Raw genomic sequence first — 72,089 nt, forward strand, 5'->3', positions numbered from 1 at the left:
TAGACAATTAAGTTCATGGGCCAAAGATAGATTTTATGACTAGCTTATCTATTTTCACAAGAACTCACTACTACATAATTAACTTTAGGTAACATCCAAAAACTGTTACATAAAGGGGGTAAAGTGTTTCCATAGATTATAAGTAACACTTTGTGGGTGATACATCTGCTCGTGCTACCTATTCTTTTAGGTAACACTTTTAATAACATATGATAACACTTTTACTAGTGTTACTAAAATAATTTTAGGTAACACTTTTTCATTCCTATTGTAACACTTAAAAAGTGTTACTCGTAATATCTTAGGTAACACTTTTTAACCATGAGTATCACTTTCTTATATAATCTTTTGATTTAAAGTAGCTTTTATTGAATCATAGGTATCACTTTTCACCATATAAGGTAACACCTTGTTCAATATTAAGTAACACTTTTCTGCTATCAGGTAACACTACGTATTTAACACTTTTAAGTATCTATTGTAACACTTACAAAATGATACTCATATTTTAGAATAATTATTCATTTAATAAATATTACAAAAAATTTATACCAATAATAATGATATTTACAATAAATAATTATACTATAATAATACAATAACTATAATTGTATAATAACAATGATAAAGTTATTATAAGCATAACAATTTTTAACAATAAAAAGAAGAATAGTAATTAATAATAATATGAATCTGAAATAGTTCATTATTTGCACGAATATGCAAATGTCATTTTGAAGGTTAAACTAATAAACGGCAAACTAATGTATTTGATGTACGATCTATGAAAATTAAATTATTATGTTCAAAATACAACCAAATGATCAATATCTAAACATAAAATAGAATGTACAGTAAAAAAAACTATACAAACTTTTGAAAAAGGCCGCCTGACCGGTCAGACCACCCACCCATGGGTGTGTCGCGGGTCAGTTCGCGGGTCAAACAATCCGTGGTTTAATTTTACGGGTTATATAAATATCTATTTTTACCCAATTTTCAAAACCCTATTTCATTTCTCTCTCTTCTCAAACCTTCTGCCTCCCTCTCTCTCCTCAAACCCTCTGCGTTTCAATCTTTGAAATCGCCGGCGGTGGAGAACGGTGCTGGCGAAATTCGCCACCTGCGAGCAAGGAGATATCCTCGATCTCTTTCTCTCTCCTCTTAATACTCTCCGCCTCTCCCTCGCCTCAAAACCTTGTTAGGTTATGATACATATGACAATTCATAAATCATGCGGAAAAACCATAAACCCAGGAAAACATATTATTTACACATAATCATTTAGCATAGATTAGATGCATACTCTTTGTTGCGTGCCTTCCCTAGCTGCGCCCGAACCGAACAAGAACAAGTCTTTAGGACTCCAAGTGTCGTCCCTCCGTAGATAGTCCACAGCACGTCCGGATCCGCCTTAAGATTGACCAACTAGAATCGCCCTTAAGGTACTATTATTTTCGGCACTTTATAGGCAAATGTGTGACTGAATTTTTCTCTCAAAAAAAAACTCACTTTGAATACTTTGAAACTTGTGTTATAAATTGTGAGCCCTAGCCTCATATTTATAGCGGTATGGAAAGGGAATCGAAATCCTATTCAGATACAAATTAATTAAACCTAGAATCCTACAAGAACTCTAATTTAATTAATTTATCAAATAGAATTAGGAATTTAATCATTAACCGAACTCTGCATGTTTTAGGAAACGTGCACGAACACAAACACTTGCACACACACGCACGGCAGCCACGATGGGCCCCATGCGTGCGCGCGAGCAGCAGCCCACTCAGCGCCCGCGCGCGCTGCGCGCTGCGCGTGCTGTGCGCGCTGTGCGCGCTGCGCGCTGCGCGCAGCCTGCTGGGCCTGGCATGGCTGTTTGTGCGGCGCGCTTGGCTTTGCTGGGCGATGGCCTGGCTTCGTGCTGGGCCTCGTCCGGCAGGCCTCGTCCGATGCTTATTCGTACGATGCGCTTCCGATTAAATTTTCCGATTCCGGAATTCATTTCCGATACGAACAATATTTAATATTTCCGATTCCGGAATTAATTTCCGTTTCGAACAAATATTTAATATTTCCGTTTCCGGAATTATTTTCCGATTCCGGTAATATTTCCGATTCTGACAATATTTCCGTTTCCGGCAATATTTCCGATTCTGGCAATATTTCCATTTCCGATAATATTTTCCGACACGTACCATGTTTCCGTTTCCGGCAACATCTACGACTTGGATAATATTTATATTTCCGATACGATCCATATTTCCGTTTCCGGCAATATCATCGTTTCCGGAGTATTCATTCCTTGCCTGTGACGATCTTAGCTCCCACTGAAACCAAGATCCGTCGGTTCCGAATATTCATAGATGGAGTATTTAATGCCATTAAATACTTGATCCGTTTACGTACTATTTGTGTGACCCTACGGGTTCAGTCAAGAGTAAGCTGTGGATTTAATATCATTAATTCCACTTGAACTGAAGCGGCCTCTAGCTAGGCATTCAGCTCACTTGATCTCACTGAATTATTAACTTGTTAATTAATACTGAACCGCATTTATTAGACTTAACATAGAATGCATACTTGGACCAAGGGCATTATTTCCTTCAGTCTCCCACTTGTCCTTAGGGACAAGTGTGCATTTCCTAATTCCTTTGTCGCTCGATGCTTGCTCTTGAACATAAGGTAAGAGTTGTCATCCTTATTATGTCCAGAGGTGTTCCTCGGTTTCAGAGTTCAACTGATCAAATAAACAGATAATCATAGCCTATGATTCATCCGAGCACGACCATGCATTTCACAGTTTCTAGCTCTCCGAGTGGCCTTGTACAACTTTTAAGCATCTCATCCCGATTTATGGGAGGACAATCCCAATCTTGCGATCTTGAGATTAGACTTCGTTTGATAGGTGATTACCTGAGCGTTGCCTTTATAGCCTCCTTTTACGGTGCGACGGTTGGTCAACGTCAAAGCAACCAGTTCTCAAACAAGTAATCTTCAAATCACTCAGGTATTGAGGATTTAGTGTCTAATAATTTAATGAAATTTACTTATGACAGACTTTCATCTCTTACAGTAAAGTTTCATAGGTCTTGTCCGATACTAGTCTTCCCAAAGTAAGTATCTATGCAAATGATTATGACATTGCCATGTCCACATAGTTCAAGAAACAGAACTACTAGTCATCTTGCATTCTAATCGTCTAACGTTTTCTATGCGTCCAATTTTATAGAAAACTCCGATTAGGGACCATTTTCAACCTTTGACATTCAAGTTCACTTGATAGACATTTCTTAGTCACAGGACTGGTCCTGACAGTCTATCTTGAATATATCGTCAAATTGAAGGGACTCATCATTTAATAAACCACAAATTAAATGGATAAATGAATTCTTTTCATTTATTGTGAATGATTAACCAATAATGTTTTACAAAGATTTAAACTCTAAAACTTTAAAACATTAAACAGAGACATCAAAGCCATTCTCCAATATGCTTGATTCCCATAGCTGCAGTGTGCGAGTTGTGCTTCGCCTGCGGCAGAGGTTTAGTTAATGGATCTGATATGTTGTCATCAGTTCCAATTTTGCTTATCTCGACTTCTTTTCTTTCAACGAACTCTCGTAGAAGGTGAAATCTACGAAGTACATGCTTGACTCTCTGGTGGTGTCTAGGCTCTTTTGCCTGTGCAATAGCTCCGTTATTATCACAATACAGGGCTATTGGTCCTTTAATGGAGGGGACTACACCAAGTTCTCCTATGAACTTCCTTAGCCATATAGCTTCCTTTGCTGCTTCATGTGCAGCAATGTACTCCGCTTCAGTTGTAGAATCCGCAATGGTGCTTTGCTTAGCACTTTTCCAGCTTACTGCTCCTCCGTTGAGGCAGAAGACAAACCCAGACTGTGATCTGAAATCATCTTTGTCGGTTTGGAAACTTGCGTCCGTATAGCCTTTAACAATTAATTCATCATCTCCACCATAGACCAGGAAGTCATCTTTGTGCCTTTTCAGGTACTTCAGAATGTTCTTGGCAGCAGTCCAATGCGCCTCTCCTGGGTCTGACTGGTATCTGCTCGTAGCACTGAGTGCGTACGCAACATCCGGGCGTGTACATATCATAGCATACATTATTGAACCAATCAATGATGCATATGGAATCCCATTCATTCGTCTACGCTCATCAAGTGTTTTTGGGCACTGAGTCTTGCTTAGAGTCATTCCATGAGACATGGGTAGGTAGCCTCGCTTGGAGTCCGCCATCTTGAACCTATCAAGCACCTTATTGATATAAGTGCTTTGACTAAGTCCAATCATCTTTTTAGATCTATCTCTGTAAATCTTGATGCCCAATATGTACTGTGCTTCTCCTAGATCCTTCATCGAAAAACATTTCCCAAGCCAAATCTTGACAGAGTTCAACATAGGAATGTCATTTCCGATAAGCAATATGTCGTCGACATATAATACTAGGAAAGCAATTTTGCTCCCACTGACCTTCTTGTATACACAAGATTCGTCCGCGTTCTTGATGAAACCAAAGTCACTGACTGCTTCATCAAAACGTATATTCCAGCTCCTGGATGCCTGCTTCAATCCGTAGATTGACTTCTTTAGCTTGCATACCTTTTTAGCATTCTTTGGATCCTCAAAACCTTCAGGCTGTGTCATAAACACAGTTTCTGTTAAAACGCCGTTTAAGAAAGCAGTTTTGACATCCATCTGCCATATTTCGTAATCGTAATATGCAGCGATTGCTAACATTATCCGAATAGACTTTAGCATTGCAACTGGTGAAAAGGTTTCATCGTAATCCACACCGTGGACTTGCCTGTAACCTTTTGCGACCAATCTAGCTTTGAAAACTTCAAGTTTCCCATCCTTGTCCTTTTTCAGTTTGAAAACCCATTTGCTTCCAATGGCTTGGTAGCCATCTGGCAAATCGACCAAATCCCATACTTGGTTTTCAGACATGGAGTCTAATTCAGATTGCATGGCTTCTTGCCACTGCTTGGAGCTAGGGCTCGTCATAGCTTGCTTGTAAGTCGCAGGTTCATCACTTTCAAGTAATAGAACGTCATAGCTCTCGTTCGTCAAAATACCTAAGTATCTTTCCGGTTGAGATCTATATCTTTGCGATCTACGCGGGGTAACATTTCTAGATTGACCATGATTCTCACCAGATTCTTCTAAAGATCTCTGAGTTTCATCCTGAATGTCATCTTGAGCATTCTCTAGAGTTTGTTGTTCGACTCGAATTTCTTCGAGGTCTACTTTTCTCCCACTTGTCATTTTGGAAATGTGATCCTTCTCCAAAAAGACACCATCTCGAGCAACAAACACTTTGTTCTCAGATGTATTGTAGAAGTAATACCCCTTTGTTTCCTTTGGATAGCCCACAAGGATACATTTGTCAGATTTTGGATGAAGTTTGTCTGAAATTAATCGTTTGACGTATACTTCACATCCCCAAATCTTAAGAAAAGACACATTTGGAGGCTTTCCAAACCATAATTCGTATGGAGTCTTTTCGACAGCTTTAGACGGAGCTCTATTTATAGTGAGTGCAGCTGTATTTAGTGCATGTCCCCAAAATTCTAATGGAAGTTCGGCCTGACCCATCATTGACCTGACCATGTCTAGCAAGGTTCTGTTCCTCCGTTCTGACACACCGTTCCATTGTGGTGTTCCAGGAGGAGTCAATTCTGATAGAATTCCACATTCTTTCAGATGGTCATCAAATTCATAGCTCAGATATTCACCGCCTCTATCAGACCGCAGTGCCTTAATCTTCTTGCCTAATTGATTCTCTACTTCACTCTGAAATTCCTTGAATTTGTCAAAGGATTCAGACTTATGCTTCATTAGGTAGACATAACCATACCTACTGAAGTCATCAGTGAAAGTGATAAAGTAGCTGAAACCACCTCTAGCATTTGTACTCATTGGTCCACATACATCTGTATGGATTAAACCCAATAGTTCATTTGCTCTTTCTCCAACTTTAGAGAAAGGTTGCTTCGTCATTTTGCCAAGTAAACATGATTCGCATTTACCATAATCCTCTAAGTCAAATGGTTCTAGAATTCCTTCCTTTTGAAGTCTTTCTAAGCGTTTCAAGTTTATATGGCCTAATCGACAATGCCACAGATAGGTGAGACCTGAATCATCCTTTTTGGCCCTTTTGGTATTTATGTTATATACTTGTTTGTCGTGATCTAATAAATAAAGTCCATTGACTAATCTAGCAGATCCATAAAACATCTCTTTAAAATAAAACGAACAACTATTGTCTTTTATTATAAAGGAAAATCCCTTAGCATCTAAGCAAGAAACTGAAATGATGTTTTTAGTAAGACTTGGAACATGGAAACATTCTTCCAGTTCCAAAACTAGCCCGGAGGGCAACGACAAATAGTAAGTTCCTACAGCTAATGCAGCAATCCGTGCTCCATTTCCCACTCGTAGGTCGACTTCACCCTTGCTTAACTTTCTACTTCTTCTTAGTCCCTGTGGATTGGAACATAAGTGTGAGCCACAACCTGTATCTAATACCCAAGAAGTTGAATTAGCAAGTATACAGTCTATAACGAAAATACCTGAAGATGGAACGACTGTTCCGTTCTTCTGATCTTCCTTTAGCTTCAAGCAATCTCTCTTCCAATGCCCCTTCTTCTTGCAGTAGAAGCATTCGGATTCAGAAGTGGGTTGACTGACCTTTCTCTTTGCAGATTTGGCGCCAGTTTGCTTAGTTGGGCTGGCTTTGTTGCCACCTTTCTTAGCATTCCTCTTCTTTCCAGATTTCTTGAACTTGCCCCCACGCACCATAAGCACATCCTGCTTATCACTTTTGAGCGTCTTTTCAGCGGTCTTCAGCATACCGTGAAGCTCAGTGAGCGTTTTGTCCAGACTATTCATACTGTAGTTCAGTTTGAACTGATCATACCCGCTATGAAGAGAATGGAGGATGGTGTCTATAGCCATTTCCTGAGAAAATTGCTGATCCAGCCGACTCATATTCTCAATGAGTCCAATCATTTTGAGAACATGTGGACTTACGGGCTCACCTTTCTTAGGCTTGGTCTCAAGAATTTGCCTATGAGTCTCGAATCTTTCGACTCGAGCCAGATCTTGGAACATGTTCTTCAACTCACTGATGATTGTGAAAGCATCTGAGTTGATGAACGTTTTCTGCAGATCCGCACTCATGGTGGCGAGCATTAGACATTTCACATCCTTGTTGGCATCAATCCAACGATTGAGGGCTGCCAAAGTGACCCCGTCGCCTGCAGCTTCGGGCATCGCCTCATCTAGGACATACTCCTTTTCTTCCTGCATAAGAACTATTTGCAAGTTCCTTTGCCAGTCAAGGAAGTTTTTTCCCGTTCAACTTCTCCTTTTCGAGAATTAATCGAATGTTGAATGAATTGTTGTTTGCCATATTAAAAACTACAATTGAAAAGAATAAACAAATAAATAACCATTCACAGTTTCTCTTAATAAACTTAAATTCTAGCATACATGCATAATTCAATGTTTATTAAGGATTTTATTCAATTTATGTGTTCCGGCAGGTGTGAATAAAATGATTCCAAGATCCTAAAATCATTGAAGAACTAAGCACAGTTTGTCGACTTAATCCTAGAACATCTTAGGTAAGCAAAAGCCTTTTGCTAATAGTCTAGAAACTATTCTTGGTTGATAGGTACGTCTAAGAACTTATTAGGTAAACCTATCGAATTTGCCACGACATAAAAGGACTCCTTACTTATATCGTTGAGTTTCACCAAAACTAACATGTACTCACAATTATTTGTGTACCTTGCCCCTTTAGGACCAATAAGTAACACCTCGCTGAGCGAAAACTATTACTAGATTGATGTAAAGGATATCCAAGCAAGTGTATATTTTGGCATGGCACCTTTTAACTCAATTTTTAAGTTTGGAACTTAAGGCTCTTACTATGTTGGTTAGATTTTAAGTGAACTAAAATCCTTAATCATGCAACATAATCAAGCTTTTGATCTCATGCATTTTAAGACATATTTAAAACAATAAATAACTTAAAACATGCATAAGATATTTGTGATCTAGTATGGCCCGACTTCATCTTGAAGCTTTGACTTCAAAGTCCGTCTTGAAAATCTCCGTGGGAGGCACCATTTTCTTCAAATAGGATAAGCTATAACTAATTACAACTATTTGATGGTTCGCAGACCATATTTGAATTGAAAAATAACTTTGGTACTTTAGACCAATTACATTCAAATTAATGGTACGCAGACCATATTTTCTATCCTATTTGGGCCATACTAGTCACTTCATAACCTGCAAAACAGTACATATACAATATATACCATTCACCCATTCATTATCATGAATGGCCCACATAGCTGGTTAGTAAAACACATTATGCATCACGTAAACATTTGCAGCAATTAATCAAGGGCACCAATAATCTACCAATTATTCAGTCCTTATTAATTCTAATCAAGTTGTTTTAACCTTAAGGATTTGTAGACCTAATCAAGAGTTTATGACTAAAAAGCGCTCCCACTTAAACCAATAAATTCATATGCTTTACCAATTTTAAACATAAAAATGTATTTCTAGTCTAACCGGAAACATACAAATTTAATTAAAATTTAAAGCTCATATAAATTTATAATTGAATCCAAAAAGTTTAATTTAATTTCAGTCGCATTTAAATTAATTCATGATTTTAATTTTAGTAAAATAATTAGAATAAATTACATTTATTATAATTATAATATTCAAAATTAAAATCCAAGAAAATAATTTAAATTATTAATTTTAAAATTAATTAAAATTACGTGAACTGAAATTTTCAAATTAAACATTCAAAACGATCTAATCGTAACGCAAACACCCTACGCATTGCCTGCCCATGGGCCGCACGCACACAGCCATTGCTGGCCATGTGCGCGCAGCCCATGCGCTCGTCGCATAGCTGCTGCATCCCTATCGCAAGCCTCCGCACGCATTGGTGCTCGTTGCGCGCGCGACATCGCTCGCTGGGCGCGCGACATCGCTCGCTGGGCGCGCGAGCCATCGCTCGCTGGGCGGGCGACATCGCTCGCTGGGCGGGCGACATCGCTCGCTGGGCGGGCGACATCGCTCGCTGGGCGGGCGACATCGCTCGCTGGGCGGGCGACATCGCTCGCTGTGCGCGCGAGCAATGCTAGGCGCAGCGCTCGTGGCACGCGAGCTTGCGCTCGCTGCGCGCGAAGCTGCGCGCTCTTGTGCGAGGCAGCGCGCGTTGTGGCGCAGCTCGCTTGCTGCCCACACGCGACTGCCTTGGCTCGCCCTACGCCCATGCCCATTCGTCCATTGGTCGTGGCACACGACACAAGGCAGGGCTGCTGCCTTGTGCTCGTGCACTACGCCCTTGCTCATTGCATTCGTGCCGCATGGGCGACGAGCTCCCTTGCTCGTCGTCGCATGCCCGCATTATGCAACACCCCTTAAGGGTAACACGAAGCGTCCATTGCTTTGTGCGTGCAAGTTATATGAACGAATCGCATAAAAATTTAAAATTTATATTTAAAATTAATGACAAATTAATAAATAATATTAATTTCATAATTTTAGGGCGAAAAATCGAAAATTTATTATCCAATTGATTTCCGATTGTTATGGATTCAAGTCTAGGTCATAAAAATTTAAAATTTATCGTAAATTTACAATTTTTATGGTGGTTTTTAATCATAGGTTTCTAATTAAATTACAATTAATTATGAAAATCAAATTAATTCTAAATTATTCTAATTTTCAACAAATTAATCATAATTACAAATTAGATTGCATAATTAACAAGACTAGGCATTCAAACTTGTTAAACATATGCAGTAAGTCAATCAAAAATTCAAGATTTATCAACAAGAATCGCAAATATTTAATTTAACATCTTAAATTTACGAAATTTTGCATTCGAAAAACTAAAACCTTCGAAAAGTCATAGTTAGGCTTCGAATTTGAGAATTCTGGGTTCGGCAGAAAATTACTATTTTTGTCAAAATTTTAGAATGCCTTTTACATGCGGAATTGACACAAAAATCACTCAATTCGGATGAGTAACGAAGAAACTGCCGAAAAACTGCGTACGTATAATTAAATAAACGCAATTTGCAATTAATTAACAATTACGAAAATTAATCACCCCTTTTAATTCTTGCAAATTTGTAATATTTAACCATGTTCATGCAATTTAGATTATGAAAATAATAAGGGGCTCGTGATACCACTGTTAGGTTATGATACATATGACAATTCATAAATCATGCGGAAAAACCATAAACCCAGGAAAACATATTATTTACACATAATCATTTAGCATAGATTAGATGCATACTCTTTGTTGCGTGCCTTCCCTAGCTGCGCCCGAACCGAACAAGAACAAGTCTTTAGGACTCCAAGTGTCGTCCCTCCGTAGATAGTCCACAGCACGTCCGGATCCGCCTTAAGATTGACCAACTAGAATCGCCCTTAAGGTACTATTATTTTCGGCACTTGATAGGCAAATGTGTGACTGAATTTTTCTCTCAAAAAAAAACTCACTTTGAATACTTTGAAACTTGTGTTATAAATTGTGAGCCCTAGCCTCATATTTATAGCGGTATGGAAAGGGAATCGAAATCCTATTCAGATACAAATTAATTAAACCTAGAATCCTACAAGAACTCTAATTTAATTAATTTATCAAATAGAATTAGGAATTTAATCATTAACCGAACTCTGCATGTTTTAGGAAACGTGCACGAACACAAACACTTGCACACACACGCACGGCAGCCACGATGGGCCCCATGCGTGCACGCGAGCAGCAGCCCACTCAGCGCCCGCGCGCGCTGCGCGCTGCGCGTGCTGTGCGCGCTGTGCGCGCTGCGCGCTGCGCGCAGCCTGCTGGGCCTGGCCTTGCGCTGGGCCTGGCATGGCTGTTTGTGCGGCGCGCTTGGCTTTGCTGGGCGATGGCCTGGCTTCGTGCTGGGCCTTGTCCGGCAGGCCTCGTCCGATGCTTATTCGTACGATGCGCTTCCGATTAAATTTTCCGATTCCGGAATTCATTTCCGATACGAACAATATTTAATATTTCCGATTCCGGAATTAATTTCCGTTTCGAACAAATATTTAATATTTCCGTTTCCGGAATTATTTTCCGATTCCGGTAATATATCCGATTCTGACAATATTTCCGTTTCCGGCAATATTTCCGATTCTGGCAATATTTCCATTTCCGATAATATTTTCCGACACGTACCATGTTTCCGTTTCCGGCAACATCTACGACTTGGATAATATTTATATTTCCGATACGATCCATATTTCCGTTTCCGGCAATATCATCGTTTCCGGAGTATTCATTCCTTGCCTGTGACGATCTTAGCTCCCACTGAAACCAAGATCCGTCGGTTCCGAATATTCATAGATGGAGTATTTAATGCCATTAAATACTTGATCCGTTTACGTACTATTTGTGTGACCTTACGGGTTCAGTCAAGAGTAAGCTGTGGATTAATATCATTAATTCCACTTGAACTGAAGCGGCCTCTAGCTAGGCATTCAGCTCACTTGATCTCACTGAATTATTAACTTGTTAATTAATACTGAACCGCATTTATTAGACTTAACATAGAATGCATACTTGGACCAAGGGCATTATTTCCTTCAAACCTTGTGCGACGACGACGACAAGATCGAGAATGAATCGGCAACGAGGTAATTCTTCCATATCTCTCCTCCATTGTCCTTCATCTTCTGGTTTTAGGTTTTTGTTTGATATTTTCGATTTTCCTAGCATAGAGGTGGCGCCGGTGATTCGCCTTGTCGCATTAGCCGTCAGAGATGGGAGGAGAGCGGAATGGAACGGAGGACTGAACGGCGGTGGCGACTGAAGCACTACTTTCATCTTCTGATTTTAGGTTTTTTAATTTTCAGCTTTTTGTTTAATTTTAGAAATTAGGTTTTAAAAATTTTCGATTTCCTTTTTTTACTTTTGTAGATCTCATATGAGGTGGCGGTGAGGCACTACTTTCGCCATCGATGATGGAGCAAAGAGGCGAGATTGTGGTGGCGCCGAGTATGGTGGTTGTGTGCGGTGATGTTAGTATTGTTGGATCTTAGGTGGCAGCGGATGGTGTTGCTGGTGTTGTCGGTGCTGTGTTTGTGGTGAGATGTCCAGTAGACGATGTGGTGCTTGGCTGGTCCCTGGGTCGTGGCTTACTGTTAAATGTTGTTGGTGGTGTTTTGTTTTAGTTTAAAATTGTATTGGTTTAGTTACATTTTTGTTATATTTAATAATAAAATGAAATGGTTTAGTTCAATTTGTTTTCAATTTTTGTGATATTTAGTAATAAAATGAAATGGTTTAGTTCAATTTGTTTTCAATTCCTGTTTTAGTTATATATTTTTTGTATTTAGTTAAGAAATAAAACGGTTTAGTTGAATTTTTATTCATTTAAGTGGATTATTGTTTTAGTTAAGAATTTTATTGTTTTAGGTATGTTTTAATTATATTTAGTTATAAAATAAAATGGGTTAGTTGCTCTTTTTTTTCAATTATTACTTTAGTTATATTTTTTTTGTATTTCGTTAAGAAATAAATAGTTTTAGTTATTTATTATTTTCAATTAGTTTTGAGATTGAAATGGTTAGTTAATCAATAAAACCAATTAGTCGAGGAATAGATTCAATTAGTTAAGGAATAGATTCAATTAGTTAAGCAATAAAAATAATTAGTAAAACACTGAAACTAATTGGTTTATAGATTTTTAAAAAAAAAATTGTTAAGCCTAAAATTCAATTAGTTATTCACTTGAACTAATTAGTTAAGCAATTGAACCAATTAGTTAAGCAATTGAACCAATTAGTTAAGATTGAAATTCAATTAGTTAAGGTTGAGATTCAATCAATTAAGCAATCGAACTAATTAGTTAAGCATTTGAACCAATTAGTTAAGCACTTGAATTAATTAGTTAATCAATCGAACTAATTAGTTAATCATTTGAACCAATTAGTTAAGCAATGAAACCAATTAGTTAAGCACTTGAATTAATTAGTTAAGCAATCGAACTAATTAGTTAAAGTAATGGAACTAATTAGTTAAGCCTAGAATTCAATTAGTTAAGCCTAAAATTCAATTAGTTAATCCCAAAATTCAATTATTTAAGTTTTGGAACCAATTAGTTAAGCAATGAAATCAATTAGTTAAGCATTGTAATTAATTAGTGAAACGTTGAAAATCAATTAGTTAAACATTTGAACCAATTAGTTAAGCAATCGAACTAATTAGTTAAGAATTTGAACCAATTAGTTAAGCAATGAAACCAATTAGTTAAGCAATCGAACTAATTAGTTAAGCATTTGAACCAATTAGTTAAGCATTTGAACCAATTAGTTAAGCAATAAAAATAATTAGTAAAACACTGAAACTAATTGGTTTATAGATTTTTTTTTAAAAAAAATTGTTAAGCCTAAAATTCAATTAGTTATTCACTTGAACTAATTAGTTAAGCAATTGAACCAATTAGTTAAGAAATTGAACCAATTAGTTAAGATTGAAATTCAATTAGTTAAGGTTGAGATTCAATCAATTAAGCAATCGAACTAATTAGTTAAGCATTTGAACCAATTAGTTAAGCACTTGAATTAATTAGTTAATCAATCGAACTAATTAGTTAATCATTTGAACCAATTAGTTAAGCAATGAAACCAATTAGTTAAGCACTTGAATTAATTAGTTAAGCAATCGAACTAATTAGTTAAAGCAGTGGAACTAATTAGTTAAGCCTAGAATTCAATTAGTTAAGCCTAAAATTCAATTAGTTAATCCCAAAATTCAATTAGTTAAGTTTTGGAACCAATTAGTTAAGCAATGAAATCAATTAGTTAAGCATTGTAATTAATTAGTGAAACGTTGAAATTCAATTAGTTAAACATTTGAACCAATTAGTTAAGCAATCGAACTAATTAGTTAAGCATTTGAACCAATTAGTTAAGCAATGAAACCAATTAGTTAAGCAATCGAACTAATTAGTTAAGCATTTGAACCAATTAGTTAAGCACTCGAACTAATTAGTTAAGCATTTGAACCAAGTAGTTAAGCAATAGAATCAATTAGTTAAGCATTGTAACTAATTAGTTAAACATTAGAACCGATTAGTTGATCAATGGAATCAATTAGTTAAACACTGAATCCAACTAGTTAAGTAATGAAACCAATTAGTTAAGCATTGAAACTAATTAGTTATGCCATGAAACCAATTAGTTAAGCAATGAAACCAATTAGTTAAGCAATGCAACCAATTAGTTAAACATAGAAACCAAATAGTTAAGCAATAGAATCAATTAGTTAAGCATTGTAACTAATTAGTTAAGCAATGGAACTAATTAGTTAAACATTAGAATCGATTAGTTAAGCAATGTAACTAATAAGTTTACAGATTCAAAGAAAGTATTTGTTAAACCTCAAATTCCATTAGTTTAGCCATGGAACCATTAAGTTAAGCTTGAAATTTAATTAGTTAACCAACGAAACCAATTAGTTAAGCAACGAAACCAACTAGTTAAGCAACGAAACCAACTAGTTAAGGAATGGAAACAATTAGTTATGATTTCAGAAGTTTTAGTTACGTGTTTCTAAGTTAAAACAAATCAAATCTTAACTAAAAGCTTTCCTCAAAAAAAAAAACCTTAACTAAAAGCAAATTTAATACTCCGTACTTCATAGTAACTAAATCATAATTGTTCTTAACTAAAACAATATTATTATTAACTTAATGTAAGAAAATTATAACTAAAACAAAAATGACTTCAATGCAAAACAATGTAACTCAGGTACGGAGTATTTTATTTCATAACTAAATATAACAAAAGTTAAACTAAAAATAACTTACTCTTAACTAAAACCAACTTAATCATTACAAAAATAAATCAATAAGTACACTTAACAATACAAATCAATTCCTAGAATGCTCTCAATCTCTAAGACCAAAAAATGCCATCCCCCCATCAACTGTAGATAATCCTCTACCAATGATGTGTTGAAGGCATCACAGCCAAGCAAGCCTATGACAAGTCCTAGTCCTAAAAATCATACTTCTCTTGGAAAGGCATCACAACCAAGCAAGCCTGTGACAACCTACTTTCCCATGGTTTGCTAGCCATCCAACGATCCAACCAACTCCAACCAAAGATGTTCTTATCAAGTTCTAGAGGCCGAGTAGTGGTAAATGGTTTGTTCTTCCCAGGGTTTAAATTGGGGCTGCCTCTGAATTGCTGCAATAGCAAATTTAATGATCAAATAAACTGTAGTACAAGAAATTTCTGCAGGACAATGCATATCTGAGTAAGCTGATAGTTTACATGTTGAGTGGTGGCGTATGAAACTGCCCTCTGTCTCTTTATAGCTGCTACTTGCCTTGACTGCAGCTTTGTCGTGATTTTGTCAACGCTTCATCTACTGTCACACCATCGTTCCTATAGATTGAAAACAATAAGGACTATGAAAGATACGGACACATAAAAACATGCTTATGAAAGACTCTAGCAACCAACAGGCATTAGATGTTAAAAACTTAAGCATTAGACTTTGTTATTCATTGTACCTCAGCTTCTTTAACAGGATCAACTTGAAGATTATTGACTGATCTCGATTCATCCCGTCCTTCCAAAGCCATCCTCACGCGTTGAGCCTTAACAAGCCCTTGGGCTCTAACCAGTAGAGGAAGCTACCACAGTGCAGGTCTTATTCCTGCGTGTTACTCATACATAGAAAAGAACAAGATTTAAGCAACCCAAAGAGGGCATATGCCATTCACATGTTGTCGCGTAAAGGCACATGTCCCGCAAGCAACCACAGGGCAAAGAAAATCTTATGCTATTATGAATAATTCAGTAAGGAATGTGATTACACTATTATATTTACTTTTCTTGCTTGAAGAGTTGAAGGTACCACGGTTTTACAGTACCTTCATGTATTAGTTCTCTTTGTTTTAAAGATTACATACTTCTCTTTGTCTATGTCTATTAAGCATACATCTCACTTTTACCTTCTTGCTAGGCAACCTTAGTTCTAGACTCATAGGCTACTGTTGTCTGCTACTCCAAACTTACATTTTATCCTTTTAAGTTATTTTAGACTAAAATCTATCCACAACTCCCACAAAGCTTAACTAAACAAAGCAAATTCTTAACTAAATATGACCATGGATTAACTAATTCATACTGAAAACTAAACACCACAAAAACATAACTAAATATGAGAAATTGTTAACTAATTCGTACTGAAAACTAAACACCACAAAAACATAACTAAATGTGAGAAATTATTAACTATTAACTAATTTAATTCATAACTAAGAATTCCACAAATCAAAACTAAAATTAAGAAGAGCTAACTAAAATGTAAATTTAATCAATAATTTCATGCACATTCGAATGAATAATTTCAACTACATCAGCGTAATTAAGAGACCTAAGATACATACGAAGAAACCGAAACCCTAGATCTGCAATTTGAGTGCGAAATTGAATATGAAAAATATACTTACATAATCTCAAAGAAACGGAAACGGAAACGACGGATCTTCTTGACATCTCCGGTAGCTGGGAGGAGAGATCGCCGACAAATTGGCGAGTGTGAGGGCGGAAAGATCGATGTAGCAGCCGCACACCACTGTCGCACCTCCATCGTCTGATTTTCTTTGGCTTTTAAGCAGAGAAACGAGGAGAGGAGCTCCGTGGATTTCTGGTGCACAAATGGTGTTGTCTCCGGCAAAGAGAGATGAGTGCAGAGAGGAGAGGAGAAAATCTAGAACGGAGGAAACGAAGAGGAGGGAGAAAGGTTGAGTCGCTGCAGGAGAGGAATGAGAGGAGAGAGAAAATAAAAGGATTTATACTGCGCGTGAACTCACGCGCGCGTGGGCAAACAAATGGTCTGACAGACGCGTGAGCATCAGGCCGTCTGACAGGAAAGTAGCTGAAAAAACTAAATGTCTTCTATCTTTTCATCTTCAAATATTTTCCCTTATGTGTGCATGATTCTCAATATCAACTTGATCTTCGTTTTCTATCAGATCTAATCCATCATCTTGATCCTATAAGAAACATAAAATTAGTAATATTAAATATCCATAACAAAAGAAAGCACAACAAAAAATCTTAAAGTAATGACTAAACTAGTAAATGGTAGACTAAACCACATATAACCGGTTGATCATGAACTTGTATAACCACAAAAAACGAGTAATTAAGGGTCGAGTAGAAAAGATAAACCCAATGTCCTCGACGTGCTTTCCAACTTTTCATGGCTATCTTTTCTGAGCTCACAAGAATCAATGTACGGAGTAATCCCATAATATCTAAATAAAAGACACATGCTTCTTCTAACATGCATTAGGAAGAATTATTCTTGTCAGTTTCTTAGACCCTAAATTTCTACTTGAATCTTTATTTTTCTAATTGTTAACTACATACTATGAAGCAAGACTGTTTTCGACAGTAAATGAGTACTAACAGCTTTTTAGTTGAGGAGTAAAAGTATTCGTAGAATGAGTTTAAAACTGTTTTTGACAGTAAATGAGTTAAAACCATATCAATCAGCATATTTGCGGGTCCGGAAAGAAATAGGCTGGTAGAGAATATATGGTACCGATATCATTTCCTAAAACATCTGTACGCAATAAATTCAATGGTGGGAATTATTATACAACAATTGTATTATGAGAAACTCCTGTCAACAATAAGTCTCAGTGCTACTAGTCTACTACTAGCAAGTAGCAAACCTTGGTCTCTGTTTCATACCTAACTCTTTTTCTTCAATGGGTAAAGGTCGGGGTTAAGAAAGGAATTCTCCGATTAGAAAACCATAAGCATGAGGACCATCTATTAGGTTAACAATAAACGAGAAGTTGGGAAACATATAAAGAATTCATCCTGGTATACAGAATAATGCAGATCTCGATAATCAGAAGATTGTAGCTCTGTAAATTCACACATTTAACATCAACATAACACTGGTCTATTTTCTCTATGGTTATATGTTATATCTCCTATTCCTGCTCCTATCCATAACTACCGATCTGCTAGCGTACTTCCCTTCAAAAGTTTCCTGGTATGAAGTTGCATGGAGCTAACTACAGTTGTGTCACTGTGTGGGTCTGAATGAGACTGCTCGGGAGTGGGAAGTGGATTCATACAGGACTATGTACTTCTTGCAGGGAGAAAATGCTATAAGTTAAATGGGAGAATTATTCCAGCTGACAAACTGCAATTGTAGAAGCTTCTAATATGCACAGAACGAATGCAGAAGAACTGTAAGCACTTCAGTAAGTGATGTCCAGGTTGAGGGTTCGCGTCTCAGGTGAACTAAATGGGTTAGCTCCAACTCAAAAGGAGGAGACTAGTCAATAGTCAATGTCACGACACTACTCAAGAGTCGCATTTTAATTAATTCGCCCTGTAGCTGCTGTTTCTTGGGGCATAGTGGGGATTCTATCTACCTACGTAAATAGTGAGCTGGGTTAGCACCTTGATGATGTTACTGAGAGATTAATGTGGTAAGAAGGTATTTTAAGGGGTTTCTGCATTGCCCAAGAAAGCTTTATCAACCATCTAAAAACTGTTCAAATTCTTCAAATATAATTCAAGTTTTGAACGGTCATGGGCTAGGAAAAACAAATCAAAAAACCATTGGATGGAAAGAGTAAATGAAGAAATCTTACAAGATAAAAGTACCTTATTAATAAAGGACTCACAAACCTAAATCAGGTGAAGCATGTGATCAGTCGGATTCAATTTCCATCCAGGTTTCATGGGACAAATCCAAATAAATCTTGAACATCTGGACTTCTTAAATTCAACAGTGAGGAAAACATCTAACCAAAAGAATACTGCATATTTTACGCACCTTCGTTTTCCTACAGAGATTTGGATCAGAAAACCAGGTTTCATCAACAACCACTTCCGGAGTTTGAGGTTTTCCATTGTATACAACTGCTGCAATTGAAGATGTCAGCACCACTCTTTTTATTGATGGGACTTTTGCACAGGCATTGAGAACAATAAATGTTCCCTTCAAAGCAGGATCAAGCAATTCAACCTGATATGAAGAAGTCGAGAAAATAGGTCAAGAAGGAAAGAATCAGGCTGCATAACAACAAAGGCAAGCACAGGCTGCATAACAACAAAGGCAAGCATTTTTTACTACAGGTCCAAGAAAATTACGCACCTTTGTTTTCCTACAGAGATTTGGATCAGAAAACCAGGTTTCATCAACAACCACTTCCGGAGTTTGAGGTTTTCCATTGTATACAACTGCTGCAATTGAAGATGTCAGCACTAAGCCAATACCTCATCGGTATTAGTTATTACTTCATTGTAGTGCTCTAAATTTGACTCCCCTAAACTCTATATTTTTCTGCTAGATTATCAATAATACGAAGTATTAGGCAAATGAACAATTATTGTCAGACTTCTGAATACTAACGATTTAATAGAAAAAAACTTATGTGATGAATAAAGTTTCTATCCAACTCAAAATTACTAGACAACAAGCAGTCAGACAATCATACAAAGAGCTGTAAAGGACCAACATCGAGTTGTAACATACGCTGAGAGCTCTAAGTTATGCATGACACAGAAGAACTATGAAGCAGCAAGGCAATGAATCAAAGTCAAATATCTAGCACTGACATGCTTCAGTAGCCACCATCTTTCCACACTAGATGGTTTAGCGCTCACGCTTAATGAATTGTCTTCAGGTGAAATAACTAAAGGAGGCTCATTGCTGCAATAGCCCAGCCATACAAGAATTCACAAGATAAGATATTTGAAAAGAAAAATAAGTTATCCGCAGGCATATACATGCAGTGAGATTTTTCTGTTGACCGGGTCTATCCTATATGACTAATGACACGCTTCACATGCGTGAATTTTTCTGTTGTCCGGGTCTTAACTTTATAAGGCGTATTCAGAATTTACCAGTAACTCCATCAATCTTTCGCAAATCCACGAAGTTGAGATTCCATGCCATGTTGTGCCTGCAAAAAGTTCTGTTTAGTCATCCCTAAAGTTAATAGTGCACCATTAGTTTTCGATAATCTAGTAAAAGTTAATTGCAACAATTTCAAGAAGGAAACAACGGTGATAACAAATGTTATATGAACAAAATAGAGATCAAAACAATAGATACAAAACAAAGTAACTGATTGCATTTAGTCTGTCAAATGTACAAGGCAAGTACATCAAACTATTTATCTGAACTTAAGCTGCAAGACAAAAACTGAATGCGCCATAGTTAATGGAGGGGGTTCAGGAGATGCAGAGGACCTTTGTTATAGGAATCATTCAAGATTCAACTGAAAATTCAACTAAAGCAATAACAAAATAATTGTATATCATATATGATTAATTCCATGTTTCACATACGTGAAGGCTTCACTTCTCTAGGATTTAGCTTTATACTCGTTCAGAATTAGACAGCCAGTAACTCCCCTATTTTCGGTCTTCACAAATCCGCAAAGTTCAGATTCCATGTCAGGTTGTGCCTGCAGAATGATATGTGCAGTCAAGCCTTGAATTCGAAGTGCTTCATTAATTCTCAGTAACTGGTAGATATGTATTCATCCTTTCAAAGTGACATATAAACCTCAAAAGTAGCATATTCCTCTTCAGATTCTCAGGGACCTTGCCAAATAGGAAGCTAACATTATTTAAACATCATAGATTCTTTATATCATTACTATGTAATTTACAGAAGAACAAATATCCTGATAAGTGATAAGTCTTGAGGAAGCTAGTTACATGACAGCAGTCAGACATAGAGAAATTATCCAGTATACAGAAATGGTGATGAAGATTGGCATTGTAACATAAACCACATAATCACACATAATACCTACAGTAATCTCAAAGATAGTGACTGGTGAATGATATTGGCAAGAGCTAAAGCTAGTATGGCATGTCAAAAGACCGAATAAAAACTTGACCATGTTGCCTCAAGTCAGCAGAAGGAGACATTGACATTGGCCAAGGCTCATTCAGTAAAAGGAATGCAAAAAAAACAACTTGAACAGCTGTACAAACTATCATAACACAACTTTCAGTATCAGCAAACTTTTTCAAGAGAAATCATCTTATAACAGAAGAGTGAGCTCATAAGGAAGCACAGTTTATTACCTTAGCAGTACCATGGCCAAAAACAAGAATCAAGTATAGCGTCTCAAAGATAACAGATGAGTCCACATGCTCATAGTTATAAAGCTTCCTTTAGAAACGCATGTGTGCAAGCCGTCGTTTCTGCATAGTGAAGTCATTCAACTCTAGCCCCAGTCTGATTTCCTCCAAAACCTGAAATCCAAACACCAAACATCACAAAACTCACTAGAAGACACATCTGGCACAATAATACAATTCTATACAAAGAAGACGACACTATCAGACTATATATGCAAAGAAGACGACTCTTTAGACTATTAGGAACAAGCCAAAGAGTACATGACCACTATAGTCGATGACTTCTTAGAAGGGAGGCCTGAAGACCATATTATACATATGACTCGATTTCTTCGAAGGGAATGGCATCCAAGAAATTATGTTCCTAATCCACAAATACTTAACCTACCACTGCAACAAGCAAAACCATATATATTATACATATGACTCAAATCATTCATAAACACTAATAACGAAAGCAGTCGTTTTGCTGAATAAATAATAGAAATCAGACTCAACCGACAACAAAGATCCATCTAAATCCAGAGTTTTGCGAAGTACACTAGTGATCTAACTATAAGTCTATAACTACATTGCAAAATGGACTAAAGATTCATATAAATCATTAATTTCTAATAAAATCCAGACATCAACTTTTTAAATCATATTCCTTGCGTGTATAGACTAAATACCTAAACACCATTTAATTAACTTATTACTGAATTATTTTTGTAACTTAAACTACTATTTACATATATACTGTGTATAAAAAACTAAATCAGATATCATGTCTTGAAACATCACAGCATAACAGTGATCCAAAAGGCAAAAGACATGTAAAATTAAGCAAACACATTCAAACTCAAATCAAATCAGCACATCTTGGATCCAAAACCAAAAATTCAAATTAAAGTCAATCCTTATATACACAATAAGGAGAATAAGATGAAGGAGCATCAGCAATAAGGAGAATCACTGCTCTATTGCTCTATTATGGCATCCTTTACGCCAAATAATCAATCAAATTCAATACCATAAAATTCCACTAAATTCTAAATCATCAACTACAATTGGAATTATAGGCACAAAACTTAAAAATCAAACCAATTATACAAAATAAAATTAAAATAACTGATAAACAACACAAATATTAGGGCGGAATTCAGTTCTTAACCAATTAAAGAGAAAGAGGTGCGGTGGTTGATGGAGGCGGCATAGGCGGTGGTAGGTTGAGTGAGAGAAGTGGGAGCAATTACGAATTAAGAACGGCGAGTGAGGTAGCAAAGGTACGAAGAAGATGGAGGGGAAATGAGAGGGAGTTTTTCCCTAGATAATGGAGGCAAAGAGATGGATGAGGCGTTCCCTTTCTTTTTCTTTTCACTTTCTTCTAATTTATTTTTATTTTTAAAAAAACAATTAAGATAGAATATTTTTTTCAGTTTTTTGGTCTCTGGCGATTTCAAAAATTTGAGGAAAAATAAAAACCAAATTCTAATTTTCTTTTTGGCGGCAAGTACTTAATTTTTCTATCAATATGGAATTTTTGGGATTAGCCCTGTTTTCATTGCAAATATTTAATTTTCCTTTTAAAAAATAAGGTAACACTTTTTAATGTTACTATAAAATGTTACCTATTTTACAAGTGTTACCATAAATTGTTACCTATTTTAAAAGTGTTACCATAAAGTGTTACCTATTTTAAAAGTGTTACCATAAAATGTTACCTAAATTAAAAGTGTTACCTTGAGTGTTACATTATAGAAAAACTGTTACCAAAGTGTTACTTAAATATCTAGTGATTTTGCATTTCAAAAAGTGTTACCAACACGTGTTACATAAGCTCAATTATGTACTAGTGACTTGAGAAAATATGGATATATTTATTCAAAGTGAAATACATGAATGCTTCAATGCCTATTCACAAAAGAACATAATTTAAAATCACACTACCTCAAAAAACTTAAAAGAGACCTCATGAGAGGTGGTCTTAGAATCACATGTTTCTTAGGTTAAGAAACCACCTTGTTCGAGGGGTTTATTTGTTAAAAATAAGAAACTACCTATGGTAGAAAGGTGGTTATTTATATATAAAAAGTATTATTTAATTAACCTATATAAGGAACCACTTATTCCAGAAAAGTGGTTTCTTTATAAAATTAAAAAGACCACCTCCGATCGAAAAGGGGTCTCTTTAATTTTTTTAAGAAACCAACTTTCCAGAAGAGAGGTTTCTTAAGTTTTTTTTTTGCATTGCACGTACATAATGTGGGTACGACCTTTTTTTTTCCCACCTAATAGTACTATACCAAAATAATCCAAATCTTTCATTAATCCCAAAAAAATATATTACAAAAAATGTTAACGTCTAAAGGATGTTTCGTCCCATAATCTTTTACGTAAAGAAATACAAAGTTCTAAAATCAAAATAAAATTATAAATCACCTACGTCATATTATCGTCTTCATAATCCATACTATATTCAGATTCCTCATCAATTTCATTATGCTCGGACACATAGGTAACCCATAAGTCTCTCAACTCATCAATTTTCGCTTGAGAATAAGTAGTAGGTACTCCACTATAATACTACAAAGACAAAAAAAATTATTAAAAATCAATATTATAAAATGTGACCAAATGAAAATATATCAGTTTTTTATTTATATAAAGCCATACAATATAGGAAAAATTAACAACAAAAAAAGTTCCAACTATGGGAGGTCTTCCCTAAAATGAATCAGTCAAGTACAACAAAACCAGCAATGGTTTCAGTTTTCCTGTCTTCCCTAAATTTAATCAGCCAAGTTCATCAGAAAGACTTACCAACCACTCTTTCTCTGATCATCATCCTAAAAATAAACTCTTTTTAATTATCTTGATAGCAACATCTGATCTTCACCAATTCCCATGATAAACAGTCCCATAAGTATCATATCCTATTTCTCTCAATTCTTCAAATCCGCATCCTTGATGATATGTGTATCAGCTATAATATGTCAATTAAACAGTTTACAAAAGTAAACCGGCTTTAAATTCTATATACCCAGCTTCCTGACAATAAATATAGGTGAGCAGGTAACACATGAAGAGGCAGAAACACATGCATGCATGTACCCTAGTTTATATGCATTTAGGGCATGATTGGATTGAGGGTAATGCATTAAGTGGGTTACTAAAAAAATAAGGTAATTGAAGGTGATTTTTATGAGGGGATGAAGTGGTGGCAAAAAAAATAAGCTAGTGTTGGCAAGAAGAAAATAAAAGGAAAGGGGGAACAAATACCATTATTATGGGGGAATAGTTACCCACCATCCCACTAAGGTGATTATTACCCTCATTTTGGGGGTAATAACTTTCCCCTTCCTCCCTTCTCCTCACAACACCACCACTACCACAACTTCTCATCACAATACCACCACACCACCCTTCTTGCAACCACCTCAATTCACCTTCATTGTCCTTTTATTAAGGTGGTTTGACGTTTATTACCCCCGTAATCCATTACACCCAATCCAAGCATTCCCTTAAAAAGAAAATAAAGAGAAACCATTTTTCCACAAGATCTCATTTCCAGAAAAGGTTGGATTTCCCATGATGAAAAGTCCCAGAAGTACAAATGGTAAAATGGCTTCCAAATAATATCTTGTTGAAAATATAACATCAACAAGGAAATAACAAGTTGAGAGAAAGCAAAAATGTGGAGCACCTGCAATCCATAGAGGCTAGCTTCAATTTCAGCCATCACAACACAATGAGAGAGTCATCCTTACATAAGCCAACATCTTTAGAATCCTATGCAGACTGCAGAAAAATAATTCAGTCAACTCCATACAAACAAATAGGATAACTAGAAACGACCAACTATACGACATTTTATTACCTCAGTCAATTTCTGAGCCATTCCCATTTCCATCAGCCTCACTAGGATATTCAGAACATACATTAGAGAAAATTCCCACTACACGAGGAGTAACTACAGTGGGAAAAACAACTGTTTCGGGCCTAAAATTGCACATATCTTCAATAACAAGCAGGGGTTCATGGTAGTTTTGATTGTGCATGTTCAAGGTTTCGAAAGCATTAGCCACCGTCACAACACCATTTCCATCTCTGCGTTCCAGCTTCTCGGTCTTCTCACTTGGAAGATTAAAGTTGTTGTCAGACCCATAAAAATTCTCCCCTCCATATGCAGAAGCTTTTGTTGAATTCTTATGGAATTGATAGCCAATATAATATTATCAACTACAGATGGGGAAGCAACAGCCTTCAGAGACAGAAAAGAATAATCTATCATACCAGAAAGAAGATCAACCTCTCAATTATAGCCATTTGACTGCAATATAGTGCTCAGAAATCTACCTAAAGCTTCATCAGTAATTTCTCCACTGAAATTATGATGATGAGCCTCACCATCTTCATGGATCTCGACAATAACAGATAAGTTTATTTCCAGTTGATAGTCACGCATAACTCGAGGACAAGAGAAGGACGAACAGAGATTATACATAATTAAACATCTTCTATCTGCATTCTACTTGAATTCTGCATATTAGTCATGCACACCTCGAGGAAAAATGTAGGGCTAACAGAGTTTCATTCTTATGTATTTTGCATTCATTTTGTATCTCCTTATAGAATGAACCTCTATTTTGCCGACAAAGACTGCAACACAATCAAGATCCATCCATCAATCCATCCATAATAATGTGAACCACTCTTAAACATTTGTTTCAGATCATAAATACTACTCTAAAAAAGCATAGGTTATAGTAAGTCTATTCACCATCCTCTAAAACTCAAATTAAATAACAAATGAACCCATTGTTATATAATTTCAACGAACAAGAAGTTGAATGGGTTTGGAAAAGTGTAAAAATATAGTAGTTTCCCATTTCAAAGACTTCCCTATGACAACTTACCCCTTTCTTAACCCACCCAACTTTATCAACCAACATAATTTCCTCTGTCATGTTTATAACAAGCAGATAATAATCAAAATATATCTGTTGTTTCTGTAATATAACCAATAGGGGGTGTTTGTTTTTGTATGATCCCTACGGGTTTTGAGATTTTGAATTTCGAAGGAGTCGCCACCAAACATTTTAAGGATCCAGTTTGGAAGGACCAAAATTGACTCTTGTGGATAAGGCATTGAATCTTAGAAACCGAATGGGTGAGATTCGGGCACGGGAACGAACCGCTTATTTGGCAAGCTTTTTCAAGTACATTCGAATACAAGATAAGGATCGTTTTCATGAAATCCTAATCATGACACTAAGTCGGTTGAATCATGCATTTAGAACATTGTATTTGCTACTTGTACGTGGTCACTTTGCTTTAAAGTTAATTAAATGAACCTAAGGCCGATTTGTCCAAAAATTATCTTTGTTAAGCGTGATGTAACCTTTGTATATTGTTGTATTTAACATGTTGGGTGATGAAAGCAATAAACATGTAAAGCATCATCACAAGATAGTAGGAATTATTGAAATGCGTACAAAACCACATCACCTTAAAAAAGGTGAGTAAAGAGTGCGGAATTGAAATTGCAAACATAAAGGTGCGATATTGAAAATGCGTTATTGAAAGTGCATTATTGAAATTGCGTTATTGAAAGTGATATTGAAAGTGCGATATTGAAAGTGCGATATTGAAATGACGATATTTAAATAACGATATTGAAATTGCATTATTGTACTTGAGATCCGAACGCCAAACAACTACTTAATAATAAGTGTGTTCGACACGGATTCAATTCTCTAAAAAGGCTTTGATTATTGAAATAGAAATTGAATATTGAACTTGAATATTGAAATTGAATATTGAAATTGAATATTGAAATTTGGAGACTTGGTTCTTAATGATTAGACCTTTTAATGTAACAGGGCCTCATCTTTAATGTGCTCCATAACTAGAAATTGATTCTAGTTTAAGGAGGAATTTCTCTTACTTAAACATCATTGAATATTGAAAATAGAACTTGTATTTGATCATAGAAAATTGAATGCTCACGTGTTCTAGTTTGGAAGAGGATTTTTCACTTTTCCAAACATCCTTGAACTTTGAGAAGATTTGTATTTTGTAAAATTATATGATTATTGTTGTAAAGGAGAAACCTTTGAAGTGTGAAAGTTCAACACTTTACTAATCATTTTCGAAAATAAAGCTTGAATCTTGCATGTTGATATTGAAGTGTACTTAGAAAATTATTTGGGAAGAGTTTCAAGAATGAAAATCTCCCCAAAGATGGCACTTTGGCTATGTTTCCTAGTTAATCATGAGCATGAACTCAAATGACAACATCCTTGGAATTGTATATTGAATTTTAGAAATGTAGAAGAGTAGAAAACATCATCTTGATTTGATTAGGGATTCGAAATTACCTGTTTAGGATTAGGCTAGTTTTCCGATTAGTGCTCCCAATTGCTTAAATATTTTAGAAATTGTAGTGGAAATTGTAGATTTGGAAACTTGAATTTTGTATTGGAATTTGAGAGGAAAATTTGAGATTACGGCGTTGTATTGAAAATTTGCCTCCATTTGGTGTGGAAATGAGGGTTTATATAGGAGATTAGGCGGCTAAACGCCAAGACACGCCAGGGCCCAGCGCAGGTGACGTGTCCCAAGTTTCGCCAAAAAAGGTCGATGACATCGTCCTTTGGTTTATCTTGTAGTCTTGTACCTTTGTACGATTTTGGCACGTAGTTCTGCTTGAAGGTTAAGCTTGGGTTTGCGTAAAAAAACACTCTTTTTTTTGAATTTGGGTTTCGTGATTGGACTCGGTTTTACGGGACGGGGCCCGGCATGCTCGGTTTTGTGGGTCGGCGCCCGATTTTGGATTGCTTAATGGCATTTTGACTGGAAATGACCTTGTAAAACCAATGGGGAGGTCCATTGGGTGAGATTGTGTTTGGATTTTGAATTTGATTTTTGGAGATTGAATTTTGTACCAAGTTCCGAAATGGGAACGGGCTCGTGAGTCGGACTTTGAATATTGGATTTTGGAATATATCTTAGCAATTGGAACGTCCGCACGGAGTTGCACTAACCACTTAGCAAGGATAATGGTCTCGTCATCATCCCATTAGGGGAGACACAAATTAGGTGTCTACATAACCATGAAGAATTCTTTACAAAATATGTAACCATTTGACAACATAAACTAGCTTGACTCACCGGAACACCAAAATGTTAAACAGGTGGAATTAGATGAGAAAACTCGTGAAGTAAAATACGGAGTACCAATTATTAGAACCCAAATCAGGGGAACAGGAATTACCGGATCAACGCATAAAAAATCAACAAGAACTATCTATGGATTCACATGATATGATAAATTATCATCAATTCTTTCCACAATTTTAACAGTTTGTTATACCCATTTCTGCTTTCCCTCGACTTTATGCATATTCTTTTACACTATGGTTCTCTCATTAGGATAATTATACTGTATATGTTGAAAATTCTTCGTGCCAAATACTGTAAAATTATATTCTACCACAAATATCAACACAGACATTGATTACGACAAGACAACAAAAGCTATAGAGAAACAAATCCATTACTATCCAGGCTAATACTACTCATAGCCCTAACAACATCCAGGATGACAAACTTTACGCCCACTTTGTACAAGGATTTTTCAAGTGTATCATTGAAACGAGTCTTTGGACCTAGACACAAGGTTGTTTAATATTATATCTTCAACTACTTTCACAACTGAACATGCCAAAAATCCTTATAGCTATACCAAATACCAAAACCCTTAAGGTGGAGGTTGAGTTAGAAACTGATGAAAGTGCATTTGGAGTAGATATTTCTCAACCCGAACAAAAGATATGGGCACTGTCAGAAGATTTGAGAATCACAAATGGGAGACTTCAAGATTTAGACAAAGAGATGGTGCATTAAGAAAAGAAAATAGGGATTCCTTTGACAATATACGGAAATTAAAGGATCACCTTAAAATGGCTCGGAAGGAAGTTGTTACATGGAAAGCGAGGATTAAATCTAAATTGTTATTCTCTAGAATCTCAGCATGTTGCCTGGGGAAAAAATTTAAATAATGAAATTGAACATCTGAAAGGAGATATTACTGAAAAAGACACATAGGCTATAAATTTTGGAAAGTGACCTCGATGCATTCAAGCTAAAATATGAAAACCTATCAAGTGAAAAAGATAAGATCAATAATGAATTAAGTGCAAGAAATGACAGAGTTGCTAAAATTGAAAAGCATCTGCAACTGTTCGTTTCTGGAAACGACGAGGCAAGTAAAGTGGTGCAGGAATTAAGGTACGAGATGAGGAACTTAGAGAAGAGGTTAAGAGACATAAAGTCTTGGCGTTGGAAGCCGCTGAAGGAAAAAGGGAGGCAATTAGGCAGTTATGTTTCTCCCTCAAGCATTACAGGAATAATTATCAGCAGCTTCGACAAGCTTTCAAAGCGCACAAGAAGCTTCAAGTTTATGATACCTAATAATCTTTTCTTTTCTGGATAGTGATATCAAAACCTCATTTTTCCGGAGGTTTCGAAGATCTATATGATGAATCTCCATTTTTTCATTGAGTCATGTATATATGTCATTAATGTCCAACATAGAATCAAAATACAGAAGTGTGTCCCAAACAAAAAGTGAGTTAGTTTGGTCTCATGGCATTTGGATGATCTGGAATTCACAATTTCTAAGAATATTACTCTATTTTGTGACAACAAATCAACATTATCTATTTGCCATAATCCTGATTGTAATGAGAGGACAAACCACCTTAAAGTGGATACACACATACACAAGTCATGACAAGGGCATTGAATATTCTTGTTAGTACTTTTTTATTTCATATATAGTACATATAAGAGTTCTAGATGGCTGAAAGATATACAAAGTGGCCACTTTCTGCAAAACAGAAACGTATCTAAAGAGGGAATGCAAAACAGAAACTTGATGGCTAAAAGCGAATGCTAACACGCAGACATCTAGACTTGGCTTAAGTGCTCGTTCAAGGCTACATCATGGAACATCAATTGGCACTCAAACTTTGAGTTAAAAATACTACAAATCCCCAATCCTTATTCAGTTTTAAGAAACTAACTCACCGAAAATCATTTGCATTCATTATGAAATTTTAACCACAAAACAAAGAAAAACTATCATAACTTCACAAGTCTCTCTCTTAGCGTTACATATATATATGACACATTTCTAAGGAAATAAGAAGTATCAGACTATTAGAAATAAGGCAACAAGTACATCACCCCTATAGTTGATGATTTCTTAGAAGGGAATCCTAAAGACTACCAAACAATGAGGAGAAGAATCCAATTCAATCCCATCTAAGAAAATATTTGCTGCTCTACTACTATACTATGGCGTCACTTACCCCAAATAATCAATCAAATTTCATACCCTAAAATTCAATAATTATCAATTACAATTCAATTTATAACACAAAACATAAAACTCAACCAACTATGAAAATAAAATTAACAAATTAGATAAACAATACAAATATTAGGGAATATCAAACCATTCTCACCCATTAAAGAGAATAGAAGAGAAGAGCAATACTGAATTGCAGAGTTATAGTGGTTGATGGAGGCGGCGCAGCCGGTGGTGCGTTCAGTGCAGAGAAGCAACAACGTGTAGAAGAAGCATCGAGCGACAAGAACAACAAGAGTGCAAAGAAGTTGAAAGGAGGTAAATAAAGAGAGGATTTTTTTTCTTTGAGGAAGCGAGGAAAATTCACGATCGGTGTAAACTGCAGGAGTGCAGCTCTGCAGGACTGGAGGTCCTTTAATTTTCTTTTCATTTTTTTAATTTAGAAAAATAAAAAGAAGGAAGAAACCACTTTAAAGAATATGTTTCTTAGAGCAATCTCCAATTGTTACATATGGGAACTAGCTTGTAATTTTCATAAACTTTCTAGGTACTAGCCAACCATTGGAGTACATACGAACAATTAGCCAAGTTAAGCAAATTAGCTTGGGAAAAAAAGAACGAAAAAGAAAAAAAAATTATTTGATAAACATGTGAATTGTAATAAAAATAAATTAAAAAAAATGGTTTTAAAACTCAAGCAACTTGCTAACCATTGGAGCAAAATACACATGAAAAAATAGTTGCTTGAAAATCTGATGTGGCAAATGAAAGCAACTTACCAATTATCTTAATATTAAAGATGCTCTTACTATTTTTTTAAACGGTTTATTTTAAATGAAAAATAAGAAACCACTTAAATGAAAAAGTGGTTTCTTATGTGATACTCCCTCCGTTCCTAAATATGTGTCCAGTTCCTAAATATGGCGTTCCCTTTTATGTGTCCACTTCCCATTTTTGGACATAAAATCTTTCCGAATATACCCCTAAAGTTCTAAACAATTACAAACATTACCTAATTCTCCCAATTATTTAATTCGAAAAAATATTAAAATAATAAAAAAAATGAATTTTTTTTTTTAAAAAGGGGGAAGTCAGACATGGAGAGTTGGGGTTTTTATGGGGAACATTAATTGTCCCCCCATATAACCCCCACCCACCCCATTCTCACCCGTATTCCTCTCTCTCTCCTCTCATTTCTTCATCTTCCTTTCTCAAATATTCACTCTGTTTCTCTGGTTTCTCTCCTTCTCTCTCTAGAATTTGAAAAAATCTCTTGAGTTTTTTGGGTTTTCTGGGATTAAAACCTTAAAAAAAGTGGTTTCTCTTTTGATTTTGATGTTTTCTTGCTTAGATCTCTCTAAAAAATTGTTTGCATGTGCGTTTTTTGGGTTGTTTTCTGGCTTTTGTTTGGGTTTGGTTGAGTTTCTTTGTTTACTGGGTTTAGTTGGTTGAAGATCTAGGGTTTTTGGGTTACTTTTGTGATTTGAGTTTTCAAAAAAGTGTTTGCATGTGCGTTTTTTTGGGTTTTGATTGAGTTTCTGGTTTTTCTGGGTTGAAGATCTTGATTCTTTGGTTGAGTTTTTGGGTTTTTCTGGGTTTTTTTCGAATCTTGTTGAGTTTCTGGGTTTCTGGGTTGAAGATCTTGATCGATCTTTGAGTTTTTGCGTTTTTCTAGGTTTTGATTGATCTTGGTTGAGTTTCTGGGTTGAGTTTCTGGGTTTGGATTGATCTTGGTTGAGTTTCTGGGTTTTTTGGTTGCGTTTCGGGATTTTCTGATTATTTGATTGAGTTTCTGGGTTGAGTTTCTGGTTTGATGGGTTCCAAAAAAAACGGAGAGTTTTCATGGGTTTTCCTCTTCCGATGATAACGTCGGCAAGACGGAGTCATTTGAGTATCAGTGCACCGATGAGCACTGCGATCTTGGTGAGTATTGTGAAGGCGATCACAGCTATAGTGGTGAATATCTCAATTATTTACGCCAAAGATATAATTCTTTATGTGCTTCTCCTTCCACCGGATCTGAAAAAACGGTGGAGGGTAAACCGCCACCGCCACCGTCCCCTGGCGGATCTAAAACCCTAATTCCTGATGATGAAGTTGATCAACCTCCACCTAAGTCCCCTGATGGTGTGGATGTTGGGGGTCTGAAACCCTAATTGCTGACAAAGGGAAATGCGATCCCAATAACAGTGGCTCAAAATCTGATGGTGCATGTTCGAGGTCTTAGCTTTGTTGGTGTTGCATGTCTACAAGGGGCGGTTTTCTCTTCTTCCCTCTCTCTCTATTTATGGCTTTCCTTTTAGAATGCATGTTTAGCTGTTGATGATTGTAGGCCAGCAAGTGTGATCTCTTGCTGGCAAGGGTTGGATTTGTTGTTGTTGAAGGAGAATGTGTTGATGCATGTGGAGTTTGGAGGGTTTTATTGATTTTCAATCATTGTTTTTCGCCCCTGTTTGTTTGATGCATGAGAAATGATGTTTACTTGATGTTTACATGATGTTTACTTGATGAATTTGTCCCTATTTGATCTTGATGAAATGAACAAATGATGACAAATGTTAAATGGGTCCCTATTTGATCTTGATGAAATGAACTTGATGAAATGAAAAAATGATGATGACATGATAAATGACGAAATCATGAGATGAATTGATGAAATGAAATGATGATATGAAATTATGATATGAAATGATGAAATGAGTTGATGAATTTGTCCCTGTTTTAGCTTGTAAAAATGTCCCTGTTTGAGATTTACTTGATGAATTGGTCCCTTTTTGAGATTTTCTTGATGAATTTGTCCCTGATATGTTTGGTCTGTTGTGTTAACCATGAAGAAATGTCCCTGATGTGTTTGGTTTGTTGTGTTAACCACGAAGAAATGTCCCCTGTTTGACCCTGTTTGACCCTGTTTGACCATGTTGTGTTGATCGATGACGAGTCTTTCAATTTGCTGAGAAGCCAAGATAATGTGCTTCAATGAGGCTTGGGGACACCTGAGATCCTTAAACCGATTCCTAATTGTGTCCCCTGAATTTGTCCTTGTGTGTGATCAATGATGAGTCTTTCAATTGCTGATAAATAAATCCAATTAACTTCAAACACTCGTGCTGCCATTAGTATCAATTACGATGCTTCTCCGGCGCTAAGTGTTTGTAGTTTGGATTTGTGACTGTGATGCTTGGGGACATTCTGAGATCCTTTTGTGTCACAAACTGTGATTGAATATGTTTGACCATGTTTAACTGATTTGTTTAGGTTTTTTTATCTTTTGCCAGTCTTTATGTCTTAGGAAACGAATAGTTTCGTAACACATATAGACTGGCATTCATTTCTATGTTGATTCCTAATTGTGTGCCTTTAATTTGTCCTTGTGTGTGATCAATGATGAGTCTTTCAATTGCTGAGAAATAAATCCAATTAACTTCAAACACTCGTGCTGCCATTAGTATCAATTACGATGCTTTTCCGACGCTAAGTGTTTGTAGTTTGGATTTGTGACTGTGATGCTTGGGGACATTCTGAGATCCTTTTGTGTTACAAACTGTGATTGAATATGTTTGACCATGTTTAACTAATTTGTTTAGGTTTTCGATCTTTTGCCAGTTTTCATGTCTTAGGAAACGGATAGTTTCGTAACACATATAAACTGGCATTAGACCGGGAAACCTATTCATTTCTATGTTGATTCCCGATTGTGTCCCCTTTATTTGTCTTTGTGTGTGATCAATGATGAGTCTTTCATTTGCTGCCATTAATATCAATTACGATGCTTCTCCGGCACTAAGTGCTTGTTTCTTGGATTTGTGATTGTGATGCTTTGGGACATTTTGAGATCCTTTTGTGTATATGTCTACAACATTTGACTAAATGAAATTGCCATGTTGGTACCTAAAATTTTTTATGTTTGTTTGATATTACTACCTTTATTGGTTTTATGTGTGATCTATGATGAGACTTCTTTTGCTGAGGCTGAAACCCTGTTATTTTTCAATAATACTCGTGCACCATTAGCATCAATGATGATTTTCAGGAGCTAAGTATTATGGGAAAGGGTTCGGTCAATGATGCTTGGGGACAATCTGAGATCTTATGTTGTTTGATCTTCTGGTTGATATGTGAATGTGCATGTTAATGTATTTTTTAATGCAATGATATTACTTGAACCAAACCAAACCAATTTAACAAACTATTCATTCATTTCATTTCAAAATGTTACTTTGCTTACAAAATGTTTTGCATACATGTATTCCTTACATTCAAGCTTCCAAAAGTGACTACTTGTCCCCCAAAAATACATGTTCCCAAAACACAAAAGTGTTGTATCATTTGATCAACCCATGATCCTTAGTCCCCTTGATTCTCTGTTTGTTTCTGGCATGTCTTCCCAAACTTCCCATTCTTGACTTGATATGTTTGCTTGTGCATTTGAGCTCTCTGGAATGTCTTCCCATGCTTGATTGCCTCTGTTTTGTTGTGCATTTGAGCTCTCTGGAATGTCTTCCCATGCTTGATTGCCTCTGTTTTGTTGTGCATTTGAGCTCTCTGGAATGTCTGCCATTGCTGCCTCACTTGTAATTCTTTGTGCATTGTTGTCCTCTTGCGTATCTTGTGCATTTTCAGTGTGTTGCCCATTTTGTGTTCCATACAAGAAATCCCACCCATCATGTATTGCCCACATAGGTGCAATAACTTGAATTGGTAACTGTGAGGGGGTCGAAAAAGCGCGAGGCTAATGCGTGACCTCGTCCCTCGTGGGTGTGACGATTCTTTTTATTCAATCAAGTGTAATTGGATTTCCTGTGAGTTTACACCCAATTGACTAGTAATATAGGAGTCGCCATTCAGTTTTTAACGACAATGAGAAAAACTGACAAAACCCGGTTATCGTGACATAAAGGGAGTGCAATTATGTTTGACCACGACGGCCGTAGGTTCCCTTGTGATCCCTGGTGTGGGGATCTCTCAACATACACCCGCAAGGTAGAGATTGAGGGTTCGGGGGACTGTAACTACCGAGAGGAGTACTCGCTCTTCGATAACTCCAGAGGCAGGATATCCTTACTAGCTCAGCATAAATAATTGAAGGGACATGCGTTAACTATTAAACTAATCTGAGTTGATTTTAGCAATATGCAACATATAATACTAGATCGATCGCGATTATCTGATTTAAATAGCATTAAGGGACCTGGCATGATGATCCAATTTCCCAAAAATATTATATTTATTAAGCGTGATAGAACAATCAGATTTAGTTAGTTTAACAGTTCATAAAAAGGGCGAGGAAAGCAATTAAATCATAGAAAAGGGACACATTACGACGCACCCTTGAGAGGTGCGTCACGGTTCTCAGAAAACTAACCACTTTGACTTTGCTATTTCTCCTTTTTATTTAACGAATCTCAAATTATGGGACAGGATACGTTCTGTTCGATTTATGGATCGATTGCGACAGAACGCGTGAACAATTTCGCAGCGTTAGGCTTAGGCTAGGGGTTGGAGTCAATACTCAGAATATGAATTGTGTGTTCTGATTTCACGTCGAACTTGGGCTATATTTATAGAAAAGAGTTTGTGGAAAGATAGAATTGCAGAGCTCTAATCCACAAAGAATTTGGAAAAAAACACGTACCCAGGTAATTCCAGCACCCAGGCCTGGGCGCCGAAAATTTCGGCGCCCAGAGCCAGGCGTTGAAAATAGGGTCTGGGCTGTTTTCTTAGTCAGATTCGGATTCCTGAAATCCGTAGTGTTTGAGACTTAATCGAGTCTTTTAGTGCGTATCAATTTCATGACGGAATGCGTCTGGGCCCGTTACGAACTCTAGGCTCGTTAGGATTTTAATTAATACGTAACTCTTATTTCCGAATCATATTAGGAATAGGATTCTCGCAGTTTTTTATCTCATTTAGGATTTATGTTGGAGTGCAACACCTAATTCTGACAGGTTTCTATCTTTTATGACTTGCCACTTTTAGAAGCTACCCTTTACGACAGTTACTATTTTTAGCAGGTTTCCATAAATAGCAGGTTTCTATAAATAGCAGGTTTCGGGTGAAATGAAGAGGGGAATTGAGATTCGTTATTTTATAGGAGATGCGTTGTCAAGTGGAGATTTATATTTTCATCATCGAACCTTCCCTTTCGGGAATGGGGACAAAAGTAGGTGTCTACAATTAGCCCCCACTTTGACTGAGTCTTGGAGTAAAACGATGGTCAAAGTATTAGACGCAGTGCGTCACACAAGCCAGGGTGACCTGTTTTTTGCGAGGGTCTCACGAGCCCCCGAGTGATAACATTTGACTTAAGGGTCATCACTTTAAAGTGTCGACATATCCCTCACGTGTCATTGGGATTTGTCATCTGATAGTATAGAAACTTCCTCACTTTGTCATTGGAAGGATCTAAAGGAGCGTAGAAACTCCCTCACTTTGTCATTGGGAGTAGCTATAGATGTTTTCGAAATCAAAGCTGTAAAGTGTCATTGGGCCTGGCCAAGCCCAATCACGAGGTAAAAATGTTTTTAAAGATTCTCATTTTTAGGGTTAGCTAAACGAGAAAACCCCCTTGTTTTTATGGGACGTAAAACGAAGGAAAATCCAGCACATCGTTCTTTTTTGGAAAAACGGAAAACCAATCTTTGAATTTTTTGTGGAAAGAAGGAAAGCTACTCACATCGTTCTTTTTTGGAAAAACGGAAAACCAAAAGCTACTCACATCGTTTTTGGGAAAAACGGAAAACCAAAAGCTACTCACATCGTTTTTGGGAAAAACGGAAAACCAAAAAGAGTTATCGCTGCAGCGACTAAGGACCTGCGCGGTTAGTGACGCAGACCCCGCCGGCTAAAGATGGCGAGCCTGTCCGCTAAGGGTGGACACCCCGTCCGATAGAAGTGGACGAATCTGTTTTGAAATTTGTTTGTGTTTATTTTTTTGAAAATAAGGACCTAAGTGGTTTGCGCCGTAGACCCTGCCGGCTGAAGATGGCGAGCCAATTTCATTTTGTTTTTGAAGATTCTATTTTTCGAAAATTGAGGACCTGCGCGGCTAGTGACGCAGACCCCGCCCGCTGCGGGTGGGCGAGCCCTGTCCGCTGAGGGTGGACGCCCCTGAATTCGTTTTTCAATTTGGGACTCGCGTGGTTCGTGACGCGATCCTGCCGACTAAGGTGGGAAAGTTTCCTACTTTTTTTTTCATCGTGATTTCTTTTTGAGAATGTCTTTTATTCATTCTTGCAAGAGCGAATTCTTTCGAGGGATGCTCGGATTTAGTTGTAACCTGAACGTGGGTTGACAACGGGTTTAGACGGACCTTTGTCTTGCGACCGTCTGCTTTCGTGGTTTTGAGCTAGTCTTTACGGCTCGATTTTTGCCACTACTTGGTCTTTGATCAGATGACCATGCACAAGTGTCAATGACGACCTTTCTCTGAGGTCGAACCTGCTTTTTTTTTAGATATCCAAACATGAGATGGTGTATGGCGTAGTCCGGGAATGTGATTTTGATTGTGCGCTCCTTGTTGGAGTATATTTTTTCGCGAGCCCCCAAGCACTGGGGCTCGTCGGTCGTTTTTCGCATCTTGTAATCATGTTTGGGGTCATGCTCGTATGCGCGAGCGACCTTTTATAGTAGTGTGCTACTTTAGCGAAGCCGTGGAGTGCGACTTCAGTTTTCAGGCGACATCCGGTTTTAGCTTGGCCCGGATTAATCCTTTGACAGACATGAAGGAAATAATGCCCTTGGTCCAAGTATGCATTCAATGTTAAGTCTAATAAATGCGGTTCAGTATTAATTAACAAGTTAATAATTCAGTGAGATCAAGTGAGCTGAATGCCTAGCTAGAGGCCGCTTCAGTTCAAGTGGAATTAATGATATTAATCCACAGCTTACTCTTGACTGAACCCGTAGGGTCACACAAATAGTGCGTAAACGGATCAAGTATTTAATGGCATTAAATACTCCATCTATGGATATTCGGAATCGACGGATCTTGTTTTCAGTGGGAGCTGAGATCGTCACAGGCAAGAAATGAATACTCCGGAAACGATGATATTGCCGGAAACGGAAATATGGATCGTATCGGAAATATAAATATTATCCAAGTCGTAGATGTTGCCGGAAACGGAAACATGGTACGTATCGGAAAATATTATCGGAAATGGAAATATTGCCGGAATCGGAAATATTGCCGGAAACGGAAATATTGTCAGAATCGGAAATATTATCGGAATTGGAAAATAATTCCGGAAACGGAAATATTAAATATTTGTTCGAAACGGAAATTGATTCCGGAATCGGAAATATTGAATATTGTTCGTATCGGAAATGAATTCCGGAATCGGGAAATTAATCGGAAGCGTATCGTACGAATTAGCATCGGACGAGGCCTGCCAGACGAAGTGAAGGAAATAATGCCCTTGGTCCAAGTATGCATTCTATGTTAAAGTCTAATAAATGCGGTTCAGTATTAATTAACAAGTTAATAATTCAGTGAGATCAAGTGAGCTGAATGCCTAGCTAGAGGCCGCTTCAGTTCAAGTGGAATTAATGATATTAATCCACAGCTTACTCTTGACTGAACCCGTAGGGTCACACAAATAGTACGTAAACGGATCAAGTATTTAATGGCATTAAATACTCCATCTATGAATATTCGGAACCGACGGATCTTGGTTTCAGTGGGAGCTAAGATCGTCACATGCAAGAAATGAATACTCCGGAAACGATGATATTGCCGGAAACGGAAATATGGATCGTATCGGAAATATAAATATTATCCAAGTCGTAGATGTTGCCGGAAACGGAAACATGGTACGTATCGGAAAATATTATCGGAAATGGAAATATTGCCAGAATCGGAAATATTGCCGGAAACGGAAATATTGTCATAATCGGAAATATTACCGGAATCGGAAAATAATTCCGGAAACGGAAATATTAAATATTTGTTCGAAACGGAAATTAATTCCGGAATCGGAAATATTAAATATTGTTCGTATCGGAAATGAATTCCGGAATCGGAAAATTTAATCGGAAGCGCATCGTACGAATAAGCATCGGACGAGGCCTGCCGGACGAGGCCCAGCACGAAGCCAGGCCATCGCCCAGCAAGCCAAGCGCGCCGCACAAACAGCCACGCCAGGCCCAGCGCAAGGCCAGGCCCAGCAGGCTGCGCAGCGCGCACAGCGCGCACAGCACGCGCAGCGCGCAGCGCGCGCGGGCGCTGCGTGGGCTGCTGCTCGCGCGCACGCATGGGGCCCATCGTGGCAGCCGTGCGTGTGTGTGCAAGTGTTTGTGTTCGTGCACGTTTCCTAAAACATGCAGAGTTCGGTTAATGATTAAATTCCTAATTCTATTTGATAAATTAATTAAATTAGAGTTCTTGTAGGATTCTAGGTTTAATTAATTTGTATCTGAATAGGATTTCGATTCCCTTTCCATACCCCTATAAATATGAGGCTAGGGCTCACAATTTATAACAAGTTTTAAAAGTATTCAAAAGTGAGTTTTTTGAGAGAAAATTAAAACACACATCTTGCTCATAAAAGTGCCGAAATTTTCTAGTACCTTAAGGGCGATTCTAGTTGGTCAATCTTAAGGCGGATCCGGACGTGCTGTGGACTATCTACGGAGGGACGACACTTGGAGTCCTAAAGACTTGTTCTTGTTCGGTTCGGGCGCAGCTAGGGAGGGCACGCAACAAAGAGTATGCATCTAAATTATGCTATATGATTATGTGTAAATAATATGTTGTCCTGGGTTAATGGTTGTTTCCGCATGATCTATGTAATGTCATATGTATCATAACCTAACAGTGGTATCACGAGCCCCTTATTATTTTCATAATCTAAATTGCATGAACATGGTTAAATATTACAAATTTGCAAGAATTAAAAGGGGTGATTAATTTTCGTAATTGTTAATTAATTGCAAATTGCGTTTATTTAATTATACGTACGCAGTTTTTCGGCAGTTTCTTCGTTACTCATCCGAATTGAGTGATTTTTGTGTCAATTCCGCATGTAAAAGGCATTCTAAAATTTTGACAAAAATAGTATTTTTCTGCCGAACCCAGAATTCTCAAATTCGAAGCCTAACTTTGACTTTTCGAAGGTTTTAATTTTTCGAATGCAAAATTTCGTAAATTTAAGATGTTAAATTAAATATTTGCGATTCTTGTTGATAAATCTTGAATTTTTGATTGACCTACTGCATATGTTTAACAAGTTTGAATGCCTAGTCTTGTTAATTATGCAATCTAATTTGTAATTATGATTAATTTGTTGAAAATTAGAATAATTTAGAATTAATTTGATTTTCATAATTAATTGTAATTTAATTAGAAACCTATGATTAAAAACTACCATAAAAATTGTAAATTTATGATAAATTTTAAATTTTTATGACCTAGACTTGAATCCATAACAATCGGAAATCAATTGGATAATAAATTTTCGATTTTTTCGCCCTAAAATTATGAAATTAATATTATTTATTAATTTGTCATTAATTTTAAATATAAATTTTAAATTTTTATGCGATTCGTTCATAAAACTTGCACGCACGAAGCAATGGACGCTTCGTGTTACCCTTAAGGGGTGTTGTATAATGCGGGCATGCGACGACGAGCAAGGGAGCTCGTCGCCCGTGCGGCACGAATGCAATGAGCAAGGGCGTAGTGCACGAGCACAAGGCAGCAGCCCTGCCTTGTGTCGTGTGCCACGAGCAATGGACGAATGGGCATGGGCGAAGGGCGAGCCAAGGCAGTCGCGTGTGGGCAGCAAGCGAGCTGCGCCACAACGCGCGCTGCCTCGCACAAGAGCGCGCAGCCTCGCGCGCAGCGAGCGCAAGCTCGCGTGCCACGAGCGCTGCGCCCAGCATTGCTCGCGCGTACAGCGAGCGATGTCGGCCGCCCAGCGAGCGATGTCGTGCGCCCAGCGAGCGATGGCTCGCGCGCCCAGCGAGCGATGTCGCGCGCGCACTGCGAGCGATAGCTCGCGTGCGATGAACGCTGGCGCGCGCAGCGAGCACCAATGCGTGCGGAGGCTTGCGATGGGGATGCAGCAGCTATGCGACGAGCGCATGGGCTGCGCGCACATGGCCAGCAATGGCTGTGTGCGTGCGGCCCATGGGCGTGCAACGCGTAGGGTGTTTGCGTTACGATTAAAGATCGTTTTGAATGTTTAACTTGAAAATTTCAGTTCACGTAATTTTAATTAATTTTAAAATTAATAATTTAAATTATTTTCTTGGATTTTAATTTTGAATATTGTAATTATAATAAATTTTATTTATTCTAATTATTTTACTAAAATTAAAATCATGAATTAATTTAAATACGACTGAAATTAAATTAAACTTTTGGATTCAACTATAAATTGATATGAGCTTTAAATTTTAATTAAATTTGTATGTTTCCGGTTGGACTAGAAATACATTTTTATGTTTAAAATTAGTAAAGCATATAAATTTGTTGGTTTAAGTGGGAGCGCTTTTTAGTCATAAACTCTTGATTAGGTCTACAAATCCTTAAGGTTAAAACAACTTGATTAGAATTAATAAGGACTGAATAATTGGTAGATTATTGGTGCCCTTGATTAATTGCTGCAAATGTTTACATGATGCATAATGTGTTTTACTAACCAGCTATGTGGGCCATTCATGATAATGAATGGGTGAATGGTATATATATTGTATATGTACTGTTTTGCAGGTTATGAAGTGACTAGTATGGCCCAAATAGGATAGAAAATATGGTCTGCGTACCATTAATTTGAATGTAATTGGTCTAAAGTACCAAAGTTATTTTTCAATTCAAATATGGTCTGCGTACCATCAAATAGTTGTAATTAGTTATAACTTATCCTATTTGAAGAAAATGGTGCCTCCCACGGAGATTTTCAAGACGGACTTTGAAGTTAAAGCTTCAAGATGAAGTCGGGCCATACTAGATCACATTTATCTTATGCATGTTTTAAGTTATTTATTGTTTTAAATATGTCTTAAAATGCATGAGATCAAAAGCTTGATTATGTTGCATGATTAAGAATTTTAGTTCACTTAAAATCTAACCAACATAGTAAGAGCCTTAAGTTCCAAACTTAAAAATTGAGTTAAAAGGTGCCATGCCAAAATATACACTTGCTTGGATATCCTTTACATCAATCTAGTAATAGTTTTCGCTCAGCGAGGTGTTACTTATTGGTCCTAAAGGGGCAAGGTACACAAATAATTGTGAGTACATGTTAGTTTTGGTGAAACTCAACGATATAAGTAAGGAGTCCTTTTATGTCGTGGCAAAATCGATAGGTTTACCTAATAAGTTCTTAGACGTACCTATCAACCAAGAATAGTTTCTAGACTATTAGCAAAAGGCTTTTGCTTACCTAAGATGTTCTAGGGTTAAGTCGACAAACTGTGCTTAGTTCTTCAATGATTTTAGGATCTTGGAATCATTTTATTCACACCTGCCGGAACACATAATTTGAATAAAATGCTTAATGAACATTGAATTATGCATGTATGCTAGAATTTAAGTTTATTAAGAGAAACTGTGAATGGTTATTTATTTGTTTATTCTTTTCAATTGTAGTTTTTAATATGGCAAACAACAATTCATTCAACATTCGATCAATTCTCGAAAAGGAGAAGTTGAACGGGAAAAACTTCCTTGACTGGCAAAGGAACTTGCAAATAGTTCTTATGCAGGAAGAAAAGGAGTATGTCCTGGATGAGGCGATGCCCGAAGCTGCAGGCGACGGGGTCACTCAGGCAGCCCTCAATCGTTGGATTGATGCCAACAAGGATGTGAAATGTCTAATGCTCGCCACCATGAGTGCGGATCTGCAGAAAACGTTCATCAACTCAGATGATTTCACAATCATCAGTGAGTTGAAGAACATGTTCCAAGATCTGGCTCGAGTCGAAAGATTCGAGACTCATAGGCAAATTCTTGAGACCAAGCTTAAGAAAGGCGAGCCCGTAAGTCCACATGTTCTCAAAATGATTGGACTCATTGAGAATATGAGTCGGCTGGATCAGCAATTTTCTCAGGAAATGGCTATAGACACCATCCTACATTCTCTTCATAGCGGGTATGATCAGTTCAAACTGAACTACAGTATGAATAGTCTGGACAAAACGCTCACTGAGCTTCACGGTATGCTGAAGACCGCTGAAAAGACGCTCAAAAGTGATAAGCAGGATGTGCTTATGGTGCGTGGGGGCAAGTTCAAGAAATCTGGAAAGAAGAGGAATGCTAAGAAAGGTGGCAACAAGGCCAGCCCAACTAAGCAAACTGGCGCCTAATCTGCAAAGAGGAAGGTCAGTCAACCCACTTCTGAATCCGAATGCTTCTACTGCAAGAAGAAGGGGCATTGGAAGAGAGATTGCTTGAAGCTAAAGGAAGATCAGAAGAACGGAACAGTCGTTCCATCTTCAGGTATTTTCGTTATAGACTGTATACTTGCTAATTCAACTTCTTGGGTATTAGATACAGGTTGTGGCTCACACTTATGTTCCAATCCACAGGGACTAAGAAGAAGTAGAAAGTTAAGCAAGGGTGAAGTCGACCTGCGAGTGGGAAATGGAGCACGGATTGCTGCATTAGCCGTAGGAACTTACTATTTGTCGTTGCCCTCCGGGCTAGTTTTGGAACTGGAAAATGTTTCCATGTTCCAAGTCTTACTAAAAACATCATTTCAGTTTCTTGCTTAGATGCTAAGGGATTTTCCTTTTTAATAAAAGACAATAGTTGTTCGTTTTATTTTAAAGAGATGTTTTATGGATCTGCTAGATTAGTCAATGGACTTTATTTATTAGATCACGACAAACAAGTATATAACATAAATACCAAAAAGGCCAAAAAGGATGATTCAGATCTCACCTATCTGTGGCATTGTCGATTAGGCCATATAAACTTGAAACGCTTAGAAAGACTTCAAAGGGAAGGAATTCTAGAGCCATTTGACTTAGAGGATTATGGTAAATGCGAATCATGTTTACTTGGCAAAATGACAAAGCAACCTTTCTCTAAAGTTGGAGAAAGAGCAAATGAACTATTGGGTTTAATCCATACAGATGTATGTGGACCAATGAGTACAAATGCTAGAGGTGGTTTCAGCTACTTTATCACTTTCACTGATGACTTCAGTAGGTATGGTTATGTCTACCTAATGAAGCATAAGTCTGAATCCTTTGACAAATTCAAGGAATTTCAGAGTGAAGTAGAGAATCAATTAGGCAAGAAGATTAAGGCACTGCGGTCTGATAGAGGCGGTGAATATCTGAGCTATGAATTTGATGACCATATGAAAGAATGTGGAATTCTATCAGAATTGACTCCTCCTGGAACACCACAATGGAATGGTGTGTCAGAACGGAGGAACAGAACCTTGCTAGACATGGTCAGGTCAATGATGGGTCAGGCCGAACTTCCATTAGAATTTTGGGGACATGCACTAAATACAGCTGCACTCACTATAAATAGAGCTCCGTCTAAAGCTGTCGAAAAGACTCTATACGAATTATGGTTTGGAAAGCCTCCAAATGTGTCTTTTCTTAAGATTTGGGGATGTGAAGTATACGTCAAACGATTAATTTCAGACAAACTTCATCCAAAATCTGACAAATGTATCCTTGTGGGCTATCCAAAGGAAACAAAGGGGTATTACTTCTACAATACATCTGAGAACAAAGTGTTTGTTGCTCGAGATGGTGTCTTTTTGGAGAAGGATCACATTTCCAAAATGACAAGTGGGAGAAAAGTAGACCTCGAAGAAATTCGAGTCGAACAACAAACTCTAGAGAATGCTCAAGATGACATTCAGGATGAAACTCAGAGATCTTTAGAAGAATCTGGTGAGAATCATGGTCAATCTAGAAATGTTACCCCGCGTAGATCGCAAAGATATAGATCTCAACCGGAAAGGTACTTAGGTATTTTGACGAACGAGAGCTATGACGTTCTATTACTTGAAAGTGATGAACCTGCGACTTACAAACAAGCTATGACGAGCCCTAGCTCCAAGCAGTGGCAAGAAGCCATGCAATCTGAATTAGACTCCATGTCTGAAAACCAAGTATGGGATTTGGTCGATTTGCCAGATGGCTACCAAGCCATTGGAAGCAAATGGGTTTTCAAACTGAAAAAGGACAAGGATGGGAAACTTGAAGTTTTCAAAGCTAGATTGGTCGCAAAAGGTTACATGCAAGTCCACGGTGTGGATTACGATGAAACCTTTTCACCAGTTGCAATGCTAAAGTCTATTCGAATAATGTTAGCAATCGTTGCATATTACGATTACGAAATATGGCAGATGGATGTCAAAACTGCTTTCTTAAACGGCGTTTTAACAGAAACTGTGTTTATGACACAGCCTGAAGGTTTTGAGGATCCAAAGAATGCTAAAAAGGTATGCAAGCTAAAGAAGTCAATCTACGGATTGAAGCAGGCATCCAGGAGCTGGAATATACGTTTTGATGAAGCAGTCAGTGACTTTGGTTTCATTAAGAACGCAGACGAATCTTGTGTATACAAGAAGGTCAGTGGGAGCAAAATTGCTTTCCTAGTATTATATGTCGACGACATATTACTTATTGGAAATGACATTCCTATGTTGAACTCTGTCAAGATTTGGCTTGGGAAATGTTTTTCGATGAAGGATCTAGGAGAAGCACAGTACATATTGGGCATCAAGATTTACAGAGATAGATCTAAAAAGATGATTGGACTTAGTCAAAGCACTTATATCAATAAGGTGCTTGATAGGTTCAAGATGTCGGACTCCAAGCGAGGCTACCTACCCATGTCTCATGGAATGACTCTAAGAAAGACTCAGTGCCCAAAAACACTTGATGAGCGTAGACGAATGAATGGGATTCCATATGCATCATTGATTGGTTCAATAATGTATGCTATGATATGTACACGCCCAGATGTTGCGTACGCACTTAGTGCTACGAGCAGATACCAGTCAGACCCAGGAGAGGCGCATTGGACTGCTGCCAAGAATATTCTGAAGTACCTGAAAAGGCACAAAGATGACTTCCTGGTCTATGGTGGAGATGATGAATTAATTGTTAAAGGCTATACGGACGCAAGTTTCCAAACCGACAAAGATGATTTTAGATCACAGTCTGGGTTTGTCTTCTGCCTCAACGGAGGAGCAGTAAGCTGGAAAAGTGCTAAGCAAAGCACCATTGCGGATTCTACAACTGAAGCGGAGTACATTGCTGCACATGAAGCAGCAAAGGAAGCTATATGGCTAAGGAAGTTCATAGGAGAACTTGGTGTAGTCCCCTCCATTAAAGGACCAATAGCCCTGTATTGTGATAATAACGGAGCTATTGCACAGGCAAAAGAGCCTAGACACCACCAGAGAGTCAAGCATGTACTTCGTAGATTTCACCTTCTACGAGAGTTCGTTGAAAGAAAAGAAGTCGAGATAAGCAAAATTGGAACTGATGACAACATATCAGATCCATTAACTAAACCTCTGCCGCAGGCGAAGCACAACTCGCACACTGCAGCTATGGGAATCAAGCATATTGGAGAATGGCTTTGATGTCTCTGTTTAATGTTTTAAAGTTTTAGAGTTTAAATCTTTGTAAAACATTATTGGTTAATCATTCACAATAAATGAAATGAATTCATTTTTCCATTTAATTTGTGGTTTATTAAATGATGAGTCCCTTCAATTTGACGATATATTCAAGATAGACTGTCAGGACCAGTCCTGTGACTAAGAAATGTCTATCAAGTGAACTTGAATGTCAAAGGTTGAAAATGGTCCCTAATCGGAGTTTTCTATAAAATTGGACGCATAGAAAACGTTAGACGATTAGAATGCAAGATGACTAGTAGTTCTGTTTCTTGAACTATGTGGACATGGCTATGTCATAATCATTTGCATAGATACTTACTTTGGGAAGACTAGTATCGGACAAGACCTATGAAACTTTACTGTAAGAGATGAAAATCTGTCATGAGTAAATTTCATTAAATTATTAGACACTAAATCCTCAATACCTGAGTGATTTGAGATTACTTGTTTGAGAACTGGTTGCTTTGACGTTGACCAACCGTCGCACCGTAAAAGGAAGCTATAAAGGCAACGCTCAGGTAATCACCTATCAAACGAAGTCTAATCTCAAGATCGCAAGATTGGGATTGTCCTCCCATAAATCGGGATGAGATGCTTAAAAGTTGTACAAGGCCACTCGGAGAGCTAGAAACTGTGAAATGCATGGCCGTGCTCGGATGAATCATAGGCTATGATTATCTGTTTATTTGATCAGTTGAACTCTGAAACCGAGGAACACCTCTGGACGTAATAAGGATGACAACTCTTACCTTATGTTCAAGAGCAAGCATCGAGCGACAAAGGAATTAGGAAATGCACACTTGTCCCTAAGGACAAGTGGGAGACTGAAGGAAATAATGCCCTTGGTCCAAGTATGCATTCTATGTTAAAGTCTAATAAATGCGGTTCAGTATTAATTAACAAGTTAATAATTCAGTGAGATCAAGTGAGCTGAATGCCTAGCTAGAGGCCGCTTCAGTTCAAGTGGAATTAATGATATTAATTCACAGCTTACTCTTGACTGAACCCGTAGGGGCACACAAATAGTACGTAAACGGATCAAGTATTTAATGGCATTAAATACTCCATCTATGAATATTCGGAACCGACGGATCTTGGTTTCAGTGGGAGCTAAGATCGTCACAGGCAAGAAATGAATACTCCGGAAACGATGATATTGCCGGAAACGGAAATATGGATCGTATCGGTAATATAAATATTATCCAAGTCGTAGATGTTGCCGGAAACGGAAACATGGTACGTATCGGAAAATATTATCGGAAATGGAAATATTGCCAGAATCGGAAATATTGCCGGAAACGGAAATATTGTCAGAATCGGAAATATTACCGGAATCGGAAAATAATTCCGGAAACGGAAATATTAAATATTTGTTCGAAACGGAAATTAATTCCGGAATCGGAAATATTAAATATTGTTCGTATCGGAAATGAATTCCGGAATCGGAAAATTTAATCGGAAGCGCATCGTACGAATAAGCATCGGACGAGGCCTGCCGGACGAGGCCCAGCACGAAGCCAGGCCATCGCCCAGCAAGCCAAGCGCGCCGCACAAACAGCCACGCCAGGCCCAGCGCAAGGCCAGGCCCAGCAGGCTGCGCAGCGCACACAGCGCGCACAGCACGCGCAGCGCGCAGCGCGCGCGGGCGCTGCGTGGGCTGCTGCTCGCGCGCACGCATGGGGCCCATCGTGGCAGCCGTGCGTGTGTGTGCAAGTGTTTGTGTTCGTGCACGTTTCCTAAAACATGCAGAGTTCGGTTAATGATTAAATTCCTAATTCTATTTGATAAATTAATTAAATTAGAGTTCTTGTAGGATTCTAGGTTTAATTAATTTGTATCTGAATAGGATTTCGATTCCCTTTCCATACCCCTATAAATATGAGGCTAGGGCTCACAATTTATAACAAGTTTTAAAAGTATTCAAAAGTGAGTTTTTTGAGAGAAAATTAAAACACACATCTTGCTCATAAAAGTGCCGAAATTTTCTAGTACCTTAAGGGCGATTCTAGTTGGTCAATCTTAAGGCGGATCCGGACGTGCTGTGGACTATCTACGGAGGGACGACACTTGGAGTCCTAAAGACTTGTTCTTGTTCGGTTCGGGCGCAGCTAGGGAGGGCACGCAACAAAGAGTATGCATCTAAATTATGCTATATGATTATGTGTAAATAATATGTTGTCCTGGGTTAATGGTTGTTTCCGCATGATCTATGTAATGTCATATGTATCATAACCTAACACGAAGGCCCAGCACGAAGCCGGGCCATCGCCCAGCAAGCCAGCGCGCCACAAACGCACCAGCCAAGGCTGCGCCAGGCCCATCGCAAGGCAGGCCCAGCGCGCGCCAAGGCTACGACAGCGTGTGGGCTTGCGGCAGTGGGCTGCGAGCTCGTGGGCTGCGCGCGCGCGCATGGCGCCCCTCGTGGGCTGCTGTACGTGCGTGTGTGTTTGTGTGCTACTCGAATCCTAAATCTACCGGGATTTGTAATATGATTAAATCTAATCCGAAAAGATTTAGTTTATTTAATTAGAGTCCTAGTAGGATTATAATTAAATAAATTAGTATCCTAATAGGATTCCAAATCCTTTTCCATAACTCTATAAATACGTGCCTAGGGTCACATATTTACATCGAGCATTCAAGTATTCAAAGTGAGTTTTTGAGAGCAAAATTCAGTCATACAATTGCCTATAAAGTGCCGAAAATTCAGAGTACCTTAAGGGCGATTCTAGTTGGTCAATCTTAAGGCGGATCCGGACGTGCTGTGGACTATCTACGGAGGGACGACACTTGGAGTCCTAAAGACTTGTTCTTGTTCGGTTCGGGCGCAGCTAGGGAAGGCACGCAACAAAGAGTATGCATCTAAACTATGCTAAATGGTTATGTGTAAATAATATGTTTTCCTGGCTTTATGGTTTTTCCGCATGATTTATGAATTGTCATATGTATCACAACCTAACAGTGGTATCACGAGCCTCTTATTATTTTCATAATCTAAATTGCATGAACATGGTTAAATATTACAAATTTGCAAGAATTAAAAGGGGTGATTAATTTTCGTAATTGTTAATTAATTGCAAATTGCGTTTATTTAATTATACGTACGCAGTTTTTCGGCAGTTTCTTCGTTACTCATCCAAATCGAGTGATTTTTGTGTCAATTCCGCATGTAAAAGGCATTCTAAAATTTTGACAAAAACAGTATTTTTCAGCCGAACCCAGAATTCTCAAATTCGAAGCCTAACTATGACTTTTCGGAGGTTTTAGTTTTTCGAATGCAAAATTTCGTAAATTTAAGATGTTAAATTAAATATTTGCGATTCTTGTTGATAAATCTTGAATTTTTGATTGACCTACTGTATATGTTTAACAAGTTTGAATGCCTAGCCTTGTTAATTATGCAATCTAATTTGTAATTATGATTAATTTGTTGAAAATTAGAATAATTTAGAATTAATTTGATTTTCATAATTAATTATAATTTAATTAGATACCTATGATTAAAAACCACCATAAAAATTGTAAATTTATGTTAAATTTTAAATTTTTATGACCTAGACTTGAATCCATGTTAATCGGAAATCAATTGAATAATAAATTTTCGATTTGTCGCCCTAAAATTATGAAATTAATATTATTTATTAATTTGTCATTAATTTTAAATATAATTTTTTTTTAAATTTTATGCGATTCGCTCATATAACTTGCACGCACAAAGCAATGGACGCTACGTGTTACCCTTAAGGGGTGTTGTATAGTGCGGGCATGAGACGACGAGCAAGGGAGCTCGTCGCCCATGCGACACGAATGCAATGAGCAAGGCCATGGTGCACGAGCACAAGGCAGCAACCCTGCCTTGTGTCGTGGGCTGTGAGCAATGGACGAATGGGCGAGGGTGAAAGCAGGCACAGCAGTTGCGTGTGGGCAGCAAGCGAGCTGCGCCACAACGCGCACTGCCTCGCGCAAGCGTGCGGAGCCTCGCGCGCAGCGAGCGCAAGCTCGCGTGCCACGAGTGCTACGCCCAGCGTCGATGCCTCGCCCAGCGAGCGATGGCTCGCAGGATCGAGCGCTGGCAAGCGCGCGCAGCAAGCGCTGGCGAGCGCGCGCAGCGAGCAATGGCCCGCACAAAGCGAGCGCTGGCGAGCGCGCGCAGCGAGCGCTGGCTCGCATGAAGCGAGCGCTGGCGAGCGAACGAAGCGAGCGATGGCTCGCGTGCATCGAGTGCTGGCGCGCGCAGCGAGCACCAGCTCGCGTGATGCCTTGCGAAGGAGAGCAGCAGCAGCGATGCGACGCAGTGCATGGGCTGCGCGCACATGGCCAGCGATGGCTGTGTGCGTGTGGCCCATGGGCGTACGTTGCGTGGGGTTGTTGCGTTGCGATTAGATCGTTTTGAAATTTTAATTTGAAATTTTCAGTTTACGTAATTTTAATTAGTTTTAAAATTAATAATTTAAATTATTTTCTTGGATTTTAATTTTGAATATTGTAATTATAATAAATTTTATTTATTCTAATTATTTTACTAAAATTAAAATCATGAATTAATTTAAATACGACTGAAATTAAATTAAACTTTATGGATTCAATTATAAATTTATATGAGCTTTAAATTTTAATTAAATTTGTATGTTTCCGGTCAGACTAGAAATACATTTTTATGTTTAAAATTAGTAAAGCATATGAATTTATTGGTTTAAGTGGGAGCCCTTTTTTAGTCATAAACTCTTGATTAGGTCTACAAATCCTTAAGGTTAAAACAACTTGATTAGAATTAATAAGGACTGAATAATTGGTAGATTATTGGTGGCCTTGATTAATTGCTGCAAATGTTTACGTGATGCATAATGTGTTTTACTAACCAGCTATGTGGGCCATTCATGATAATGAATGGGTGAATGGTATATATTGTATATGTACTGTTTTGCAGGTTATGAAGTGACTAGTATGGCCCAAATAGGATAGAAAATATGGTCTGCGTACCATTAATTTGAATGTAATTGGTCTAAAGTACCATAGTTGTTTTTCAATTCAAATATGGTCTGCGTACCATCAAATAGTTGTAATTAGTTTTAATTATAGCTTATCCTATTTGAAGAAAATGGTGCCTCCCACGGAGATTTTCAAGACGGACTTTGAAGTTAAAGCTTCAAGATGAAGTCGGGCCATACTAGATCACATTTATCTTATGCATGTTTTAAGTTATTTATTTCTTTTAAATATGTCTTAAAATGCATGAGATAAAAAGCTTGATTATGTTGCATGATTAAGGATTTTAGTTCACTTAAAATCTAACCAACATAGTAAGAGCCTTAAGTTCCAAACTTAAAAATTGAGTTAAAAGGTGCCATGCCAAAATATACACTTGCTTGGATATCCTTTACATCAATCTAGTAATAGTTTTCGCTCAGCGAGGTGTTACTTATTGGTCCTAAAGGGGCAAGGTACACAAATAATTGTGAGTACATGTTAGTTTTGGTGAAACTCAACGATATAAGTAAGGAGTCCTTTTATGTCGTGGAAAAAATCGATAGGTTTACCTAATAAGTTCTTAGACGTACCTATCAACCAAGAATAGTTTCTAGACTATTAGCAAAAGGCTTTTGCTTACCTAAGATGTTTTAGGATTAAGTCGACAAACTGTGCTTAGTTCTTCAATGATTTTAGGATCTTGGAATCATTTTATTCGCACTTGCCGGAACACATAACTTGAATAAAATGCTTAATAAACATTGAATTATGCATGTATGCTAGAATTTAAGTTTATTAAGAGAAACTGTGAATGGTTATTTATTTGTTTATTCTTTTCGATTGTAGTTTTTAAATATGGCAAACAACAATCAAAACATCATCATAGGTTCTGAGCTTATGGTCAAGCTGAACCTGGCAAATTTTCTTGAATGGGAAGCTAAGCTAGTTGAAATAGTCAAACTCAATGGACTTGAGTATGTACTGTCACATCCCATGCCAAGCTACTATGCCAGAGACATGACCCCTGAGAGATTTTACGCCTGGGATACGGATCTCAAAAAGGTTATGAGTCTCATGCTGAACAATATCCCTGATGATTGGGCTAGAAGGTTTGTAGCCTATGAACCTTTTACGCTCATCAAGAATCTGAGGGATATCTGTCGTGGAAGCACGGAGGACAGGGACCTGAACGTCCATGAGTTGATTGAATCAATGTCTGGTCTAAAGGTTAGTTCTCCCAACAGGTGTTATAGGATGGAGGTCCAAGAAACACATGTTCAGCTCCTTCGCACTAAACAGAGGGTAGGCGTCCCACTGAGGTTCCATGTGGATCTTATGCGTTCATACTTTGATCGCCTAAGTCTACTAGGAACACCAATAAGCGAAAGGATGGCAGTCTCTATCTTCCTCAATTCACTACACAGTGGGTTTGGTCGCTTCAAGCAACTATACCTAAGTGAACCAAGAGAAGAAACAGTTGCAGAATTTGTTCACCTTGTCAGAAAGGCTGAAATAATACTGGACTGTGAAGCCAAAGATTTACTCAAGGCTAGAAGGAGACCGTTCAAGAAAGGTGGAAAGTCCAAGGGCAATGCTAAATCAAAGCAGGACAAGTCCACATCAAGCTGTCTTTATTGTGATGGAATAGGCCATTACAAAAGAGAATGTCCAAAGCTAAAGGAAGATCAGAAGAACGGAACAGTCGTTCCATCTTCAGGTATTTTCGTTATAGACTGTATACTTGCTAATTCAACTTCTTGGGTATTAGATACAGGTTGTGGCTCACACTTATGTTCCAATCCACAGGGACTAAGAAGAAGTAGAAAGTTAAGCAAGGGTGAAGTCGACCTACGAGTGGGAAATGGAGCACGGATTGCTGCATTAGCTGTAGGAACTTATTATTTGTCGTTGCCCTCCGGGCTAGTTTTGGAACTGGAAGAGTGTTTTCATGTTCCAAGTCTTACTAAAAACATCATTTCAGTTTCTTGCTTAGATGCTAAGGGATTTTCCTTTTTAATAAAAGACAATAGTTGTTCGTTTTATTTTAAAGAGATGTTTTATGGATCTGCTAGATTAGTCAATGGACTTTATTTATTAGATCACGACAAACAAGTATATAACATAAATACCAAAAAGGCCAAAAAGGATGATTCAGATCTCACCTATCTGTGGCATTGTCGATTAGGCCATATAAACTTGAAACGCTTAGAAAGACTTCAAAAGGAAGGAATTCTAGAACCATTTGACTTAGAGGATTATGGTAAATGCGAATCATGTTTACTTGGCAAAATGACAAAGCAACCTTTCTCTAAAGTTGGAGAAAGAGCAAATGAACTATTGGGTTTAATCCATACAGATATATGTGGACCAATGAGTACAAATGCTAGAGGTGGTTTCAGCTACTTTATCACTTTCACTAATGACTTCAGTAGATATGGTTATGTCTACCTAATGAAGCATAAGTCTGAATCCTTTGACAAATTCAAGGAATTTCAGAGTGAAGTAGAGAATCAATTAGGCAAGAAGATTAAGGCACTGCGGTCTGATAGAGGCGGTGAATATCTAAGCTATGAATTTGATGATCATCTGAAAGAATGTGGAATTCTATCAGAAATGACTCCTCCTGGAACACCACAATGGAATGGTGTGTCGGAACGGAGGAACAGAACCTTGCTAGACATGGTCAGGTCAATGATGGGTCAGGCCAAACTTCCATTAGAATTTTGGGGACATGCACTAAATACAGCTGCACTCACTATAAATAGAGCTCCGTCTAAAGCTGTCGAAAAGACTCCATACGAATTATGGTTTGGAAAGCCTCCAAATGTGTCTTTTCTTAAGATGTGGGGATGTGAAGTATACGTCAAACGATTAATTTCAGACAAACTTCATCCAAAATCTGACAAATGTATCCTTGTGGGCTATCCAAAGGAAACAAAGGGGTATTACTTCTACAATACATCTGAGAACAAGGTGTTTGTTGCTCGAGATGGTGTCTTTTTGGAGAAAGATCACATTTCCAAAATGACAAGTGGGAGAAAAGTAGACCTCGAAGAAATTCGAGTCGAACAACAAACTCTAGAGAATGCTGAAGATGACATTCAGGATGAAACTCAGAGATCTTTAGAAGAATCTGGTGAGAATCATGGTCAATCTAGAAATGTTACCCCGCGTAGATCGCAAAGATATAGATCTCAACCGGAAAGGTACTTAGGTATTTTGACGAACGAGAGCTATGACGTTCTATTACTTGAAAGTGATGAACCTGCGACTTACAAACAAGCTATGACGAGCCCTAGCTCCAAGCAATGGCAAGAAGCCATGCAATCTGAATTAGACTCCATGTCTGAAAACCAAGTATGGGATTTGGTCGATTTTCCAGATGGCTACCAAGCCATTGGAAGCAAATGGGTTTTCAAACTGAAAAAGGACAAGGATGGGAAACTTGAAGTTTTCAAAGCTAGATTGGTTGCAAAAGGTTACAGGCTAGTCCACGGTGTGGATTACGATGAAACCTTTTCACCAGTTGCAATGCTAAAGTCTATTCGGATAATGTTAGCAATCGCTGCATATTACGATTACGAAATATGGCAGATGGATGTCAAAACTGCTTTCTTAAACGGCGTTTTAACAGAAACTGTGTTTATGACACAGCCTGAAGGTTTTGAGGATCCAAAGAATGCTAAAAAGGCATGCAAGCTAAAGAAGTCAATCTACGGATTGAAGCAGGCATCCAGGAGCTGGAATATACGTTTTGATGAAGCAGTCAGTGACTTTGGTTTCATCAAGAACGCAGACGAATCTTGTGTATACAAGAAGGTCAGTGGGAGCAAAATTGCTTTCCTAGTATTGTATGTCGATGACATATTACTTATCGGAAATGACATTCCTATGTTGAACTCTGTCAAGATTTGGCTTGGGAAATGTTTTTCGATGAAAGATCTAGGAGAAGCACAGTACATATTGGGCATCAAGATTTACAGAGATAGATCTAAAAGGATAATTGGACTTAGTCAAAGCACTTATATCAATAAGGTGCTTGATAGGTTCAAGATGGCGGACTCCAAGCGAGGCTACCTACCCATGTCTCATGGAATGACTCTAAGCAAGAATCAGTGCCCAAAAACACTTGATGAGCGTAGACGAATGAATGGGATTCCATATGCATCATTGATTGGTTCAATAATGTATGCTATGATATGTACACGGCCGGATGTTGCGTACGCACTCAGTGCTACGAGCAGATACCAGTCAGACCCAGGAGAGGCACATTGGACTGCTGCCAAGAATATTCTGAAGTACCTGAAAAGGCAAAAAGATGACTTCCTGGTCTATGGTGGAGATGATGAATTAATTGTTAAAGGCTATACTGACGCAAGTTTCCAAACCGACAAAGATGATTTCAGATCACAGTCTGGGTTTGTCTTCTGCCTCAACGGAGGAGCAGTAAGCTGGAAAAGTGCTAAGCAAAGCACCATTGCGGATTCTACAACTGAAGCGGAGTACATTGCTGCACATGAAGCAGCAAAGGAAGCTATATGGCGAAGGAAGTTCATAGGTGAACTTGGTGTAGTCCCCTCCATTAAAGGACCAATAGCCCTGTATTGTGATAATAACGGAGCTATTGCACAGGCAAAGGAGCCTAGACACCACCAGAGAGTCAAGCATGTACTTCGTAGATTTCACCTTCTACGAGAGTTCGTTGAAAGAAAAGAAGTCGAGATAAACAAGATTGGAACTGATGACAACATATCAGATCCATTGACTAAACCTCTGCCGCAGGCGAAGCACAACTCGCACACTGCAGCTATGGGAATCAAGCATATTGGAGAATGGCTTTGATATCCCTGTTTAATGTTTTAAAGTTTTAGAGTTTAAATCTTTGTAAAACATTATTGGTTAATCATTCACAATAAATGAAAAGAATTCATTTTTCCATTTAATTTGTGGTTTATTAAATGATGAGTCCCTTCAATTTGACAATATATTCAAGATAGACTTTCAGGACCAGTCCTGTGACTAAGAAATGTCTATCAAGTGAACTTGAATGTCAAAGGTTGAAAATGGTCCCTAGTCGGAGTTTTCTATAAAATTGGACGCATAGAAAACGTTAGACGATTAGAATGCAAGATGACTAGTAGTTCTGTTTCTTGAACTATGTGGACATGGCAATGTCATAATCATTTGCATAGATACTTACTTTGGGAAGACTAGTATCGGACAAGACCTATGAAACTTTACTGTAAGAGATGAAAATCTGTCATAAGTAAATTTCATTAAAATTATTAGACACTAAATCCTCAATACCTGAGTGATTTGAGATTACTTGTTTGAGAACTGGTTGCTTTGACGTTGACCAACCATCGCACTGTAAAAGGAGGCCATAAAGGCAACGCTCAGGTAATCACCTATCAAACGAAGTCTAATCTCAAGATCGCAAGATTGGGATTGTCCTCCCATAAATCGGGATGAGATGCTTAAAAGTTGTACAAGGCCACTCGGAGAGCTAGAAACTGTGAAACCGAGAAACACCTCTGGACAAAATAAGGATGACAACTCTTACCTTATGTTCAAGAGCAAGCATCGAGCGACAAAGGAATTAGGAAATGAACACTTGTCCCTAAGGACAAGTGGGAGACTGAAGGAAATAATGCCCTTGGTCCAAGTATGCATTCAATTTTAAGTCTAATAAATGCGGTTCAGTATTAATTAACAAGTTAATAATTCAGTGAGATCAAGTGAGCTGAATGCCTAGCTAGAGGCCGCTTCAGTTCAAGTGGAATTAATGATATTAATCCACAACTTACTCTTGACTGAACCCTTAGGGTCACACAAATAGTACGTAAACGGATCAAGTATTTAATGGCATTAAATACTTCATCTATGGATATTCGGAATCGACGGATCTTGTTTTCAGTGGGAGCTGAGATCGTCACAGGCAAGAAATGAATACTCCGGAAACGATGATATTGCCGGAAACGGAAATATGGATCGTATCGGAAATATAAATATTATCCAAGTCGTAGATGTTGCCGGAAACGGAAACATGGTACGTATCGGAAAATATTATCGGAAATGGAAATATTACCGGAATCGGAAATATTGCCGGAAACGGAAATATTGTCAGAATCGGAAATATTATCGGAATCGGAAAATAATTCCGGAAACGGGAATATTAAATATTTGTTCGAAACGGAAATTGATTCCGGAATCGGAAATATTGAATATTGTTCGTATCGGAAATGAATTCCGGAATCGGGAAATTAATCGGAAGCGTATCGTACGAATTAACATCGGACGAGGCCTGCCAGACGAAGGCCCAGCACAAAGCCGGGCCATCGCCCAGCAAGCCAGCGTGCCACAAACGCACCAGCCAAGGCTGCGCCAGGCCCATCGCAAGGCAGGCCCAGCGCGCGCCAAGGCTACGGCAGCGTGTGGGCTTGCGGCAGTGGGCTGCGAGCTCGTGGGCTGTGCGCGCCCGCATGGCGCCCCTCGTGGGCTGCTGTGCGTGCGTGTGTGTTTGTGTGCTACTCGAATCCTAAAGCTACCGGGATTTGTCATATGATTAAATCTAATCCGAAAAGATTTAGTTTATTTAATTAGAGTCCTAGTAGGATTATAATTAAATAAATTAGTATCCTAATAGGATTCCAAATCCTTTTCCATAACTCTATAAATACGTGCCTAGGGTCACATATTTACATCGAGCATTCAAGTATTCAAAGTGAGTTTTTGAGAGCAAAATTCAGTCATACAATTGCCTATAAAGTGCCGAAAATTCAGAGTACCTTAAGGGCGATTCTAGTTGGTCAATCTTAAGGCGGATCCGGACGTGCTGTGGTCTATCTACGGAGGGACGACACTTGGAGTCCTAAAGACTTGTTCTTGTTCGGTTCGGGCGCAGCTAGGGAAGGCACGCAACAAAGAGTATGCATCTAAACTATGCTAAATGGTTATGTGTAAATAATATGTTTTCCTGGCTTTATGGTTTTTCCGCATGATTTATGAATTGTCATATGTATCATACCTAACAAGACAAACATTTTTTATTTGGGAAACCAACGACTTAACGACACACATTTTTGGTGTTTCGAAGAATGACCATGATATTTATTTTGATTCGAAAAGTGTACATGAGCATTTTCTGAGACAAGTCCAAGTTCCGACCAAGTTTTAATGTTTATTTTTGCTTATTTGGGAGCTAAAGGTGCTTTTGGGCTTGATCCTACTTGCAATAGGGCCTCGTGTTTAGCAACACGGTTTTAAGTCCTTTCCTGTTCCGCGTTTTGTGAAATCTGGGCCTTGGGCTGCATTTCCGGCGCCCAAGGCTAGGCGTTAAACATTTCGGCGCCCAGCCATGGGCGCTGGAAGTCTTTTCCTGCTGATATTTGACTTTCGGATTTCCTAAACACGTTTCCGAATGGGAGGATGTCACTGGGTGTGTTCCGCTATATATAGGGGCTAGATACGTCCTTATTTTCCACCACTCTCAATTTCTTTCTCTTTTTTGCTGTGTTTTAATTACTCATTGCTTTTGCCATGTCGATCCCTACTTTCTCACTCCAACGGACTGTTAGGCGTTGGCTACGGGCCCTTACTCCCACAGAAAAGGCTTTGTTAAAAGAATACCACTTAGAGGCACTTTTAGGCTTACAACAAATTAATATTGATTATAACTTTCTGCATGCTGCCCTAAGCTTTTGGGACTCCGATCATCATGTTTTTGCCTTTCGGGGCAACGAAATATGTCCTTTGCCAGATGAATTTGCTGCGATCCTTGGTTATCCTACTAATGCTACTCCTGCTACCCCTGGCACTATTGAAGAGGGTAAAACAACCATAGGGGCTTTCCTAGGACTAGATGATAACATGTTTGCTGGAATTGTTGTAGGTGACGAGGTTAACTTGGCAAAACTTGTAAAACATCACTTTAGGCCTAGTAAGAATATGACCGAACAGAAATTGAATATTCGAGCCCTTGTATTTTGCTTGTTGAATCACTATTTGCTGTCGAATAACAATGGTGCGTTCGGTGACATAAGGTTGATCCCCTTGATTAGCCAGATGGAAAGTTGCTATTCTATTATGCCGTTGGTTGTTGCCGAGACTTTGCTGAGTGCGGATGAGCTGAAGAAGGATGCCAAATCTGAAAATTTTAAGGGAATCCCCCTATTACTGCAGGTAATCGATTTTTCCTTGCGCACGTATACACGTTTTTTTTTGCGTACACGATGAGTTTCAGCGCCCAGTGATGGGCGCTGGAATTTTCGGCGCCTGGTCCTGGGCGTTGAAACTGCGCTCTAGGAACCGTTTTCTTTTATTATTTTTTGATCGTGCTAGTTTTTTGTAGATTTGGCTCGTGGAACGGCTTAGACTTTTGGAAGCTCCTGCCGATCCTAAACATTATCGCCCTATAGCCTTGGGTAACCGAAAATACTTGCACCAAGGCCAAGACGAGGCCGAATGGACCTCCTTTTTTACTTATGGCATTTGTTCTATTAAGTGGGTGGTACCATGGTGGGGTTTGACTACTATGACAGGGGGTTCTGAGGTATCGGTTTATGTTTCTTTGTTGGGGCTATCTCGTCCCATTTATATTTTCCCTTACCGAGTCATGCGTCAATATGGTTTAAGGCAGACTATCCCCTTTTCTGATACGGTACCACCTAAGGTAGCGGCCTTTTCACAAGCACGGGTTCTAGCGTGGGCTAAGTATTATGATGGTCTCCCGCGTTGGGCCGTAGCTACAAATGGCTTTGTGGGTCTTTCTGAAACTACAAGTTGTGGATGAGCTCCGATGATAAAGATGTGAGGACCGAGGCTCGAAATGGGGAGCCGGCTGAGCTTTTGATACCTCGTATTCGTGTTAAGTATGAGGGTCCTGATTCTGCCAAACCTCGTACCTATAGTATTAAGACCGTGAAAGCTCATCCTGATCGAAAGAGAAAGGAAGTTCTTCCCCGTTCCAGTTTCAGGCCTAAAAAGATGCCTAACATGAAGGGGTCTGCTGTTGTTAAAAGAAATGCAAGCTCTCGCGGAGATCGTCGCCGGAACAATGTATGGGTTAGGAAGGCTCAGCCGCCTGTAGAAACAGTGGCTAGTCTAGTTGATGATAATAATCCTTCTCCCACCATTGTCTGTGCCCTTGAGGCTGAGCGGGCTATAACTGAGAATGTTTCTGAAGCCTTGGCATCTTTGGAAGTTAGTGTTTAGGCGCCGGTTCTTATGGAGATTGATATTGGGGCAGCGCAGAAGACTGTGGGGGTAGATCCTGCGAACATTGCCCTCTACAAGACTTTATTTGATGATCCGGAAGAACTAGAGTAGTGTAGTTCTTGCTAGGGTGTAGGTGCCCTTTATTTATTTCAGTTGTGTTTGTTTTTTATTCTTAGCACTTTGTTTTCCTTCCTATTATTTTTCAATAAAGGCAGATTTTTATTTTTCATTTTCATTTTTGTTACTCCTCCTTTTTTATGTTTTTATGTGTCTAACACTTTGCACAAAGAATATGTGTTGTTTTTTTTTTGTTGGACCGAATCCTTGGTAGGGATTGCCTACGTATCTTGTCAGAATCAGGTCGCGCGTAGTTCTAGCTTTAGAATAAGTTCTAGTATGCCGGATTTCGTTAGATATGCCCTGAGGTGGAAGCATATTACTTAATCGGTCAAATGAGTGAAGTATTATCATTATTTTCGTCTGCCGTTTTTTGCCATAAGTCGCGTAAAAATGAAATTCGACTAATTTGTATGGCTATATTTTTGGTAAGCCTATTTGGATACGTACTGTACTCCCCAAGTGTTCGTTATTTTTCCGTTGTGTGCGGATAAAATGACGAGCACTTCTGAAAAGAAAATTTTTGGCAGGCAGAGAGTTTCAACGCCCAGGCTGGGGCGTCAGAAATTTCGGCGCCCAGCCCTGGGCGCTGAAAATGATTTCTGGCGGTCGTTTTTGACGCTTTGCTTCACATGTTCTTGCATTTATTTCTTTTTTTGTGCCTTGATTTTTGCTCGTATTTAAAGTCAATTTTGAGGCTATTTTGGAGGCTTTTTTGACTGTTAGCGTGAAATGCATTTTTGTCCGGATTAATTTTTTCTATTCGTGACTCGAAACAGTTTTGAAAATGGAGTTAGGGTGCGGAAGTTATGAAGATCTTTGTGTAGGCTTTTGAGGTGGGTTGAGGTGCGTGTCGTTTTTGAAGGATTGGTGGGGGTTATATTTTATTAATTCCCCTTTTAAGCAACATTTGCTTTCGTTTTGGATTTTGATTTCCTTTGACTTCTTTGGGTTGTATGGGTTGATTTTTATGGTTACACTGGTTGACTTTTATGTTTTGGAGATATGAATGGGATGTTGCGGTTTATTTTTGTGGGTTTCGGGAATTGGTCCCCATGGCACTATTTCAAGGCAGAGTGTGCCTTGTTTGTTGGGCCTAGAGTAGGCCGCCTCTTTATTTTTGTATTTTGCAAGTACATTTGGTGCTTATTTAGTGTTAGAATAAAATTTTTTTAGGAGAAATATTACGCCTTTATTGATTTGGAAAGTAAGGAAAACACACTGAAATAAAACTGACCTATATTCTAAGGGGCCTTTGGACCATCTAAAGTCTCTATTATTTTTTCTACCAATCTAAAGAACTACTAGGCGCTTTTTACTAATGGTGCTCTATGTGGCTCAAGCCTCGGGTTTAGTCTCATAAAACTTCGGTCCTTCACCGGTACTCATCTTGAATTCTATTCCTTTTGCATTGACCCACTGATATGTCTTCACCCATCCGTTCTCGATCTCTTCTAGTGTTGATGCAGGAGAGATTAACCGGGTTGGATTGAAACCTTCATCTTGTAAAGCTAGGGTAGTCATCACAGTCTCGTCCTCCATAGGCCTCGATTCGTTAAACAATGTCCATAGAGCCTGGTTGTCCAATATTTCAGCTGTTTTAGTCTTGGTGAGGTGGGGTGCCTCATCCAAGGTGTGGCAGTCATGGAAAATTTCAAATCCGGGTTTTAGCAAGCCATCCTGAACGGAGGGTTCAGGGAAATCGCAGCATGGGTGTTCTTCTCCTTCCCGAATGAACATCCCGTTAAGGGTTCTTTGATACGGGGGAAGGAGGGTGGTTTGTTTGGCTTTGTTAAGGCGTAGCCCAGACAGGCGGTCAGCAATATCTTCCTCCGTTGGTTCATAGCCTAAGCCAAAGGGAGTAGATTTGTTGGGTAAAAGATGGAATGTGCGTTCCTTCTTCCTTATGCCCAATGGGGTTCCTGGGAAATAACCTTGAGCTAGTAGCATTCTAGGGATGAACCGGGATGCATGCGGGTCTAGGAATGCTGGATCATAGTCTTTAATGAACTGGATTGCTTCTTCCATTTGAAACCCATAAAGGTCGTCTGCAGTTTCGGCCGTTCCAACCATAGTACAACTGATGTCGAGAGGAGGGGCGCGGATTTCTAGTATTACCCCGTTATGGTTAAGTTTAACCATTTGGTGCAGGGTAGAAGCCACACCTCCTAAGTCATGGAGCTAAGGTCGCCCCAATAGGAGGTTGAAAGTGGGCTTGATGTCGATTATTTGAAACTCCGTGGTGCGTGCCACAGGCCCGGTTTGTATGGTAAGGTTGATTTTTCCCAACACAGGCCATTGAGAGTTATCATAGGCTCGTACCCCTTGTGTGGAGGTTTGGAAGTCATCGCTTCCTAGTCCCAAGCAATGTGCGGTTCGCAACGGGCAAACGTTAACCGCCGAACCGTTATCTACGAGCGCTAGGGGGATGTTTTGCCCTTTGCATCCAACTACTAGATAGAGGGCTTTGTTATGGGCACCCCCTCCCTGGGTAAATCTTTGGCAGTGAAAACTATGGCCTTTTCTCCAGCATCTCTCGTGACGTGGTTAACTAATGTGTCAGGTGTGATATCTGTAGGCACTGAGGTCAAGTGAGCGAATAAGCTTTTCGCGATGTTCTTTTGAGGTACACATGAGATCCCAGATGGTAATTTCGGCCTTGGTTCTTTGCAATTGTTTCAAAAGAGGATTTTCAATGACTTCTGCGACGGTGGTGTGCCGTCCGTTCTCAGGAGCTTGCCTGACTGGGATATCGTCCATAGGAGGTGGGCGAATGTCAGGCTGGTATATTCTTCCTGATCTGGTGAGGTTGTCGACTTCGAGTTCTTGAGTGGTGGTGTCGATGAGAGCATACCCGGGCCAAGTTTCAGTAAAGAGGTCCTGGCCCGACACTTGAGATAGGTAGATATCTTCAGCATCATCATCCCACACACCGCACACTTCTCTCTCGATTCGATCCATAGGGACCACAGCGAGTGGTGCACCTTGAGGTGTAATGTACACCGTAGGGTCGAAGTTCTCATTTTCTGGTTGGTCGAGAGAGATGTGACAAGAGCCGAGTGGGCTCTTGTTGTTGTTGGGTTTGCCAACGTTAGGGAGAGGTATCACTTCATCCTCTATCATGTCCTAGATGGTATTCTTTAGGTTCCAGCAGTTTTCAGTGTCATGCCCATTTCCTTGATGGAATTTGCAGTAAGTACCTTGGACCCAATATTTGCTTTTGACAGGAGGGTCACGGGTGGGGCCTATAGGTCTCAACTTTCCTTGATTGGTTAATCTTCAAAGGCTTGTACCAAAGTCGACCCGAGTGGGGCAAACTTTCGGTCTCGGACCCATCTTCCAGGGCTTCTTCGGGCGGGAGTCTCTTCTACAACATGGACTTCTTGGGTTTGGGATGTGTTACCCCGATTATAGGCGTTGTTTTATATGTGGGTTTGCTTTGTATGGTTTTGGCGAGGTCGTCCTCGATCTTTATTCCCACATCATAAACTCTTTTGAAAGTGTCAAGTCCCAGGTACCTAAGGTGTTGTCTGTAAGCCGGGTCCAGGTTGTCAATGAATTTTTGGACCAATTCTGTTTCGGGAGGCCTATTGATTAGCTGGGCCGCCTGGTCCCTCCATCTAGCAAAGTAGGTTGTGAAATCCTCATTTTCTTTGGAAGAGAACTTCCAGCTCGCGCATGGTGACTTGGAAATCCATGTTCGACGAGTATTGCTTGATGAAGACATTGACAAAGTCTTCCCAAGTGGGGAAGAGCTTAGGGTCCTGGTGATAGTACCATTTGAGCGGCACAGGTTCCAAGGACAAAGGAAAGGCAGGTAAATACATGGACTTGTCCACGCCTTTCAAGTTCATGGCATTCACAAAGCTCAGTAGATGATCACAGGGATTGTCCGTGGCCTTGAACTTTGGTAAGTCAGGTGAACTGAACTTTTCTGGTAGTTTGCCAGGAAAAGGTTCAGGATCGAGGGAGAAGTATTTGCTCCTCATGGTTTGCTGTAGGACCATTTTTTCAATCCTCTTCTCGTTATCGAGGTCATTTTTGGCTTGTGCAGCCGCTAAAGCTTCATTTTCCATTTTCAATTGGCCCATAAGTTGGGTCATTTGGACCATCTGGTCTCGCAAATCTTCGATGGACATGTTTGAAGGTGCGAATCGAGGTTGGGGAAGCGGAGATCCTTGGAATGAGGGATGACGGACGGAGCTTGGAGTCACTAAACCTGATGTTGGCGATGTATCTTCGAGACGCACTAACCGTTGATTCCCTGATCGGCACCGAGTGGCAGGACCAGTCCTATGCATAAGATAAGCTAAAGTTTAGGTCCCAAAGTTTCAAGTATTACTTAGTCTAGACTTCGACTCTTCTATTGGTTTTTCACTCTTTCTTTTGTTGGTACACTTTTCAGTTTTTTCTTTTGGTCATTCTTTGGATTTTCGAAACACTTGCTCGTGTGACATTCATAATTATTAGCATGTTCGGTTTTTAGTGCCGAGCATTGTCGTCGTAGGAGGCCTAACAACGACGCAAAGAGTTTATTAATTTTTTACGAGTCGCTTTTGAAATCGAGTGCTTTTCTTACGCCCTCATAGCAATTTTTTTACGAACGTTTTTTTTGTGCTACGTATTTTCCTTTTGCGCGGGCGCCGAGGCTGCTGCGCCTGACCAAAAGGCCAGGCAGCAACTTCAGCGCCCAGCGAAGGGCGTGAGAAATTTCAGCGCCCAGCCAGGGGCGTTGAAAATGCGTCCCTGGCTGGTTCTCGTTTTCAGTATTCGTCTACTTTTGTTTTTGCGACTTTAATTTTGCGTGCTTGCCTTATAACGTCCTTTACGCGTTGTGCAGCGTTTGTGGGATTCGTTACGGCCATCCCGAGCGTCGCTTATTTTTGTGGCGATCGTTCGGGTTTGCGGAACACGTATTTTGGTATAACTCTTTGGCCAATTGGTTTATGAATGTTGGGCAATTTTTAAGGTCGTTGGTTTTTCTAGGACAGTTTGTCACACACAATCATATATTTCGCTACACATAACTAACATTCCATCATGAGGCAATAATAATATGTCATGTAGTTTATGATAGGCTTCTATGGGTAGTTATTTGCGCCTGGCTTGGTACAGCTTCTATCGTAGATCCAACACATGCCCTGGTCGAGGTAGTGTCTTCAACAGAGGAATTTCGCTCAAGAGGCCAACCCGCAAGTGCAAGCCAAGGGGGCATGCAGGCGAGAGGGACCTAATGAGCGAGCGATTGGTTTCGGGATAGGTGTACTACCTGCACAAGTACCGAGTGGGCAACATGCGCGACGTATGCACCCCCCTATTGGCGAAAAAAGGTATCCTTAGTCCCAACTCCCGAGGGAGCTGAGATTCGTTATGCGGTTCTGCCCGTTCACATTAATATGCTGATTTTCAGGTCGTCCCAACTTGATGGGGAAATAAACGCGGGGTAGGATCTTTTCACCCTTCGCCTATTTTGATTACCTACAAGCACGAGTATTTCCTTCACTATCCCCAGTGGAGTCGCCACTGTGAGGGGGTCGAAAAAGCGCGAGGCTAATGCGTGACCTCGTCCCTCGTGGGTGTGACGATTCTTTTTATTCAATCAAGTGTAATTGGATTTCCTGTGAGTTTACACCCAATTGACTAGTAATATAGGAGTCGCCATTCAGTTTTTAACGACAATGAGAAAAGCTGACAAAACCCGGTTATCGTGACATAAAGGGAGTGCAATTATGTTTGACCACGACGGCCGTAGGTTCCCTTGTGATCCCTGGTGTGGGGATCTCTCAACATACACCCGCAGGGTAGAGATTGAGGGTTCGGGGGACTGTAACTACCGAGAGGAGTACTCACTCGTCGATAACTCCAGAGGCAGGATATCCTTACTAGCTCAGCATAAATAATTGAAGGGACATGCGTTAACTATTAAACTAATCTGAGTTGATTTTAGCAATATGCAACATGTAATACTATATCGATCGCGATTATCTGATTTAGATTGCATTAAGGACTTTGACTTTTCTATTTCTCCTTTTAATTTAACGAATCTCAAATTATGGGACTGGATACGTTCTGTTCGATTTATGGATCGATTGCGACAGAACGCGTGAACAATTTCGCAGCGTGAGGCTTAGGCTAGGGGTTGGAGTCAATACTCAGAATATGAATTGTGTGTTCTGATTTCACGTCGAACTTGGGCTATATTTATAGAAAAGAGTTTGTGGAAAGATAGAATTGCAGAGCTCTAATCCACAAAGAATTAGGAAAAAACACGTACCCAGGTAATTCCAGCGCCCAGGCCTGGGCGCCGAAGATTTCGGCGCCCAGAGCCAGGCGTTGAAAATAGGGCCTGGGCTGTTTTCTTAGTCAGATTCGGATTCCTGAAATCCGTAGTGTTTGAGACTTAATCGAGTCTTTTAGTGCGTATCAATTTCATGACGGAATGCGTCTGGGCCCGTTACGAACTCTAGGCTCGTTAGGATTTTAATTAATACGTAACTCTTATTTCCGAATCATATTAGGAATAGGATTCTCGCAGTTTTTATCTCATTTAGGATTTATGTTGGAGTGCAACACCTAATTCTCACAGGTTTCTATCTTTTATGACTTGCCACTTTTAGAAGCTACCCTTTACGGTAGTTACTATTTTTAGCAGGTTTCTATAAATAGCAGGTTTCGGGTGAAATGAAGAGGGGAATTGAGATTCGTTATTTTATAGGAGATGCGTTGTCAAGTGGAGATTTATATTTTCATCATCGAACCTTCCCTTTCGGGAATGGGGACAAAAGTAGGTGTCTACAGTAACCTTCCTTGAGCAAAAAGTCTTTCTTGTTCACATGTGGTAGATCATAATTATTTGAACCCTTGGCTTTTAGTATTTCATTCATCACATATTGGTATGATAACCAAACATTTCCAAGTGTTCTTGCCTCTAACTCATAATAAGCTTGGTTAACTGCATCCAACATGTCATCAACATCCTTTGGCATTTTCTTGTGCATTAAACTTTGAATACTTTTGAAAAACCCAAGTCTAATATGTTCAAGTCCGGACTGTTTGGTGGTTGTTGGACTAGAATGAAAGTGAAGTCACCTTGTTGATGTGCTTGTTGCCATATAGCATCAGATTGAGTGATGTGTGTTCTTGCATTGTCTTGTTGTATGAATATTGTTTTTGGCCCTTCACTTGGAGGCCATTTTTGCATGATTGCTGGAACAATTTGATTGATGAGCATGTCCCTTGTCTCTTCTTTTCTGACTGATTCAACTACTTTAGTCACCATTGTCCCCTTATCTCTATTTTTGAATTCCTCTTTGCTGCTTCTTGATAAGTGAATGGAAAGATCCCCAATTTGCCATCAAATGTGCATTCATCTTGAGCATTGAATCTAGGCCTTGCAACTGCTACTGTGAACATTACCTTTGGTATGAATTTGCTTGACTTTCCCGATCTGTATTTGCCCCTTTAATGCTTCACCAAATACACCCTTTGTGTTTTTTTGCTCAAGTAGAACCACTTTTCATCAATATGCACAAAATTAAACATTGGTTGGTATTGCCTCTTTGTTTGTGGACTATCCCCTTCTAGTAAATCTAGGACCCATTTGACCCTGTGTAGCATGTTGGGGTCTTGCAACCCCGGATGTAGGGGATTTGTGTGTTCCCTAACATCACCCTTTTTTATCATTCTCCAAAGTGTTGTTGCTCCAATATCTAGCATCTCTGCCAAATCCCTAATGCATGTTCTGTCCCCCATGGTTAGGCTTGTGATTGTGTCTTGTTCAACTTGAATGCGTTTCCTGCCAGCATTTTTTTGCCTTTGTTGCCATGTTGTATCTCTGGAATGCCTCTTTTTGTGCCATTACTTGCTTCCAAATTCTTCTGACTGTTCTGGATGCACATTGTACATTTGAGCAATATGTTTATATGCTCCATAATATGGTTGTCTTTGTCCCTTTTGCGATGGTTGTTCAACAACCGCATCAGAATTTGCACCTTTGTGTCACAGCTGAGCCTTGGCTTCTTCTTGCGTTGATGATCCCGTATTCCTACATGTTGCTGAAAATTGTGTTGATGCTGCTCTGGTGTCTCATTGAGATCAAATGGAAAAACTATGTGTTCCATGTCCCCTGTTTCTTCTGCTGCTTCATTCAAGTCGAAAAAAGTCCCCTCCTCGTCAATGTGGTCAACCATCATCATCTGATTCTAGTATCCACGCATCATTATGTAGACACCTACTTTTGTCCCCATTCCCGAAAGGGAAGGTTCGATGATGAAAACATAAATCTCCACTTGACAACGCATCTCCTATAAAATAACGAATCTCATTACCCCTTTTCATTTCACCCGAAACCTGCTATTTATAGAAACCTGCTATTTATGGAAACCTGCTAAAAATAGTAGCTGCCGTAATGGGCAGCTGTTAAAGTGGCAAGTCATAAAAGATAGAAACCTGTCAGAATTAGGTGTTGCACTCCAACATAAATCCTAAATGAGATAGAAAACTGCGAGAATCCTATTCCTAATATGATTCGGAAATAAGAGTTACGTATTAATTAAAATCCTAACGAGCCTAGAGTTCGTAACGGGCCCAGACGCATTCCGTCATAAAATTAATACGCACTAAAAGACTCGATTAAGTCTCATACGCTCCGGATTCTAGGAGTCCGAATCTGACAAAGAACTCGGCACAGACATCACTTTCAACGCCCAGAGCTGGGCGCCGAAATCTTTGACGCCAGAGCTGGGCGCTGAAAATACCTGGTACGTGTTTTTTCCTAATTCTTTGTGGATTAGGAATCTGCAATTCTATCTTTCCACAAACTCTTTCCTATAAATAGACCCCTAAAACCGACGTGAAAGGAACACACAACACACAATTCATATTCTGAGTATTGACTCCAACCCTTAGCCTAAGCCTCTCGCTGCAAAATTGTTCACGCGTTCTGTCGCAATCGATCCATAAATCGAACAGAACGTATCCTGTCCCATAATTTGAGATTCGTTAAACAAAAAGGAGAAATAGCAAAGTCAAAGTGGTTAGTTTTCTGAGAACCGTGACGCACCTCTCAAGGGTGCGTCGTAATGTGTCCCTTTTCGATGATTTAATTGCTTTCCTCGCCCTTTTATGAACTGTTAAACTAACTAAATCTGATTGTTCTACCACGCCTAACAAATATAATATTTTGGGAAATGGATCATCATGCTAGGTCCCTTAATGCTATTTAAATCAGATAATCGCGATCGATCTAGTATTATATGTTGCATATTGCTAAAATCAACTCAGATTAGTTTAATAGTTAACGCATGTCCCTTCAATTATTTATGCTGAGCTAGTAAGGATATCTTGCCTCTGGAGTTATCGAAGAGCGAGTACTCCTCTCGGTAGTTACAGTCCCCCGAACCCTCAATCTCTACCTTGCGGGTGTATGTTGAGAGATCCCACACCAGGGATCACAAGGGAACATACAGCCGTCGTGGTCAAACATAATTGCACTCCCTTTATGTCACGATAACCAGGGTTTTGTCGGTTTTTCTCATTGTCGTTAAAAACTGAATGGCGACTCCTATATTACTAGTCAATTGGGTGTAAACTCACAGGAAATCCAATTACACTTGATTGAATAAAAGAATCGTCACACCCACGAGGGACGAGGTCACGCATTAGCCTCGTGCTTTTTCGACCCCCTCACAGTGGCGACTCCACTGGGGATAGTGAAGGAAATACTCGTGCTTGTAGGTAATCAAAATAGCTGAAGGGTGAAACGATCCTACCCCGCGTTTATTTCCCCATCAAGTTGGGACGACCTGAAAATCAGCATATTAATGTGAACGGGCAGAACCGCATAACGAATCTCGGCTCCCTCGGGAGTTGGGACTAAGGATACCTTTTTTCGCCAATAGGGGGGTGCATACGCCGCGCATGTTGTCCACTCGGTACTTGTGCAGGTAGTACACCTATCCCGAACCCAATCGCTCGCTCATTAGGTCCCTCTCGCCTGCATGCCCCCTTGGCTTGCACTTGCGGGTTGGCCTCTTGAGCGAAATTCCTCTGTTGAAGACACTACCTCGACCAGGGCATGTGTTGGATCTACGATAGAAGCTGTACCAAGCCAGGCGCAAATAACTACCCATAGAAGCCTATCATAAACTACATGACATATTATTATTGCCTCATGATGGAATGTTAGTTATGTGTAGCGAAATATATGATTGTGTGTGACAAACTGTCCTAGAAAAACCAACGACCTTAAAAATTGCCCAAACATTCATAAACCAATTGGCCAAAGAGTTATACCAAAATACGTGTTCCGCAAACCCGAACGATCGCCACAAAAATAAGCGACGCTCGGATGGCCGTAACGAATCCCACAAACGCTGCACAACGCGTAAAGGACGTTATAAGGCAAGCACGCAAATTAAAGTCGCAAAAACAAAAGTAGACGAATACTGAAACCGAGAACCAGCCAGGGACGCATTTTCAACGCCCCTGGCTGGGCGCTGAAATTTCTCACGCCCTTCGCTGGGCGCTGAAGTTGCTGCCTGGCCTTTTGGTCAGGCACAGCAGCCTCGGTGCCCACGCAT

The 72,089-nt window shown here is 38.9% G+C and overlaps 2 protein-coding genes and 1 long non-coding RNA gene across 3 annotated transcripts; 1 reads left to right on the forward strand and 2 right to left on the reverse strand.

Moving 5' to 3' along the window:
* Positions 1–862: 862 nt before the first annotated feature.
* Positions 863–12,017, reverse strand: LOC130461943 (uncharacterized). The gene is made up of 2 exons (XM_056830254.1): positions 11,689–12,017; positions 863–1,197 (listed from the first exon to the last, which is right to left on the reverse strand). The coding sequence occupies exons 1-2, from the start codon at positions 11,921–11,923 to the stop codon at positions 1,013–1,015; spliced, it is 420 nt and encodes a 139-aa protein (XP_056686232.1). The 5' UTR covers positions 11,924–12,017; the 3' UTR covers positions 863–1,012.
* On the forward strand, positions 11,680–12,150 carry LOC110789990 (uncharacterized). The gene is made up of 3 exons (XR_002533687.2): positions 11,680–11,733; positions 11,818–11,936; positions 12,017–12,150. It is a non-coding gene; the product is annotated as an uncharacterized lncRNA (long non-coding RNA).
* A 2,692-nt stretch (positions 12,151–14,842) lies between these two features.
* On the reverse strand, positions 14,843–31,041 carry LOC110789992 (cinnamoyl-CoA reductase 1). The gene is made up of 9 exons (XM_021994722.2): positions 30,765–31,041; positions 21,193–21,363; positions 19,996–20,054; positions 19,244–19,332; positions 18,923–19,114; positions 16,566–17,111; positions 15,621–15,766; positions 15,379–15,492; positions 14,843–15,291 (listed from the first exon to the last, which is right to left on the reverse strand). Exons 2-6 carry the CDS (start codon positions 21,204–21,206, stop codon positions 17,028–17,030), a joined length of 438 nt encoding a protein of 145 aa, XP_021850414.1. The 5' UTR covers positions 21,207–21,363; positions 30,765–31,041; the 3' UTR covers positions 14,843–15,291; positions 15,379–15,492; positions 15,621–15,766; positions 16,566–17,027.
* Between the last annotated feature and the right edge of the window lie 41,048 nt (positions 31,042–72,089).

This window comes from Spinacia oleracea, chromosome 5, assembly GCF_020520425.1.
Source record: "Spinacia oleracea cultivar Varoflay chromosome 5, BTI_SOV_V1, whole genome shotgun sequence".
NCBI classification, from domain to species: domain Eukaryota; kingdom Viridiplantae; phylum Streptophyta; class Magnoliopsida; order Caryophyllales; family Amaranthaceae; genus Spinacia; species Spinacia oleracea.

Bases quoted from the DNA above. Each gene is read 5' to 3' on its own strand.
- LOC130461943 (XM_056830254.1), bottom strand. From the start codon at position 11,923: ATGAAAGTAGTGCTTCAGTCGCCACCGCCGTTCAGTCCTCCGTTCCAT. The intron at 1,198-11,688 runs GTTTGAAGGAAA...TAACCTAACAAG, and splicing joins TGTCGTCGTCGTCGCACAAG to GTTTTGAGGCGAGGGAGAGG.
- LOC110789992 (XM_021994722.2), bottom strand. The intron at 19,115-19,243 runs GTGCGTAATTTT...TCTTCATATCAG, and splicing joins ATCTCTGTAGGAAAACAAAG to GTTGAATTGCTTGATCCTGC. The intron at 17,112-18,922 runs GTGCGTAAAATA...TGTTTCTTATAG, and splicing joins ATCTCTGTAGGAAAACGAAG to GATCAAGATGATGGATTAGA.